At 38.6% G+C, this 72,089-nt stretch overlaps 1 long non-coding RNA gene across 1 annotated transcript; it reads left to right on the top strand.

The window, feature by feature from the left end:
* The first annotated feature begins 30,575 nt into the window (after nt 1-30,575).
* LOC112945052 lies at nt 30,576-45,041 on the top strand. The gene is made up of 3 exons (XR_003248935.1): nt 30,576-30,625; nt 44,482-44,521; nt 44,616-45,041. It is a non-coding gene; the product is annotated as an uncharacterized LOC112945052 (long non-coding RNA).
* Nucleotides 45,042-72,089: the final 27,048 nt, after the last annotated feature.

The following is a 72,089-nucleotide window of genomic DNA, read 5'->3' as shown; positions in this document are numbered from 1 at the left end:
TTAATAGAAAAATGTTGAAAAATAAATGAGTAAGTCAGATATTTGCCTATTTATGGCATCCGTGGTTAATATTGCATGTGTTATGTGCTTCTGTAACTGTCATCCAAGCATCACGTAAATCAGAACAAAATAACCCACAGAAAAGTGGCATTTTTCATCACTGTGGAAAGCTTTGAAAGGGTCAGAGCTTCCTGGAATATTCATGAAGTAAAGGTGCTTGCCGTGTAAACATATCAGGTCAGATTTGCTAAGAGTAACTGTTGATTCTGGCTGGCTGGCTCCTACACAATTTTCTACATTTGCGCACAAATTGAGGGGTTTTTGTACAGAAATTCTGTAGGTCTTGAATATGCTAAACTACAGCAGATGAACACATCTGCTCCTTTGAAAATTTCAATCGTATTATCCTAGGAAAGAAGAGGAAATCCACAATTACATTGTAGAAACCTTTTTCAAAAGACGGCAGAAATCCCCACCTCTGAATCATCCCACCACGAAACGTGCAGCAGTTTGGATGAGTTTCTTGTCTCCCAGACACTCTTGCAGATCCTGGCCCACCAAGGGCCATCCAGAGCGTTATGGTACGGAAGGGGGTTCCTACCTCTTTATCAGCTCCTCAGTGCAGCTCACAGAGGCTGTGCTGCCTTCTGGAACTGAAGTAGCCACCCAGCTGAATGAGGCTCTCCTATGGTCTGAGCAAGCAAGGAAGAACAGGAATTTGAAACATGGAACATTAACCTAGTCTGGGTCTTAATCTTCTCTGCCAGCTTCAAATCTTAAGTAAATACTTCTTCCTGAAAGCAGGAGCCTCTTCCTTTCACATTCTAACACACAGCTGGAGAGGGAGATACTGAGCCCTTCTTTCCTGCTGGATAGCCATTGGGAAGGATGCTTGCCGTGTAAAGGCAAGCACTGAATCAATTCACTCTTGTCTGAAACTTCAAACCTAATCTCTTATCTTCCAGAGGAGTGTCCAAAACACAAGGCTCACAAGACACAAAGCTACTTAGGAGGTGGGAAATGTTCTTTTAGAGCAGTACCTTTATACAGAAAAAAAAATAAAAACCTGAAAATTTGCTAGGTCATAAGGGATAGTTAACTTAGTAGCTTAGTATTTAAGACACCCATGAGGTCTGGTCCCTGGTTTTCTTTTCTGCTTTTTTTTATTCCAATTTCTGTAGGACGTAAACTTCAGTTACAGCTTCTGTAAAGAAGGATGGTTTAGTATCGACCTTATTCCAAATGAGTACTTCATACCTATTTAAATAGCTTGACAACCCAGTGTATCAAAGAACAGAAGTAAGACACTTGAACAATAGTTTTTGAAGATAACTGGAATAGCCATTGGTGAGAAACACTTTCCTGTTTGTGAGTGCTAGCAAAGTTTAAAAAATCATGTCTTTGAGAAGGAATATAAATGAAAAAACACCTAGACTCTGGATTTAAATTATGCTGAGCTATTATCAAGTGTTGTAATTTGGAGCTTACACAGTCATGACCATAAAACTTCAAGCTCAGAGTGAGAACCCGTAGAAGTTGAGCTTTCTGTAAAGTGACAGCCTAGTGATTTCTGGGCAGCAATTTTAAACCCAACTATTATCTTGTATTTTATATTTAATGCTCTTCCTAGGAAAATCACAACTGATGAGTATTTCAACTACAGGCCTGGTCAAACCCTTCAGTTTAAGCACAAGATAATTTTGAGAAAATCCAAATTTAATTTCTAATGGTGTCCCTGCAGGGAGTTTGACTAAATATTGGTCCACATAGTATAAACTGGTTTATTTTTTTTTTTTTTTGAATGCAATGAAAGATCTCATGGACAATTTATGACCAATTGCCTGCTGATTTTAGGGGCTGCAGCGCTTCTGAAGTCAGTGGAATTATGCCAGATTGTATCCACAGCCAATGTCACTCAGAATTCAATTGCATCTTTTTTAAGTGCAAAATGTCATTAGTTGTACCAGAAGCTGACATGAAGTAGCATTTCCACCTAATTGTCCTATCCTTTTACTGACAGCTTGCTGTTGCCCTTCCGAAACCTTGTCAGTTGGAATTTTACAGAAAAAGTGCATTTGGTTCTACTTTTGAGCCAGCATTTTCCTTGAAAAGTATTGTTTGAGGAGCAAAGGAGGAACGGGAGGTAGATCAGCTATTCTGTGCTACAAATAACAAGAGTGAAAACCTATGTCATAAAAGCATCTTGATTACAAAGGTCTTCCTCCTTTGTACTTTTCTTTGCGAAAGATATTAATAGCTTCCTTCCCAGAATTCCTGAAGTTCTTGAGTGTGGCAACCTCTCATGCTGTCCATTCTGCTGCTACTAATTTTTCTCTTTCACAAGGAAAGTGGGAAGTAAACAGTATTTTACTTGTTGTCTTGTTCAATGACAAAGATCTTTATTTTAATAAGCTTTATTAAATGTCTTAGTATATCTGGTATTGGATACTAAGACTGCTAAAAAGAATGAAGGAATAGTTCCAGATAACTAATTAAGAGAAATAAACTTCTGCTGGCAGCACCAACCAAGATCATAATCATGATGTTAATATTTTGTCTTCAGAAACTGATGGAGGCTATAAAATTACTTCATACACTTTGAGTGGGTACCAAGTGAAACCTTAGCAGCCTGGAAGCAAAAAACTGAAGAGCATAATTGCAAGGCCATAAAATCATCCAACATGAAAATTATGGATAAGCTTTTCATGTCATTGGATATCGATCTTCTTTTGGCTCTACTAAGATCCTGCTTCCTCAAGGCCTTGCCTTCTAGGGCCCATAGGGACAAAATTTTATACCAAATCATTTTTTTCAGGTATCAGGTTCATGTTCAAATACATAATAAAATGTTTCTTGTCCCAAATAGCATAACTATCTAGCTACTAGAACATAGATGCCTTTCCCATTGCAATTTCCCCTGTACGGAGCCAAGGCTTTCTGTAGAATCCCTCTCAGCAGTCAACTGAATTGTTTTCGTGTGGGTGAGGTAATGAAACACTTCAGATTTCCCGTTCACCTGAGCCCTGCATCTGACAGAAGAGGCCTCTTTAATTCCTTACAGCTTCTGAGTCCAGCTTAAATCAAAATGAGGAAAGGCAGGAAGAATCTATCCATCCCCGCTCCATGCTCCCAGCTATGACCTTCTCACTCACCATTCAAACGGAGCACAAGGGAGGTGAGACAACTTAAACTGCTGAGTTTTGACCATAGGACACTCATCCCAGGATCCTAAAACCCCAAGATTCGAGACTTGTATCCTAAAGTAATAACTTTTATATTATAAATAGGAGTTCAGCTTTTTTATATTATGAACAGGAGTTCAGCTTTGTGTTGAGACAAAGTTTTTGTAGTTAAGTAGCCAGAACTGGTCTCTTATTTCTCAGATTTTTGCAAAATAAAAGAAAACGAAGGCAAACTTTAGTAGAAATTAAAAACTCAGAAGACAGCCAAAATAAAAAGTTAATTATCACTATGCTGGAAAAGAACAAGCTAATTAAAGCATCAATAACAAGGACATGTGATGAACCAATGGGGAAGTGTAAAAATGATGGACAATGAAAGAAAGGGGATATTTTTGTAGATCAAGAATATTTGTGATGAATAACAACACTGACAGAAGCTAGCAGCACTGAAGAGAGATGCTGAAAAATGCTAGGAGTAGCAGTAAACAAAGGGAAGAAAAAATGTGAGCATGCTGGAATTTAATGGAGAACTGCATGTATCAATACCTCTATTAAATTAGGGAGCAGGAAGAAGAACAAACAAAATATGTTACAGAAGGAAATCCCAGATTTAGTCTGGAAGGCTCAGGACCCTGCGAAAGGCACAACTCAATCAGTAGAGATAGGGAAAGATTGCAAAGCAACAAACTGAGACTTTACTGCATTGCAGTACACAATACAGAATTCTGAAAAGAATAAAAGATAGCTGTAGAAAAGTGACTCAATTCAGTGTCACAGCACTTAAGAAAACATGAATTTGAGCTGAAGGAAGGCTGCACCCTAAAGGAATTTAGAGAATTCTTTAAAATAGAGAGAGAGAGAGAGAAAAGAAGGTAGCACCCCTCAATAAATAAAACAGTATTAACTAATATATGCTGTCCTTCTCTCATCCTGATATGTCCTGTGTCCTTATGACTGATGCAAAAGTGCACCTTGAGATGAATGCATTATTCACATAGAACTGCCATTACAATTTTCGCAGTAACATTTTTCACCTACTAATATGCTTTAACTCGTGACTTATTAACAGTATATCAGACTGCTGAAAAAGCTACTCCAAGAAAAAAAGTCTGCCTTTATTTCCTTACATCAGCCTTGCAAATATTCCTTTTTCACAGCGCTTGAACTCTCCCGAGTGTGAACCCCTGCTGCAAACATGGGTGCGTAAAATGCTGTGTGAATCTTAGTGAGGTCTTTTCCTAGATGGATGTTGACTGCATAGAGAGAAGCATAGCTGAGAAGAAACACTGCCCTTGAGGTTCTCCTTATTCTTGTATGCAAATTGGGAGTTGTGGGGCCATCCGATTATTATGCTGAACTGTTTTCCTTCTAACTAGAATAATATCCAGTTATTTTTAAAGCTGTGAAGAATTTACATTAGTATTTTTCTCTGCCTATCCTTATTCTTAATTATATTTATGGTTTTAAAGCCTTGATAGCTTTATAATTGCATACTCTCCTCTGCCAGATAAAGATTGAATCTTAGTTCCTCTAGGAGTCTGTTGTTATTGTTTTTATTTTATAGCTTTGCTCCAGTTAGGAAAATGATTTAACATTAAACATTAAAGTATTCCCTTTCTGTCTCTCCGGAGCAGGCATTTTAATCCTTTGTAAGAGGCATCAGATTACGGGATGGTTAAGCAGTGTCTTGTTCTTGCATTAGCAGATGAGGTGGAACTGTGGTGACAAGTTAGAAATCAGGACCAAAGATGGCATAAGCCTTCTGGTACATGCATATGAAATGATGTTCCTTCCCCTTCAATTGCAACAGAAAGCAAATCTTGCACACAACAAGGAGCTTTTGGGGGAGAAAAAAAAAAAAAAAAAAAAAAGACTATAAATGATTGGAAAAAAAGAACAAGTTTCAGGAGTGTAACCCACATTCAACAATGCTGAGCGAGGCAGGCAGCTCTCTTGAGACTTCTGCATTGTTAACTGGTTATTGCAACAGGTTAGGATTGAAATCGTCCCCAAGAGCTTTCATATACTCAGAATGGGAGAAATGGTGAATGACAGGCATAGATATGGTGGTGAATGACAGGCATAGATATGGTTTCAGATTATTTGTACTCCCTTATCAGAGAATTTCCTGATGCTGCAAGGGTTCCTTTGAAGGTGGAGATCCTTTCTGACTTGCTTGACGTGAAGATGTCCCAATACTTGAAGGTAACCTTGAAGTTACCTTGAACTACTTGAAGTCATAACCCTTTGGCTCTTGAACTCTTGAAGGCTTGAGCTCCAGGGCATAGTTTCCTACAATGCAATATACATATTTAAGGTTATGCATGTACAAACCTTCCCTCAAAAAAAAAAAAAATGCCAGTGCATCCAAGAAGAAAATAAAGTGTTCTCATTATCCCATTATAGCTGAAAGTTTAATTTTAAAAAGAAGGGCTTTAATGAATTCTTTCATAGGAACTGGTGCATCTGGAAAATGGTCAGATTCTTCAGTATTTAGACCTGACAGTGTCCTAATTTCCTCACTATTTGGCATTACTAACCTAAGTTATTTAATACTTGCATCAAAGAAGTATTTACATTTTCAGGTATTAGAAATCCTATTAAAACATTCAGTTTTATCTTTCCCACTGATAAATGTTTGCATACTGTTACTCCATGATGTGTTTACATAAAGTTTGTACTCCAATAATAATTCTGAAAAAAAAGGCACTGTAAGATATGTAGTTATATCCTTAACAACTCATTTCCATTTTTTTGAAGTGTGTTTATTGTATTTGGTTACATTTTTCTCCATGAATCATTGTAAACAATCACATTTAACAGTGATGCCATTCAAACTTTTGTAAGTCACCTTTAAGATAAACCATACATATTTATTTATTTAAGTCTTTTCTCATTGATTAGTCCTTCCAGGGCCTCAGTCTTGAATGCCCTTTCAGTTTGTCAATACCTTTTTTTTAACAGATACACCCCCACAGAGCTTTTCAAACATGGAATGGTTGTAGGATTGGAAGCCCTGCTAGGATTCTGGCCCTGCTAGGGCAGGAATTTTTGTTTGCCCCTTGCCCAACCAGTAGCCATTCTTTTGTCAACACAGCCTACGGTTCCCTCTCTGCCTTTGCTCTAATTCCGGTTCTATCAAAAATCAGAATCCTGTGACTGATGTTTAAAATGAGCTGAGGTGATACTGAGGTTCTGAACTTTATCTGAGCATGTCACTCAGTTGCAGGCATTCCAGACCTCACAAGGCTCCGTGCCATTCTTCAGAAATGAGACAGGAACAAGTATTGATTTTTTTTCCTTTTAAACTGAGTACCTAATGAACAAATGAAGATATGGCTGGTCCTGGATTTATTAGGTGATCTAACGGAAGCCTCTCTGAGTTCAAATGTATAGAGAAAAATATGCTACAATCCTAATGTTTTTTTCTTTTTTTTTTCTGATGAATATTGTTACTGAGAACTGCATGATAAATTAGATCAATCATACTCTTCTGCATTTCCATAGGAAAGAAAGATGCTTCCTTGCTAAAAAATATATTCTTTGGACCTGACAAGAGCCTGGTACTGCACTGCAGCTTATTGTCTTTGGTAGTTGACAACATAAATAAAATTAAAATACTCTGGGAAAATGGAATACATTGCTCCCTGGAGGTACCAGTGTTTCTTCAAGCTGAAAATAACAGATTTATAAGAAAATTCAAATACTTTCTCAGGAAAGTGAAGTGTTTCAAATCTGCTGAAGTGAGCTAAATACATTGAACAAACAGTGAAACTACTGAACAGGTTTCAGGTAAATATATTCTGTCTTACTAAGGAATCATTAGTATAAAGAACGATGGAAAAATCTTCTGATCTCTGCAATTGGGAATCATGTAAAAATGTTATAAATTTAAGCTGGAATCCCTGCCCTAGGAAGTGGAGGAGATAAACCAAATAATATATGGGATGGAGAAATGGAGACAAAACCTCAGCCCGTGAAGCCTGGTGCTCCTGCTGTGACCAGCACGGAAGGGATGGGAAGTGCTTTTCCTGGGAGGGATCGCTCCAACCTGCTCTCCTCCTGCTGATTAACAGCTCCTGCTGCTGCTGCTGCTCTGGGAACCTGCTCCTCAGCAGCAGGAACAGGCCCCGCTTTCCACGGTTAAAGCACAGGTAAAAACAGGTGGAAAGAAAATGGAAGTTTCATCAGAGTCCAGAGCTCTTCTGCCTCACCCTAGAACTGGTCCTGACAGGAAAACCTGAATTAAGACTTTTAAATCCACAGATTTTCAAAGGGAAAATTTATCTGCAGATTTAACATAAAGGCATGTTTTGGAGATCAGTGAGACGGCTCCCAACCATTTCTGACGTCCATCAGTAAATGGACATTTGTAAATCTGCCCTGCAGTGGAATTCAGGGATGGTATTACCTCCATGAACAGTAATAAGCAAATAAATAACTCCGTGACTCTTTGAGAATATAAATGATCTTTGGGCATCCTTGTTTGACTTGATCATTGTGTTTTCCTACTTTCCTAATCTTCAAAGATTATCAATTTGTTTTAAACATGTAGAAAAATGTTCCCCAGCTGTATGTTTCCAGAGTTAATGTAACAGAACTAAAATTGCCTCTTCCAAATTTGTGGTGCTAATGATAATTGAGATTATTGATTCACCTCATTAAATATGCTTGTTCTTTAAAAGAAAGATGTGCTTTACATATGATGCATTTTAATGTATTACTGCTGGAATGAGGACAATCCAGCTCTTGCTTTGAGAGGCAGAGATAAAGGGAAGACATTTTCATCTCAGCATGTTTCCTTTCCTTGTCTTTTTCTGAGTTCCTGTGTCCTTTTCCAGATATGACTTCATCATGGTACAGGAGAAACCAAACCCTCCTACCAGGTCCAATTTAGTCTGGAACAAAGAACCTCTACAAGAAGCACAACACTATGTAAGTGAGTACAGCTCGGAGGCAAAATTTTTATTAAAGAAAACCATCACAAATGCTGGGTATGTCATTGGAAGATTTCCATGTAGGCTATATGGGAACATAGTTACAAGTGGCATGGTGCAATGGTGAGCGGAAAAGTCTGGAGAGGTGTTTGGTGGCTGTCCCAGTATGTCTGTACTAACCAGTATGGAAGTAGTATGGGAATGTGCAGACTCCTCTCCTTAGGAAGCCTTGTGACGCCAGGCCAGTCTTTGCAGGGAGAGTAAAGGCAGAAAGCTAAACGCTTTGCTAGGAAAATGTCTGAAAAAAACAAAATAGTGGAACTGTTAAAGTATGAAGCAAAAGCTTACAATTCACTACAGCATTTGGGCATATAAACACCTAACAGAACAATTAGGCAAAACCAAAGCATATTTATGGAGGCTTTCCCCACGATTTCAAAGGAAAGGCTTTTTCATATTTAGAGATTTGAAAGTGACTGAAGTGCTATAAAAGTCCAGTGGCACTCAGCTTATTTATCTTAACAGGAAGAACCACAGGATCATTTCTGTTCGTCTTCAGAATGCAAAGTTATGTCAGGCTCGGACACTATGATGTAATAAATGACATATTGTACTGCAGCAGAATGAAAAGCAAATGCTATATTGTCTTTTACATACTGCACCAGCATTGAAAAGCCTGTCTTTGAGAAAAACAAAATGGATATTAGAGTGAATAATCCACAATCATACTGCAGTTTCAAAGATCTGTTTATGTCTGCCTCCCTGCAGCATTAATGATTAAATGCAGTAAATCAATGTATAACAATTAGCTTGGGATTACAGAATCCATTTGAATGCCAAGGAATGAGTCTTTACGTAAAGATGGAAAGTCAACTGCCATCCATTTACTATAAAATCTCTCTGAGAATCTAATGTAATATATTGTCCAGAGTAGGTATAATAATGTAAATAGTGTTGCTAAAATTAGATATGGTAGTGTTGATAAGTTAAGTGCATTTCCAGCAGCATATTACAGATGAAGGTTGTTTATTACTAACACTGGCTTACATTCAGTACTTGATAAAAATTCCTGGCATAATAAAAAAATGTGTAATCACTCATTCATCAGTAATTCTTTATTATCTCATTTTCTCTTGGGAAAGAAAATATGTTGTACATATCAATCAATTGATCAAAGAATAATGTGAAAATCTTAATCATGGTAAATGCAGTTTGAGAATATCAATTCAGGACTGGACCCATCAGTTTTTACTGACACGAGCTGGCCTTTCAAAGCCGGTGTGACAATTTATGTAAGTAAAGACTGTCCCTCTCAGCAAGGGCTTGATGGCCTGAGACTTCAAATAAGTACAAGATAATTTTTTGATGCACCTGTCTAGTTAGCCTAATCTTGTAAGACTAGAGTTAATTAAAGTCAAATCATAATGGAAATTCAGCTTTTGTGCTGGATTTTTATTGGTAATTTGTTTCACTTTCCTTTTGGGATTTTCAAGCAGCATTAACCAGATAGCTTGTCTGATGGAACAGAACAAGATTCACTGTGACAGTAAATAAGAAAACATGAGCAAACGAGGCTGAAACCAGGAAACAAACACGGATCAGGAGGGAATTAATAAGCCAGCCTCCTGCTAAGCCCAGTTTCACCCTGTGTTTGCCTTCCAGCCTGGGAGATGTAGCAAAGCAATGCTAGGAGTTAATGTTCTTCTAACGCACATGTATCTTTAGCTGAAGCTTTTCGTTCACGGATGGTGTATGGGTAGATGGCAGTGCTAGGAAGTTTTACACAATGTTTGCTACAAAGACTCCTGCAAGGGCATCTTGAGAGGCAGGCAATGAGTGTTGAGTCTCAGGCGCAGAGAATCTGACTGGACCCTTTTGACCCATGAGGTAAAGACATGCAGGCCTTTCCCACCCATGTTGCTTTTACCTTTCCAGAGGGAACATTATTATACTTGTGAAACTTTTACACTATTTTGGGGCCTTCCTTTCTCAGTGAAGTTTCTAGAGTAGAGTAGAAAAAGGCTATCAGTGCTTTAAATGTTTGTTTCTGGGCACACAAATCTGTTATTTCTCCTGAACCAACTATGCCTACTAAATCCTGCTTGGATAATCCAAATGTAAAAATATACAAATATTGGCAACCAATAGGGGGCTTTTCATCTCAAGCAAGAAAACAGAAGTAATTCTGCTATCTTTTCCAAGAGATGCCTGGTGGGGCTTATTTGCCAAAGTTTGAATCTGTAATAAACAGCCTACCGCTGTTTCTATTTTGAAGTCTTTATATTTAACATTCATTGATGGATTGCCACGCACAGAATGTGTATAAACAAAGCGATGAGAAGAGACCTTCCTTTAATTCTATGGTTTATGAAATAACTCAGAGCCAATGAAGTGCCATTTATCATTGGATGCTATGTGTGAATAACACACATTACTGGGGGGAAAAGAAAAAAAACTTTAAAATGCCACCTGCTTTGTAGAACGGGATAGATGTTTTAGATGATTCTGGTGTTTTCAGTGAAATTCAAGGCAGAATTTTCCATCCTTATTTTCCTCTCCTTGGAATTTTAATGTCTAGCTCTGCAGGCACAATGTTTCCATTTTGTTTTTTTTTTAGCAAGCATGAAGAGCTGTTACACAATAATATTACATTTAATTATAGCAGCTTTAGATACTGGTTACAACAAACTTACATTTAAACTTGGTAGATTTTCTTATACCTACAGATAATGACATACAGTATGTAATGAAACACAAAGCTCTAAGGTAAACCTGGAGAGCATGAGAGAACATAAAAATTTCATGGTATCAGTGTAGGACTAGGTATGTGTAAACTGATACAAATATTTGTGAGCTTTCTGGTAGAAAAGACATCAGCAATTACTAATTTGGGGTTGGATTCAGATGTTAATTTTGACAGTAAAAAAGGGGAAGAATTTGAAAATATACAGATAAAAAAGCTGAACACTTTTAAAATGACTTCTACTATTGAAATACCATTTCTCCTTTGGAAAAAAAGATGATTTAAAAGTTTGTAAATGGATCTTATAAATAACTTTTAAATGAGTTTGATCCAAAACAAAATCAAATACTTTAGTTTCTGAATTCCCCCAAATGTGTACCTGTTTTTTGAATATTTGTCTAAGCAGAAGGTCTACCTTTTTTCATCTGTATTTTTTATTATTTCACATATTTTTCACCTATAATGTGTTGGAGTTAATATACATCCAGACCACTTGCCATGCATGTGAAGAGATAGGTGGAAGGGATATGATTCAGGGTGCTTTGTGGGCCAGCTGTCCTAAGCAATGCAGCGCAAGAGAAACTGCTCATCTCCTCTGTTGGTGCTCGGCTGGCGATCGCCACTTCACTTTCCAGAGAATTCAATAATAAAATTGTCACTCTCTTCAAATACTACAAAGATAGGGTGCTCTTACAGAAGCAATTACAACTGTGGCAAGAAATGTCCATCTTCTTGTTTATCCTCCTGTTGGACACAAAAAAAGATAATGAAGCAATAAACTTCGGCCCACTTAAAGTCACCTGCAGTATTCACTGATGTTGGCTAGTCTCAGATTTTTTGTCAGTTCTTCCTAGCATACATTTAGTATATTAACCAATAGAGAAAATCACATAATCTGTTTCAGCCATATTAGTTATAGAATGCGTATAACTGATTTTTTTCCTCACAGTTTTTCCTCTTTCTAAACATTTTTGAAATCTATTACATTCAAATACTACAAATATATCATAGTCTATGTGCTGCTCATTGTGTTTCCATGTCAGTAAAAAGTTTTGGCACCATCTTGATCTTTTAAAAGTTGATTGCAGCTGGTATCAGCCAGTTCTGGAGAAGAAATTGGCTATATTCTACCTTTACTAATCACTTTACCTTCTTTTTCAACAACAGCAGGTTAATGTGGAGGATGTTCATAATATTAATTATAAAACTGGAGCACACCCTCCAGCTGAAACTAATTAATTATGTTCTTTTGGGTGGGAGAAGTCTAGTGTGGCAGTTGAGATATAGGGTCATGATTCCCAGCCTCAGTTTTATAGTTGACTGTATTAGATTTGACAAGCTTTGTGCTGAAACTAGAGTTTTGTTCATACAATAATGATACTGTTTTTTTCCAACTTTTTGTTCAACTTACTGAATATCAGAGTCCTTTGAACCATTTGTCTCATTTTTTGTTGGCACGTCTGCACCTTCCTTTTGTAATTATAGTGTATTTCTGAACACTTTTTGGAGCAACTCTACAACAAGAACCCCTATAATAATGTTTATTTTCCCTAACTGGCAATATTAAGAGTTTGAATATTAAATCAATTGTGTACTCCTAGGCTGATTTTTTTCCCATGTCTTCCAAAGCATATTGATTCTCTTTGCCAAATATTTGGATCTATGCTGAGTTCTTCCACATCCCATAGGGTCTGGTGTGACTGTAAATAGCCAATAATATAATGTCTTACTGAAAGTGATGAAGCTTTGCTAAGGTGATGAGTCCTGCTTACAGAATAGTCTGAAGATCTAGGACTATAGGGATGCAAACTGAAAATGCAGAAAATGAGTTTAAAAAATAACATTAGGAACAAATGCTTTCCTAACTATCCCCCTAAAATAAACCATTCAAAACATGAAGGTATAAAACACAGAATTTGTTGGCCAGGAAACAAAGTGAAGAATAATATCAGTTTGCTCACCTACTTTAAACAATAAAACATAACATCTTATTTCTCTTTTCTCCATAGCTTTGGCTTTTCTCTAGTTCTACTGATTTAGAAGCCAACACAGCTAAAATACAGAAGGAAAAGACCTATAATTAGGATTTAAGCATATGAATGTAAGAGTAAGAAACCAAAAATAGTGCATTCTTCTGAATTTACAGGAATCAGCTATCCACATATAACACCTTTACACTGTAACTGTACAAGGGGTTGTGCCAGTGTAATTATCCTAGCATAAAAATGCACTCTAATCAAAATATTAGGGCAAAAAAGTGTGTGTAGATGAGGCTGGTATTTCAATGAGCTGGGATATTTTTCTGTCAGCCAGTATACCCAAACATCAAACAAAAAAATGGGCAATTATATACACTAATCCTTCCCAATGTGAAGTTGCAGCCCAATGTGAATTTAAAAGTACCAAGTTGCAAATCCTTCAAAAAGGGCATTTACAACTTATAATGGAAACTCCAACAGAGCTCTGACTGAATAGTGTGACTACTGCAGCGATTATTCTTTATTGCCATGGCATTTACTGCTGAAATGGTGGTGGGCAGAACCTAACATTCTCAAAATTAATGTGCAGTAACATCCTCAGCTGAGGTATTGCCCAAGGTAGGGTGTTTTGAAATGTAATATATCAAAATGATGATACTTCTCCATTTAAGTTGTTCTGGTCACTCACTTCATACAATTCCTGCTTCAAAGATACTTTTCATAATTTGAGAATAAATATATATAGAATATGAGAATCTGAAGATCATTTTGATTCTGACTAGTATTAATGAGGATGTCGAAAATGCCAACCTATCTCCAGTAGAGCAGCTTTATAGCTGAGAGAACATTATGGCAAAGTGTTCCCTTGTAATGATTAATATCCCCTTGTGCACAATACACTTATGGTCCAAATCTGCAGCTACTCCATGCATAGAACTCATATTGTTTTCAGTCAAAATTCTGCTTGAAAAAACAAAAAATGTCAAATCTGGCTGCAATAGCCTGATGGAAAGTAATCATCTGAGTATGAAGAACAGTAAAAAGGGGGCAGCTAAGAGGGATATTAAAAAGCTCCATCCCACTAGATTTTTTCCTTTTTAATATAAGAGAAATGACACTGCTGTTAGTTCAGTTTCTCTTATGTATTCATGCATAGTTGAACCAGTAGTTATACAAAAGATAAAATTTAAAAACCTGTTTCGGAGGTTCAAAGTTCAGTCAGATCATGATGCTGAACATCTTGTAAAAATGCAGTGTTACTGTCACGACTGCAGAAACACTACATTCTTTTAAACTAAACTAATCGTTGTGTCTGAATTTTAATACATTTTAGGGGTGACAAGAATCTGGTGATCTTGTATCCTTCAAATGCAATACTCAGTGCCATACTAAAACATCTGTCAAAACAATAAAAACTAGTAATTCTAAGGGTTGATGGAATAAACTGAAGAAATAATATCAGAAGTAATATAAAAGGATTAAGGGCAGGTTTAATAGTAGTCTTGTTAAAAGCTGGTATCTTAGATTCACTTGTGAGTACAAGAGAGAAGGAGCAGACCACATTTTCTGAAGTTGAATGTAGGTTGGGATGATAATTCTGACCTCGCTGATTTTTCATTTCAGTCTTTTAAATCTTCTGTCCATTCTGGTGATTGGTATTTGGCAAAAATAATTAATATATTACTACCATCACTTCCAAATTCACAAACAGAGTACACATTATTATACACAGGAAAAATGATTCCTTATACTAAGGAATCATTAAAATAGCTTCTTGCTTAAATCACATTCCAACAATTTTAATGAGAAAAACCTCTTATGCTGTGGGCTTGCTATATATACTTTATTTTGAAAATTTCTTTTTTCAACCAGATGGTTTCTTTTAATTAATTCTTATCATGGAGACATCTTTGTCATAAAGTACTTCTAGAACAGATGAGCACAATTATATAAGTGCTTTTGTTTACAGGTTTACTAAAAGAAATACTATTTTACAGAGGAAGTGCTGTTGTAATTTTATCTTTATTTTTTCTAACATCCTTGACATTTAAAGGCATTTTTAATACTATTGCTACTGAATTGCAAAAGAGAAGAGTGTTGAATTCGTATTGATTTTATATGTGTGCTTACACTCAGAAATATGGCATTTCAAAACCTTTTCTAAATATGAGTTTTCTATTTCATAATAAACAAAAGTTCTATTGATGCCAGTGTTTGAGTATGGGAGAAATCACAAAGTCCTGAAGAATTGAAAAATGTATTTTCCTTCTGCTTGTCTCTACAGACTGTTCAGAAACTGTAATGCCATGAAGTAAGTTCAGAGACTTTGACTATAAAAGCACCAAGCCTTTAACAACAAGAACAACCTTCACGCTGAAGGTTATCATTTCCTTTTGCAACGCAAGGCATAAAAACATCCTCTTTTAAACATAGCTCAAATTTTTAACTGTTTGTCACACAAGGTCAGAATCCTGCCAAGTTTTTGTAGGCTTTGTAATTTTACTAAACAAAAACAGTAATTCAAGGTGAATATTAAAAAAAAAGGGGGGGAATAAAAACAATGTAATGTGCAAAGACATTTGGGCTTACACCTATGTAGGTCTCATCACAAGATCCTGCTATTTTTACTTCAGATACGTTCCTACTCTCACCTTCAGGTAGTTGGGACATTCTTGATCTAAAGATCAAAATTAACATCTGAAGACCACTGATGCCTCATTATTTGGTAGGATTTTTTTTGCTAAACAAATTATTCATTAGCTACTAGGCTAAAGCCATCAAAGGAACCTCTTTATCACTGTCATTATTATGAGGCACATTGTGACTTCAGTGTTGTTTTTTTTTCTTTTACTGCTTAATGGCTTGACTATAAATTGCGAGCGTACAACTTTATAAATGAAATGTCAGTGCCTTCAGTTGCAGAAAGAAAAGTTACAGTGTACACTGTACTCTGTGGTCTGCCTACCCAGGCAGGCTTCAGTTTTACAATAATATTTTAAAATTAAGGTGCTTTTTAATTCGAGGATGCCGATATAAATCGGACAGGTTGAGGGTGTTTCACTGTGAGGAAATGGCGGCTGCCCCAGGGCGCGCTGGGAATGGCGGCCCTGCAGGCCCCGCGGGCCGGACCGGACCGGGCCGGGCCGGGCCGGGTGGTGCTTGGGGGCCCCCCGGGGCTCCGCGACGTTCCCGCCTCGTGCCCACGGGGACACGCCGGGACAGCGGCGGGCTGCGGGAGGTGAGCAGGGCCGGCGGGCGGCGCTCCCGTGCGGCCCCGGGCAGGGCCTCCCCTGCCGCCACCAACGGCGGGAGCGGCCGCGACGCTTTGCGTGGGGAAACGGGAGGCTGCAAACACCGCGGGTCGTCGTTCTGGTCCCGAGAAGTGTTGTTTTGGGGAGGCGGGCCTAATAGAAGGTGTCAGGGTAGGTTTTGAGGAGAGGAAAAAAAAAGAAAAGAAAAACGCTGCTTTCTCCTATTGTTTAGAACTTTTTGTTTGCAAAGTGGATACTTAGTTGCGAAGGAAATACTTTGTTTTCATTTGGAAAACAATTTTCATCTGATACAAAGTTAACAAGGGTGAATAACGATCCTGTTACTACGATAATGCGTTTCATTATTGGGACGAGCGTTAACTTTTTGGCGTTGTGCGTTATATAAGCGTGTGCTGGGCTGTGTGGTGCGCGCGGGCAGGCGGCCCCAGGCGACATGTTGTGTCTGACGGTGGCGAAAGGCTCAGGAGGGGACGTGGCGGCTGCTCCCGCCAGCTCTGCTGCGGCTGCACCCAGGCCAGCGCCGTGCCGGGAGCGGGAATCCTCCCTCGTGCCCCAGGTGGATGGAGCGGTACCAGAAACAGAGATGAACTGTCTTCATCTTGAGGTGTGGTGCAAGGGAAAACGAAGACCCAGCCCTTAGTGGCTTGGTTTAACAACGAAGACTTGAGTAGTGAGAAGGTGCGAGTATTCCTGGTCTTATAGATGGTAGTGGTTTCAAAGGACTTAGGTCTACTAACTAAATCCTCTGTTAATTGTTAATGTGACAGACAATCAAGGAGCTTTTTTTTATTGTTGATATTTTTGTTTGTTTGTTTCTGATCAATTCCTCTGTGTTTATATGGAGTGAGGATAACAATCTGATTTATTATATTTTGTTGGTAATCACTAAAATTGCAGCTTAAATGCCTACTATTTTTTAAATATTTCTGCAACTTTGAGTCCTGAAGAGTACTGTGCAGAGAAGTGGTAGATGAGCCTGCTTTTAATGGGAGTTTAAAAAAGCCCAAACACCCCAATTTTGGATTCTAAAACAGTTGTTTAAGGGGCTTCTGAGTAACAGGCTTCATATATACACTGCTCTAATCAGTGAGACGGCACCCTATGATTAAAGCTTGGGGTTTCTGAGACTTGCACTTTCTCAGCCAGACCAGCATGTCTAAACTGTGACCAGATGAGCATGTTCAGAGCCAACATCCCCATAATTGCATAACATGGCAGATATTATTGTATCAAAACTTTGAAAGGAGTAAATTCAAGAACAGTTCACATCTTAAAGCCCTAATGAGCAATTGTAACTGTTACAGTACATGAAATACTAGGCTCTTTCAGTGAAGCTAATTTGAAAACTAAATATTTAATAATGTGTTTGCTTTTTTTGTATAGCTTAAAGAAAAATATTGCTGAATATAAATCTATAGAGAGGAAAATGTGATAGTTCATGTTTTTCAAGTAATAAAAGCTATATATTGTAGAAGTGTCCTATTTTCTCCTTGGAGAATTGGCCTGTCTACTAATCAATTTCTTCCTCTAGCTCACATGTCCCTCCAAAAAATGTAACCAAATACTGGTCTGTTTCAGACAGTGAAATATAACAGGACTTTCCCTTGTGGTTGTTGTAAGATGATTCCTGGAATAGAATAGATTGAGGAGTGCTAGAAATCAACATAAATGAAAAAGAAAAGCTCTATTGCTTTATCAAATAAAGCTAGAGAAATTAGAGTCAAAAGAAGCAGGCACCTCACTAATGAAAAAAATGTAAAAAGAAATATATAGTTCGACAGACTCCTATGTGATGCGATTTTAATTCATTTCTTGTTCCTTGGACAAGGTGATAATAGTGTTCCAGTTTAATCCAATAACCTATCTCCAAAACGATCAGTGTTCTTATTTCAAGCCTTGGTTCCTTTCTGCTTTGATTCAGCTCGTATGGTTCTTACCCTTTGATTCTGTGCTCACCTCTTCTCCATGCAACTTGACCTTTTTCAGCTTTTCTCCCCCCTCCCATTTGCCACACTCCCTTTCTCCTCTCTCTTTCATCTTTCCCTACATATTAACTCAGCAGGATTTTTGCTCTAACCTTAATTTTCCTGCATCCCAAAGCTTCATAGCTAAAAGGTTGCTGCTAATCCTTTTTCTATTTCTCTTTCTTCATAGTGTATTTTATTCATCCACTTTCATTTCCTGAAATACTTTGTATACATAGACATTTACTCAGACTTGTGTATTCTTCAGAAGAAGCCATTTTTCTAAGCCATTTTTAATGCATTTTGAGGATCACCAGAGCTGACAAATGTAGAACCATATCTATATGGGGAATTTTTTGTATTGTAATATTATTTTTTAATGCACCATTAAAGTAATATAATGCCGTAGAAAGAGTTGCTCCACAGCAATCAGGCACATGAAATCATTCCTCTTTACTACAGAGGAGGAAAGAAGATGATGTTGCCCTTCCAAATCTGCTGCAAAATTTGGTAAACAACATGCAGATGGAAGTGTCTGTAGATAAGCAAGTCATTTTTTTTTTTTTTTTTTTAGCATGCTGAACTCTATTAGGATAATTCTGCAGGTCAGCTTGCTAGAGTTTGGGGGTTGGTTAGGGGGCAAAGGTGCTTAAAACTATTCAACTGTGGCACAGTTCTAGGACCAAGAAGGACTACCCCTTCGTGACAGCTTTAAGGTAAAAGGCTTGTGAAAGTCTCCTTTGAACCCACAGGTGCTGTGACTTCATTCAGTGTTACAGATGGGCTAGGCAGAGTAGTCCTTGAGGAAGAACTCCAGGAAAAAGCAAAGCTAGAACAGAAGTTAGCGCTTTTTGCACAGATGGCTACTGCCATAGTAAAGAGAGCAATCCATGGGAGAGGATTAGCTTTGACCTTTTCCAGCATGAAGGATGATGCTTGGAGAAGGCTAGGAAAGACTTTTTCCACACTAACAAATATTCTGAAAATTTGTATTTTTTGATAGTGTATTGATGAAGTTGCTGCATGGAATGCTTTCTCTTTTACGGAAACTTACTCTCCCAGAATTCAAGGGATATTTATAGGCACACTTCCTTTTATTTATTTTTAGTTGAATTTATTAAACACTTTCAAAATAACAGAAGTTAATAGTCTGAGTGAACTTCATATGCTTACTTACATTAAAACAAATCATTTCTATAGGATATAGCTATGTAAATTCTCTGAGACCATAAGTGTAATGCAATAAAGTAAATATAAGTTGAATCAATTCTGTAAAAGTTTTAGAACATGTACTAAAGAAAGAAATTACAAGGAATCTTCAACCAACTGAAGTAAAATAACAAAATTCCCATTGACACATTGAGGGGAAGATTCCATTCTATACAGAAGAGTTACAAATGGGGAAAAGAAAGCTCTTTGCAGCTCGCCCTTCAGGTGGACACCCTCAGGAAATGTTCTGACAGAATCACAGACCAAAAAGTTGTCCCTTCCTTTATTAGGAGCAGTTTACCAGCTAGTGAAGGATTAGGCTGTTACGTAATGAAACTCTTTCACTCACTGACAGGACATTTAGGATGGCTGATGTGTGCCCAGTGCCCTTCACAGGAGGGGAAAAATTATCCTGTGTGCGCTGTGGAGGACGATCTGTCAGCCCCATCTGATCCGGGTGAGACAGGCAGGGCTATGCCCTGGGATGTCTGGTTCAAAGCACCCACACTGTGCTCTGTCATGGAAGTTGGTTTTCTTGCCAGTTTTCAAATAAGAGTGGAATCAAAATACCAGTTTTTGAATCTCTTCTGCTTTTTCTAGTCTGCTTTTGCATTTAAGCGTGTACTTGTAAAATATCAAAACATTGTATGACAGTTTGTTACAATGTTATTTTAGGAAATAATTCCCCTTTGCGTTATTTGCTCTTTATCTTCTCACTAAGACTCATGTCAATTACCTTGATTTTTCAAGATTTTACTTCAGAGGAAACTTTAAATATCTAAATCCCCCATGCCACCATAAAGTAGAACTGCTAAAGAGAAAAACTACATGAAAAAGCATCTACTCTTCAGTTTTGTTTCATTAAGTAAGCAAGGTCATAGTCTTCACTTTAGTTTTGATAAACACAAAGGCCATTAAAATGATGTTTCCAGCCTCTTTCTCAACCTTTTGGTAACCTCTGGCGAGAGTGTTTCATGATGGGAAAGCCATGATTTCAGAGAGCAGCCAGGGACCCTTGTGAGCGAGGAGGGAGGAAATCTTTTACAATTCTAATTGAAATTTTCTCCTATTTCCTTTCTTCTTTCTGCGAGAAGAGAGAGACAATTCCAATACTTAAAAGTTTCAGTATCTCTTGGCTAGAAAAGAAATGCTTGTCCTAGAAAAGCACCTGATGAAAATCCCTTGAATATCTCCAAGGCTTTCACATATCCATATCTATGTGTTTTCATCTTCAGAGACTTGTGTATATAAATGCCTATTTTTTTTTCAGTATTAGTATTAGCTTTTTTTTTTTTTTCAGTAACAGTGTTAGCTAGCGTACAGTATTTGCCATACTCTTCTTGTAAAGCTTGTATAGGGCCTGAAAAATGGGCACCCTGGGAGAAGTGCACATCTGATATGGCATGGAAATAGATGTATAAAGAATCATGGACTTGTAATGTCTTGTGAACATTGCCTTCGAAATGTCCGTTAATAAAGTAGTTAATATTAGCATAAGCACTTAGTCAAAGGTGGTGTTTGGAAGTATTTAACATAAATGGAACTGATTTTTAGTTAGAATATATGACTGAGAACATTTGGAGATTCAGTAGACCAGAATTTGGATCAGTAGAGTGAGAACTGGGGTTGCATCCGAGTATGTGAGCTTTTTAGATTACCTCTCTTCTCCTCTCGGGATATCTTGACCTGCTAAATATAGTAACTTGTTCAGGATATCTAAGGTTCTAACATGTCTTCTCAGATTTGATTAAGAGGGTGGTTTTTCTTAATTTTTATTTTATTTGTTCTGTCTGGGCTCTGGGAAGCAGATGAGCATCCTAATTTGACAGGATTGTAGTTAATTTTTAATTTATCTTTTTCTAACAAGCTGTTACACGCTTGGTCTTAATGTACCAATAGTATAAAAATATCTTCTCTTTTCTTGGTGTAAGCTTGGAAATGGAAAAAATAAGATGAATGTCATTCCTGCCAGAGTGTGAATGTTAGCCTTTGCTGGGTTAGTGATCATTGTATAATCTGGTATATAGCAAACTATGTTACATGAGAATAGAATTTGCTTGCCCTCCCCAAAGGATTTCATTTCTTAAGGCTGTTACTTTGCATGTTAAATTTAAAACATTTAAATGTTATCATTTCCACCAGTAGCAGGTGGGAAATGCTCCTGTTATCCCAATGTCAGCAGATACCCTCTGAAGCAAATTAAGCATAGCACTGATGATCTTCATTATTGTCGAAAACCTGCAGAAAATGTGTTCTGACTTATCCAAGTGTCTGTTTTACATGAACCTACATGAGACTAGGTTGTCAGTCTGCAAAAAATTATGCATTAACTTAAGTATATGCAGCAATTGAGCTAACGGTACTTGTGGGAGGATGTACCTATCTAATGTTTCTGTTTTAATATTTGAAAAGCCAATCTATTGCAAGCTGGGTCAGATCCTGATTTCCTGTTGGCCATGTTGAAAAAGTCTACCTGAAAATTGGTTCCTTCTTCTCCAGCAAGAATATGTGGATAGTGCCATGGGCTGCTGATTGAAGACAGTGAGAGCAGTCCAAGTGCCAATGTGCAAAAAGCAGCCCAAGATCCTGTTTCAATGGCCTAAAAATTGCTGCTTATGAGAAGAACTCGTAGAGCACCCAGGAGCCCTGAGCATCCGTGAGGCTGCTGGGGGTGGGACTGTCCCGAAGGGCCCCGGTAGGAGGGCTAGGTGAGTGAAGGTATCCATGCCGCCTCAGACACATTGCTCCAATAGCACAGAAGCATCCCGGGAAGTTCATGTGAAGCGGAGATGCTGGCTCTGTTGCTTACAAACATTTGGAGGGCTTTTTTTTCTTTTTTCCTATTTCTTTTTTTTTTCTTTTGAGAAAAATTGAACTTAAACATACGAGCCAAATAACTGCAAAGAACAGTGGGAGAAATGTGCTATATTTGAATGCTGTAGTGTGGACTCCCTCCCTTTCAAGGAGTCTGTTTGGTTTTCCATACGTCTGCCTGGAATAAGCAGGATTATGATATTTTTAACGATGTTGCTGAATGCCCCATAGCATCTGAGATTATTTCTATCAAGTTGGACAGAGACAGTGTAAGTGCCTGGATCTACTGGGCAGTCTTGCTATGCCACCCAGGCCTCCAGGGCATTTCACAGCAGCCTTACAAAAAGAGTATTTCCGTACCTAACATACTGACAATTATTTTAATTTGTTTAAATTGGCATAACCCCGTGGACAGCCTACTTAAAAGCCACACACGCTATTATGTGTTCATTCCCTAAAGGTATTTTTTCTGCAGGCACATTTGGAGTTGAATTAATTATCATTCTAAAATGTACTTTTGGAGTCAGATAGTTTAACCAGATGAAAAGGCTCTGTGTGGGGGAAAAAGTGGAGATTATAATTTGGGATCCATAACGGTTACAAATGTCAGCTCAGTTGTTCTTTTGTGGAAAGTCTGCCCATTCTCCTGAAATCAACTGAACCGAATCTTTAATTGCTGTTAATTGAAACTCCTTTAACCTCATTGGGTGCCTACAAGTTTATCAAATATACATGTTCCTTGTGTAGATTGCAGAGGCCTTTTTTGGTAAATTAATTATTCTCCCCCCCCCCCTTTTTTAATTGATGTAAATATTCAATAACTTTTTATTGAGGTTGATCCTCTCCAAAATTCCAGTAAAAGCAGGTACTATCTCCCAACCTCAGACAAGCTTTACAGCTTCCCTGTAGGGCTCTCCTGAGGAAGCTGAGGCTTGGGGAGAGTAAAGGACTGTGAAATCCTTGCTGAAATGGGAATGGTGGGTAAAGAATCATCAATAACTATGGTCTGTGAAAGAAAGCTGATGGAAGGAAGGTTCAAAATGGACACTTTACACTGCAGCTAGTAAATGTGGAAATTCTTATTGAATGATGTGGATGCATAAAGTTCATGCGGACTCAAGAGACTAGGCTGGAAACTGAAAGAGATTTACTGTGGGCTAATAAATAGGCAAATGACAACAGGCCCAGAGGGTGGAATCAGAAGTGACTTGGAGCCAGGGAGGGAGAGAGGTATCAGGGAGGTGGTTCTTGTAGGTCCTGGGCAGCGCCTTGTAAAGTCACTGTCGGAGAAAGGAGAGAGACAGACAGATGTTTGGCCTGAATCAATATAACCCTTCTTATTTTCATCAACTATTTATTATTTGAGGTTGCTGAGGTTGCACTAATAGTGATAAAGAGCCATAGCAATGGCCAGATGTTTTCAGTCATGTCTGGAATTTTCTAATCAACACAGTTTTTCTTATTTATTTTTCAGTAGTCAAAATGGCAGATGAGAAATTAAATGAAGAATATATATTTTTTGAGTGGACCTTTAGAATAGTGGAAATGGTCTTTACTGCGTTTCAGCTGTTTTAAGTATATCAGTATTTCTCAATAGCAATCAGAACTGGTCTATATTACTTAGATTAGTTGCCATAAAACATGATTTATTTAACTGTTAAGCTTGACAATGTTATTTGTATTGTAGATATATGTGTAGGACGTGGTCTCAGTGTGAGACCGTGTTCAATCCCCAAGAACTTCGGCAAAGATCTGAAATACAAACTTCTACAAATATGCTTGCAAAGGTTAAAACCTGTAACCAAACTGTATTGCAACAAACATTGGTAGCTTAGTACAGCGGGATGTATTTGTCAGCTACGCCTGGTTCTGCACTGTTGGTTTATTGGCGGGGGGGGAGGGAAACCACCCCCCAAGCCAAATGTGTGTCTTATTCCTCCCTTAGCCTGAGACTTGACGTTTATTGCAGAAAATAAAAATTCCAGGCAAGCAATTGATCACATAGTATGCAAGAGTGAACATAGCTCCAGAATTATTTGCTGTCTTAAAAATGTCATTACAGGTAATGTACTGGAGACAAAGGATTCTAGGATTCAGTTACTAAATTGGGGAAAATATATTTTATAGTCAAGGTTATGAAAACTACCATTTCTTCTAAATAATAATAAAAAAGCTCAAGCTTCTGCAAATAATGTTATCCATTAAAAATGCGTCCTGCTGAGTGTGGGTGCTTTTTTTCTTCTTTTTTCTTAATAATGGAAATTAAGCCTTCCCATGCAGATGGTGTGTGTGCTGCCATGGATCTCCACTCCTGTGGCTACGGTGGGATTGACGGGAGTGCTGCTAAATTTGCAGTATCGAAGAGCACCCTTCAAATCTCCTAATGGCCTCTGTTTTCCTTAGGAGTCCTTATCTCGTGAAACTCTCTTAAAGCCCACACTCATACCCTGTATGTGTCAGTTCTCTCATCGCACTGGTGTATTTAGTGAAAACCAGAAGCTCCCTGGCTCGTGCCAAAGGAGGAGAGCAGTCCTGGTGCTTGTCTCGGAGAGGGAAGCGGGAGCCTGGCCTCAGGTTCCTCCTGAAACTCTGGGTCAAGCGCTTTGAGAGAGTGGTTTTTAGGCAGCTCTTTATGGCTCCTTTCTGCCTGCTCATCAAGAGTAGGGACAACAGGGTGTATGTGTGGTGGTTGGTGGTGTGTGGGTTTTTTTTTTTTAATAATTTCTCTTTTTCCTCTGCTTTTTCTCTGGAAATTGTACCCTGCAAACTCTTTTTGTAGAAATACTGAAACGTTCCAGGTCCCAGTATTGTGCTTGAATCTGTGAAATGGGCAGTGTCCCCACCTGCAGCTAGGATGCGCTCAGAATTTGTTGCAGCAATTCTTCTGTGCCTGAGCTGGGGTAGCAGGGGATGCAAACGCGTCAGTAAACTCCCCTCCTTCTGTGCTTGTCCCTGCTAGTTGGCACTTGTGCATGTAAATGTTAAATCTATTCACTTCCAATGCATACCTCCAGAGATACCTATGTGATGCTCAGAGGAGCCATTCTCAGGGGGCTATAAAGCTAAAATCTAACTTGCTAAGACTGTGAATGAGATGTGATAGGAAAGGACTAACTTCACTGAGTCAGGGTTCTATTCCTTTCCCTGTCACTTAGGACAGATGTCGCTTTACTGCTTTGCTAAAATTGAAAATTAGGAGGGCTCTTGCATGGGCAGATGCACCCCTGCACACTCCAAGGGGAGCAGTAAGTTAACTGTAATTTTCACAAGACTCTTTCTTTTCTAGTTGCTGATAGTCACCTTCAGGATGGCTCGCAGAGCTCGTGTGTTGAATAGACTGGAATAAACTATTTTGCAATTTGGCAAAATCTCAAAAGGTTGTTCCAGAATGATATTGCATTCTATATAGAAATCTATAGACAACAATAGATAACTAAGTTAACAGTAAGAACAAAACAATTCTAATAACTGCTATAACTTCTTTCTAAAATGCTTCCTATATTATCATTACATTAGGACTTGACTTTTCCCTTTTGTTTGCCCATGAAAGTTCTCTATCAGCTGAGACTTGCAACCTCTGCCTGTCATTGCATCCCCAAAAGGTGATCTTTGGTTCACTAGAAGGTGATTCTTTATCATGATAATTCAGTCATTTTCATGTCAGATGGAAAGAAAATGAATATGCTTTTCTCTCTAATACTGTCATTGAGATAATAGAGATAATTATAGACACCTTAGGTGATGTTAATGCAGACTGCTACTTGGCTTTATTTTCTCCTTTTATCCAGAAATATTAGATATTATTAAGATAGCAAAAAGAGCTAAAGTAAAACAATTAAAAGGTAATTTGAATGCGGCAGGACTGATGAGAGGTAGGAGCTGTGCTGAGCAGCTCATTGTGCTGGAACTAGCAAAGCTGAGTTTGATGACAAAATGTCACTGTCTGACTTTAAGTGGCCTTATTGTATCCTAGCGCTTCTGGAACAAACTTCTGAAAATGAACAGTTATGACTAAATTTTGTGTAATGCCGCCTCAAGCTTCCCCCCATTGCCAGTGGACAGCAGAAACACCTCTTCAGCTGTCAGCAGCACTTGCTGTTTGAAATATAAAAATCTTTTAGCTTAAAGCGGGGTGGGGAAGAGGATTGATTTAGTGTTGGGGCTGGCTTCAACAGCACCCACAGGTGGGAAACGGGGCTGAGGAAAGAAGGTAAAAGGACACAAACAACAGTTTCCCTCAGTCAGTACTTAGGTGCTGAATTTTGACCTATGCTGCATCCTAGTTTTTATTCCAAACGAGTCAAATGTTAAGTGTTCAGGCTGCAACATCTCCAGCTAGACCAAGGAAAAGAAGGGTCAGGTCCTTGCTACTTTCTGTAAGAGGGAAAGGTTGAAATTCAGTTTTATCCTTTACCTGAGAAAAGCCAAACACTCATGATGGTCTCGGAGAAAAGAACTTCAAGCGCCAGGACACGCAGGACTAGAACTGAAAATTCTCAGGCCATCTTTTGGAGATACTGCATTGGGAAAGGAAATAAAGCACTGAATGCTTTCAGTAAAGCTGGATGAACATTGTGAATGTCTGGACTTTGGAGATACCTGGCTTGTAGTTCTGATGAATGTTTATGATAAAAGTGGACCTCTGTTAAGGAGGAGGTTGGAGGCTCTTCCTGTGCCCCTTTTCGAGCCTCCACGAACCGCACCGCACCGCGATGCTCTCGTTTGTGCCGCTGGCGCTCTCGCGTACCAGTCTGAATGCGCAGCGCAAGGCTGCGCCTCGGTGCGTGGCAAAGCTCGGCTTGGCCAAAGCAGGCAGTATTTTTATGTTATCCGGATGCTTGAGGGGAACCAAAAAATGAGGGATAAAGTGTCAACAGCGGTGGCTCTGTAGAGGTAGCCGAAGGCGGGCATGCAGACGCTCCCCGTCTCCCTTGTCCTCCGGGAAGGTCTCTGTCAGCAGCACGGGCTGCGCAGCGTCTTGGACACGGGTGGGATGGCGCCTCGTGGTGCCAACAGGAGCTTGGTGGCATCGGATGGAGGAAGGCAGCAAAACAATTTGCATCTGTGCCAGCCGAGAATTACAGGCTTACTCAGGAGTAATATAAGGATCAACTTTTTAATTTGCTCTGTGTTTTTTTTTTTTCTTTTTTTTTTTTCCCTTTCTTTTTCCTGAGGAAAGAGACTTCTAGGCAAACACTTGAGGACATGTAAGAGAATTACAGTTTTAATATTATAGTGCTCATTATTTTAATTAATGGCTGTAAGAAGTTGCTCGAAGACAATTTTTTAAACTTCCTGAAACGATCGTTAATATTTGATGAGAGGAAGAGCACTATCTCCTCAAGTAATGAATTGGTGTGTTATGAAACCCTGTATCTGGCAGGCAGCTTGGGCAAAATGTGCTAATTTCATTGACTCGCACTGCTCCCAAATGACTGTAACCTCCATTCAGAGCTCTGCTTCCAACTTGCTAATTTTTCAGTATTAAGCCACTGCCTACATATGTCTGCTTTCCCTTCTGCCTCGGCCTTTTCTGAAGTGAAAGTTGGGTGGTTTAAAATGCCCCCTAGTTTCAAAAGTTGGATTTTCTTGTTATGCAAATAGTTGAAGGGATTAAGGAGAGGGCTTTGTACAAATGGGGTATACCTGGAAATGAGAATGTGACATGGAGCCAAAAAGCTGAGGCACCCAAATGCAGCAGCAAGGAGCTGTGTGCTGAGGATCAGCTAGAGGCAGCACAACTATCTCCTTGGCTACCTTAATACCTAAGTGCACGTGCTTTGAATATGCAAGTCTTGTGCATGTTGAATCCCTCGGCTGTGTACTGGCTATTGCATTCACGGCCAGGTAAGCTAGGTAGAATAATCCAAATATATGGAGCTATTAAGAATCTGAACTGCATGTTGTACTCGTTCATTTATTTCTTTGTCTGGAGCTGGTTGCTGTCTACAAGACAGCAAAAACAAAAAAATAAAAACAAAACTTGGAAAGACTAGACTCTGCTGCCTCTTTTCACTTTTTTTTTTCTTTCTTTTTCTTTACTTTTCATGATACTTTAGGGAGGTCTCCAGTCTCTAAGTCCTCTGCTGAGCCCTCCAACATCTGCCTCGGAGATTTTATTGGGTAACCTGTCTGTTCACCGCTCCATATTCCCTGTTTCCTGTTGAACCAGCTTCCTCAGCATCCTCTCAGCTCTTCCTCCATTTTCCATAATGAATAATTCATTCTCAGTTACTGAAAATAAATCCATGAAATGAACAAGTGTTTTGTTGGTGGATTAGGCAGTATAGCTGTTTCGCACAGAACCTATAAAGAAACTAAGGGACTAGCTGATGTCAGTGATCACAGGCAGGATGCAGGCAGGGACCTAGGTCATAAAACTTTCTTTACGCACACTTGGCTCAAGTTTACCTTTAGTGTGTGGTGAAGAGAGGGAGAAAAATAAATAAATAAATATACATACATTAGTATGGTGTTAGTTGGCCAAGAGAAATATCTGTGCCCAAAATGGTCAGCCTTAGAAATGGACTGTCGTCCATTGCCTCCTTCAAGCTGATAGCTGAGTACCCAGCATGGAAGACCTTTAGAAGGAATCCCCTTCAGAGAGTGAATCACTTAAGTTGCTTTCAGCGCACAAGTGTGTGCTGTCCAGCAGTAGCTGTTTTGAAAAGAATTTTTCAGGAATTCGTATTTTGTGTTTTCAAAATAAAACTGTTGATTTATTTTCCATTAAAATTCCCAAAGCAAAAAGAAAGAATACTAGCTAATTGCTTTCTTGTTTTAATAGCAAGATCTGCTCATAGAAAATGAGCAAGTAATGCTTATAATGTGTTTAAAAACATGGATTTCAGAATACCTGAATATTGTTGTGAATAATGTGTAGATTGATTTTTAGTAATTGTTTTGGTTGATTTGAACGATTATATTACAGTTGCGTTTTTGTTACTGCCTAGGTCTCAGTGGACACAATTAATAGTGAAGTTGTTTTTCATTTTTTAACAAGAATGTTTTCTAGTCCTCCTGAAAATGTGGGCATTTTTTTCTAATAAATAATTCTCTTTATATTTGATTTTTTTCATCAACAATAATGACCAAATTCTTTGCTTGACTGGAGGGCAACCATTAAACTGTGAATTTGTATCTCAAAACCACAATTCTGAATGAAATTCTAAGCTGGTTTGAACAGGCTTAACTTCATTAACTTCCGAGGTACTAGGTTGGCCTGCCAGCTTGGCGTGGCCTTTGTTATCACTGAAGATATAAACATATATAAGCATAGCAGTAAGCTCCTGACTTTTTTTCTTTTCATTTCTTTTTTTTTTTTTCCTTTCACAAAGCTTTTTTTGAATGTACTGTAAACAAAAGTGGGTTAGATTGTCAATTTAAAATGATGCAATAGCTCCGTATCAGCCAGGTGTGTTATTAAGCAACACAAAGAGTCTTTCTTATTTAAAAGAGTATTTCTTATTTAAATGTCTCGCTAACAAACATTCTTTTAAGACTGTGGCTTTCTCAACATTTTAGGGAGAACTCTTATCCTCATTGATGAGTCAAGAAAAAACAAGGTAAGGCAAAAAAAATCCCTCATCCTTCAGGGAGGACATCTTGCTCTTTTTTTATTTGTCTCCTTTGTTTAAGGGTGGGATTTCTTTCTTTTTAAGAGGAGGAGCAGGATTATTCTATCTCTGTGTTAATCAGTAACTGTGGCTGCAGTTTTTTCTTTGCTTTTGTTGCTGTGTTTATCTCTTGTAATTTGTTCTTTCTGTGCAATAAAAGGCGGATTCAATGTGTTGGGGGGAAAAGGGAGAAGGAGAAATAAAGTCTCCATCTCGCCCTATTCCAATTCCTGTTTAAAACCAAGCCAAATTCATAACTGAATTGTCCCTCAGTACTGAATGTGTTTTGCTCTTCAGGCCCTGGTCCCGCAACTCGCGTAGCTCACTGGGTTGGCCGTGTCGTGGCGGGCCCTGGGTGGCTGGTGCTCCCGTCCCATGGGCGTCACATTCACCAGCTGCAATCGCAGAGCCTGCAGCACTGAGAAAGTTCTAGAAAACGTCTCCCTGTGACAGTGTGGGCGAGACCACAACTGACCGTTTTGGTAACGCCTGAAAAGGCTGTTATGGAAAGATTTCTGATAGAGCAGGCTTAAGACATTTGAAAAGCTTGATAAATTTTAACTAAGCTCTCTGAGAACTAACAGACTGACAGGGTACTTGAACTTAAATATATTTAAACCCCTGGCAGTTCTCTCAGTATCAGTATTTGACATGTTATGTGGGCAATTTTCCCTCTCCTCTTTGTATCACTGCAGTAGGACATGATGAAGTTCATATAACTGTCATTGTAAATAGGTAAGAATTATATGTAATTGCCCATGTTACAAGTTTATAACATAATAGTCTTATTCAAAATTGGTATGAATGGAAATCACTCTGTTGCCTGTAACAGACTTTTGATTGGATCCAACAGAATAAAGAGAGAAAAAAAAGGAGATGAGAAGAAAGAACAAGGCCTGTGAAAAGCAGGTGAGTCCAGGTAGCAGAAGACTCCATTCACTTCAGACCTGAGCAGGATGAACTACTGAAAACCCTCACCTAGCATCCTGCATGAATTCACAACTGAAAAATATTTACTGAGTCTACTTACACAAATGGATTTAAGTCTATGTAATCCATTTACAATCCATTCACATCTCTTGGATAAATTGAGCTCACTGTTGGTATGTTTGTCTCTGCAATCAAACTGTAATCATGTGTAAACTGTGAGCAACTGTATGCAGTTCATATGCAATTACTTACAAACTGGTTTTGTGAAATCCAATTGTATTACCAGCAATGATGAACTTCAGGCTATAATAGTGCAGTGCTCTGTCATAGGCAGCATTTCCCGTTCCTTGAATCACTTGAGCTCCAGATTGGGTGCTGAATTTGGGCTGTCACAGAGTGCAGTGACTGTCTGTGCTGACAAGGGAGCAAGTGAAGTTTTTGGCTGTACTGCTTTATTCTAGAGAGTGTTAAAATGAGTTTATTATTGCCTTATTATTATTATCAATCTGTAAGGTTTTGAACCTTGAACAGTAAGTGAGCATGGCTTTGCAGGTGGTGAGAAATGAAAGATAGCATTAATATACTAGAAAGGGGAATTTGAAAAGAAATGGTGTCTGAGAAGTAAGTCTCAAAAATTTCATGAGGTTGTGAAGCAATACAAGTTTCATTAGTATCCTTTTGAGATGATCTCATTTAGCCTCCATTTCACTGCTTGCACATAACTGCTGAAACTATTATGTCAAATCACTGTAATAATGCTTCTCCAACCCCTAAGTATACAACAATATGATGTGACTTCTTTACCACATTTTTCCTGTGCCTCATAAAAAAGAGCAAAATCACAACCTTAGCTGTATGTCACAAAATCTTAGTTTTCAGTGGCACTTTGTGTGCTGTAGGTCAGGAAGTTGGGAGGAAGAAGTTGAAGTCAACTTCAAGTGGAGTTAACAATGTTAATGGTTTAAAATCATAACCTGTAACAGTGGAGTTAGGGGTGGTCATTGAGGGAAGGAAAAAAGCTGTTTTGACAAATAGCTGAAAAGGATGTAAGGAAATAGATTCTTCAGGAGAAAAAGCTTCCATCAGTGGAAGAGTTCTATAAAGTACTACTTTCATGTCCTAGGAATAATCCGTTCCACCTAGAACAGGAGGAGGAAGAGGAAAAGAAAATGTGCTAAAGTAGGGTCTGAGGAACTACTGATAAATGTTACTTCTGCATGACAAAGAGGGAGCCACATTCGTCATTTTATTGCAGTGTGTAGAAGAAAGTAATTCCTAGTCTAAATTTCCTAATTTGAATAGTAGTTGTTTCTTTCTCTCATAGATACCTAAGTTCATTTGATTCTTCCCCCAAAATGTGTATGATCTGTCTTCAAGGGAAAATGTCGTGAGGACAGTGGTCTGTTGCTAAGGGGAAAAATGTCAAGGTGAAACCTGGCCATACATCATCTCTAAACGCTGAGGCGCAAGGATTTAAAGGGGGAAGGTATTTATCATGTGATATTGTTCTATTACAATGACTCTATATTCCTGTTGTGCCGGGTGATTGATGTTTGCGGTGTGTAATCATTCTTTTAGCACGTTGGGTGTCAGGCGCCCGCTGTAGCGGTGTTAAACAGCTGCATTCAGATTGACTGCTACAAACGGCTGTGTTTATTTCGGTCTGTCTCCAAACAGCCCGTCGTGACAGCGCCAGCACGTGCGCTCAGTATTTTTTCATTAGCAGATACAAGAATGCTAGATTATCTGTCACCCTACTAAGCAACCTTCCTAAAAGCTTGTAATAAAGATTGTGTGATGATGTGGATAGGTAACTTGTGTGGAAGATGGAAAATCCCGTACGGGAGCTGGGTGGAGTGTTCGGGAGCACATGTGTGCCCAGGCTGCTGCAAGGAGCTGAGCTGTAGCCCTGTCCCTTCCCCAAGGGAAAGCCGTGGGACCGTTTGGGTCTCAGGGTTGCATTAGTAGGGTGATATGCAATACGTGCAGCGACACTTACTGTCATGGGCCTGCGCTGATGTGTTTCACTGGCTTTTTGAGTTGAACAGGCTTATGTCTAGCTCATCAGAAGAGACTGTAGACCTAGACTGGAGATTTAGAGTTGTCTTAATCTCCCAGCTGCACTGGGAACACTGTAGCTCCCAGGAGCTAGTTTCAGGTTAGGTCAGCTACTAGTCAACGTATGTACATTCTCATTGATGTTCGTGATGATCATAATGTAAGTAACACGCAGAAAAAATAATTAGTTTTCCTTCATTATGAAGTAGAAGAAACGGAATTGGAGGAGGAAAACTTGTGTTAACCTTATTTGTTAAAAGACAGACTGTTTGTGACCTGATGAAGTGATCATGGTTTGTGCAAGTGAATGCATTTATTCCTGTCTTTGAGTGCTTGTGGCAGTCACAACTAGCCAAAGATTTGTGTGCAGAATAGAGTGGATTTTTGACATGTATTCACTGGCACCCATGTTTTTGAAAACGAAACGTTTGTTTCAAGTGAGAATCATTTTACACTTTAATGATTAACCATTCATGTTAAATAATCAATAATGTTTTAACTTTTGATACACAAATATTTTCATAAATATAGTAGAGTCAAGTTATTGACCCTTTTGGGATATCTGTTAAATAAATCAGCTGCCTCACACTTGTCTGTTAGCAAGTTCTTTACAAAATAAGAGGAGGTTTCCAAGGGAACTATACCCTGGTACCTGAAAACTCTCCTCTTAGCGGGAAGTAGGAGAGAAGATGAAATTGTTCTTTGCCTTTTTTTTGTCTGTAGTTGTTCAAGTAAGGGCCAACTTCATTTTTGTCATTGTTTTTTAAAAAAAAAATCTGCTGACAACCATTTCATTCTGTTACAAAGTGACCTTGCTAGGGAGGGCTTTGAAATGCATCAAAATAGCATTTCTGTCATGCTTTAGAGATACTGCTCTTAAAAATATGATTGCAGTGTAGATAATAATAGGAAAATGATTTGAGTCTTTGTTTTTGCAAAGGTATGTCTTAACTATTATTCTGCCCTTTTCCATCAAGAACTCATTCAGAAGTAGAATGCAGAATTGATTGTTCTGGAAACAAGGTTAGTTTGTTTTATTTCAGCAGCATATTTAGGCAGCTATGTTGTTATGACTTCCTTAACAGATGTTTCTTTTGTCCATTCAAAGGAAGGAGATGATGAATTTAGGTTAGCGTTTTGCATGGGGTGCCTCTTTTTTGAAATATCGTCTTTTATTCCTTTAAAGTTGTTGGAAGGCACTTGAAAACACTTAACCTACCTTCTAATTTGTACTTGGGTTGTAATACAGATGCAGTAACAATAACTTTTGGGCTTTCTGCCTAGATCAAAAGTGCCATATGTATAAAACTCAAAATGAAAATCCTGTATAAACTCACCGAGGTCTTGGATTTGTTCAAAAGAATTTGGTGTGTTCTTTTTACCACTTAACTCTTTTCCCAACTAAGAATCATTTGCCCATGATGCTCTTGCTTTTTGAGGGATCAAGCTTCCTCTGTTGCTCTGTAAGCACAGGACCTAAATTGGCATAAATTCTAGATTACTCTGGATTACATGCGGTCTCACAGGATTGACCTAGTGACCAAAGGGTGCCATTTGGTTTATAGTGTGTGTGTGTGTAGTGAAGTTTCATCTTCATTCCACATTCTAGCAATCGCTTGACCTCTCAGTCTATGGAATCAAGCAAACATGTAACTGGGCATCTTTGGGTTTAGGACTGATTGTCACATCTGTGAATCATAGTCCTGGATCCTGGACAGCCGCTTCTGGCAACAGGCCACACTTTAAGGAGATTAAGAAATAATGAGATATATCACTTTATTCTGGTGCATCTTTCAAAGCAGTTTTGGATGCAAATTCACATTCTTGTTTTTCTCCTGAAGATTTCTCCAGAAGGTTTGGTGTTTGAAAACAAATGAGACTCTGGCCTTTGGGTCAAGCTGAAGATTTCAGTTAGATACATAACAGCTTCGTATTTTTCATCTCTTTTTTTTTTTTATTGTCTCATGCAGAGATGTTGAGCTTCTAACTTTCTGAAAGAAGAATATTCCTGTGCTATTGTTTGCTTCCCTATATCTTTGGACAACAGATTTTCAGTCCCACTGGGCTGGCACCAATTGCAAGAATATGTTACTCACACTTATTTTTTGTTCTACCACATGCTCTCTCAGGAATTTTCAAGCCTGCAAGACTATGAAACTATAAAAATGAAAAAGATTGGAAGTTTGGGGCTGTAGCTAACATTTTTTTGCAGCTAATGTTCTCTGGAAGTCACGCACAATCAGGTTTCAGACAGTGCTCAAGTGTATCTAGGATCAAAATTATATCATGGACTCCTTTCTTGGCTGTTACAGTTCCAGGGCTGGGAGAAGACCCATCTTTTCCTCATGCAGACATCCATAGATATTGACTGATGTGAGATTTCATTTAAATCACACCCTGGAAGAACGTAATTTTTCACACAAACTAAAATTTTGTCCATTGGTGAATTACAGTTTTAGTGGTTGCTCTAAGAACATCAGACTGACTTCTTGTTGCTCTTGCAAAAACTGTCTGAGTGCACCCATATATGTCCTTTCTGGATTGTTACACCAGAAGTCAAAAGAAATGTGAGGAGGAGTAAGTTTGATTTTCTTTTTTTTTCTTTTGGGGGGTGGCGGGGAGTGGATTTCGTTTGGTGTTTCAGGCTGTAGTTTTTAAACCTGGAGTTCTTTCTAAATGGCAGGACAGAAGTCGTTATGACTTTGATTGAAATGGAGGTTTGCACACAAAGGAACAAACTGTGTTCAAGTCTTGGGTATTTACATGGAGAAGGATAGAGGTCCTCTCTACACTGGTTGCAGTGTTTTATTTTATTTAGATACCCTTTCTTTTTCCTCTCTCAGGCATGCACACATGTTGTTTTCAGGAGGAAAAAAAAATATGTTTGATTAATAGTTCAGTAAACCAATGGTTTCCAAGAAGAAAGTTTTCGTTGTGGTGATTTGAATATAAAAACCAAACCCAATTTTGATTTGAGCGTTGCATCCTCATAAGTGAGAACCAATTCATGTAATGGATAAACATCCCAATTTTTGCAAAACTGCTGATAAAGTAGATTCTGCACAATTTGATAAGTACGTGAGCTAACCAGAACAGCTTGGATTAGTGAAAACAGTTTGTCAGCATGCTAGTATCTAGTGCCTTGTCTTTCTAGGCATAGATTTTGAGCAGAACTATTTGTCTTGTGCTTTGTGGTCTGAGTAGAGTAATGCCTGTTTTTGTGCATCTGATAGGAACTCCTTGAACATTGTTGTAACTTTTGGGGGGAGGGAAATCTTCAGAGTCTCTAATGATATCTTCAATAGCCAATAATTAATTTTTTGGAGTGAAAATCATTGTAATGGAATTGACCTTTACTTGTAACCATAGGTTCGATCACTTCCATCTGTCAAAATCTCTTTGCAGGTTTTTAATTAATGGTGAAAAATGTTTGCTCCCCATGTCAAGGAGATGCTGAGAATCCGGGATACCTGGACATTTCATAATGTTCTGGCATTACCAAAAAAACCTCTCTGAGATGAAGATAGATTTCCTGGGGCAAAATCTAGAAAGTAGTAGAGCCTTTAACTTCTCCCAGTTGATCTTGGAGCCAGAAAATAATGAAAAATCATCAATCATGCTCAGCAGGGTAGGAACTTATGAATCCAGCTTTCCAAAGAGAAGTTTTGCAGCAATATGTCCACCTTCTCCCAGACAGCTGTGAATTACTTATATGAAAATGGTTTATTCTTTTTCTGCCATTCACATCAGAAAACTGCCACTGTTAGCAGGCCCGTAAGTGGACTGCTGCCACAGAATTGTAGTTAGAGCTATCATCTCCAATATTAAATTGCACAGATCCTTCCTGTATCTTGTCCTTCAAGCAATGCTATTTTATTTATTTATTTTAGAGGGAAGGCAAGAACTCGGGAACAACTCGGGTCCCCTGCCTTGGGCAGCAGCGTGCTGAGCAGCGAGCAGGCTGAGTCTTCCCGTGCCTTGAGCTCCCTGCTCACACGCCGCAGCTCCAGGGAGGATGGGCGCAGTGAAGCAGGAGCGCGTTGCAGTGCGCTCAGGCCTGCCTCTTTTCACTGTGCCCTTGAAAACTGAGAGAAACAATTTGTTTCTAAATTCCTTACCTATGGCAGGTCACTTCCATGGAGGTGAGAGAGGGAATTTCACCGTGTTACCTGCAGGGTTTTGTTTTTGGTTATCAACATTAAGTGGTAAATGCGATCGTTCTTGCTTATGCTTTTGTGCCTGCTGAGCAGGTCATAGGGCTTATTGCTGTTTTAGCATCCATTGCCACTACTCAGGTTTTTGTGGTATTCCATTATCCTTGTATTTAAGCCAGGACTACTTAGCCTTGCCCAGCTGCTTACATACAGTAGTTGAGTAAGTGTTACTCCGGGTGCCATCTTCACATTCCCAAGTTCTCTAACGGGAATGAGGCTGAACCTTCCGCAGCAGCTTGGCCATCCTTGGAGACAACTATGGCCAGATGTACTGGACCTTCTCGCCACGTGAAGACAGGGCACTTACAGAGCAGTCAGCTTGCAGCTTGGTGGCCTCACTTTTTTTTTCCCATTCTGTCTGCTAATATCATCTGTTCTCAACTTCAGGCCCATTACAGTAGGCTGAGGCATTGCAGCTAAAAGGTGCCTGTGCGCCACATTTGTACCACAGCTCCCGAAAGCCAAGCTGATGGTGTAATAAGACAGTGAGGAGGGTTTAGTTCAGACTCAATTTTAGTTATTGAGCAAATAGCAGCGATGCTGCCAGCCTTCATTACACTGCAGAGACAGATGGTCTGGACTGAGAGACCAGCAATTAATGTACAATGTGTTCTTTGCTGGCACTTAGCACAAAGGGGTATTTTGTGTGTATAAACTGTTTTATTCTTCAAGCTTGTTTTGTTTTGTGACACTAGTGTCTGTATGGAGCTGAAGGAAAAGAACTCCAGGTAGGCACTGAAGGAAAGAGCAGTTCTCTTTCTTACAGCTTTCATTCAACATCGCAACGATTGAATTATCGTTCTTGATTTTGAAATATTCCTTATTATCATAGTCAAATCTCCCTGATGTATCTTTTGCATTCTAATATTCCCATTAAATTGTAAAACCTAGAATTCCCATCAGACAAAAAAAAAAACCCCAAAACCTCCTTTCTTGCACAACAAATGGAAATTTAAGATATCTTAGTGACTGTATGAATTTAATCCAGATGCTTGCTTGGATGAAAATCTGTTGAGTCTTGTACTCTAATGATCAACTGAGAACCTTCAATCATTCCGTAAATACAAGCTAACATTAAATGAGACAGATATGCAACTCAAAGGCCTGCTGGTGTCCTTGACTTGGGGCAAAATCGCCTGCATTTGAGTTTGCCTTTAACCTTTTGATCTTGAGCCCTTTCCTGCTCAGTGATTTTTTTTTTTTTTTTTTTTCTTTTTTTTTTTTTTTTTGGTGCTGAGTTGCAGATTAATTTCAGTGTTTAAAACATGTGATCTACTTTGTCTAAATGAGTTAGGACTCTATCGGAGCGGCTTATTCAGCAAAAGCAAGGCAAGATGCCTAACTTAAGGGTTTCCATTCCATTCCTTTGGTCAAATGGGACTTATTTCTCTCTGTGAATCAACATGCTAAGCTTGATTAGAGCAGATGTAATGGAAGTATCCAGCCTGGGAATGTTAGTAGGCTGGTTGGTAAAATTTCAGACCACCAACATGGAATGTTTTGCTAATGTACCAGTGGTAACATGGAATGAGGCAGTAGGGATGCGAGTGTTAAATTGCCCTTTTTCCCCAAATTTTATGAACTTTCCACTCAATCTTGCTGGGTAATGAAAAAATGAGAATTTCATATTGATTTTACTCAGTGGAACCTGTTTGTCCAGCTCTCTTCCTTTGCCCTTATTTAGGAGGTTACTTGCAGTTACTGTTTGTTATTACTTAGATTAATTATTGATGATATTCGGTTCCTTATTGTGTTACCCAAGCATTACCTGAAAAAAAAATCAAAACAGAAGCTGGCTTAGTGATTTCATACTTGCATTCAAACTCTGCAGTGCCAATGGCTCTTCTTTTGCCTACGGCCATCAGCAAAGAACAACTTCTGTCCAGATTATCTGGGTAAATGAGAATCACTTTCTCATTACAGAGTAATTTACTGTGCTGGAATCTCTGAATGCTCTATTTTAGTATCACTGCTTTTTGTAGTAGCTGGCAGGAGCATTATTTCAGCTGTTGCTACGTGGAGTGTTTCCCTCATTGATAAAGGCAGGAATTTCATGTTAGAAGTGGAGCTCAGCCCTGTACCCTGATATGCTGCAGCTCAAAAGTAATGTGAAGTACAAGGATGAGCAATAGGACCATGAGTGGAAGAGAGCAAATGGATACAGAACCTACACATTCTTGTCATAATCTTAAAGCATCCAAGATGAAAAATTGTTTTAAAATTCCTAATATTTGGCATCTAATTTCTGTATGATTTTTTTGGGGGGGAGTCATTTGCACTTTTGATAACATTATCAATTTCAATTGACTTTTAATCAAAGCTCACAAAATATCATCAGAATGTCTGTCTACTTCTTAGAAGAAAAATGCTTCTTACACAGAATATTTAATTGTGTTCAAGTAGAACTTTGAAGAACACTGTTTACTGTGTGCTCTTGCTGAACAAAGCCTTAATGCAAACTCATACTTCTCCCAGAAGGTTAGAAAGACTTAGGTGAAAACAATATTGAAACTTTTTTCACACAAGGAAAGACAATTTTTACATTAAAAGCCCAGACCAAGTGCTTCACAAGTAAGTAGGCTTTTTAAAGCTACATTTTAGATGGCAGTATGAACATTGGACAAGCATTTGTGACTGGGGTAGCAAGAGGCTTGTGCTTCAGCTGGAAGCTACCGAGTTGTAGTAAGCAGAGATTGAGTAACCTGACAAGACTATATTCCTACCAATGCAATGTAAAGCAAAGCTAACTTTTGGAGACCACCACTTGCCTCTTTTCCTTGGCATCCTGAGTGCAGCCAAACCTATGTGGCAGGCAGTGAGTGTACTGTACTCTCAGTGGGGAAGGAGTGTAACTTTCTGGGATCAGATGGCCCTCTCTCTTAAGTGGGGTGCTAACGTACCTAGTGTGAGATTGAACTCCTATAAGCCATTAACAAAGCAGTTGCTTTAGTCTGGTTTTGGTACATGGGGTTTAGAGGTAATGATTGCCACAACTTTCTTTGAAAATAAGGAAAGCAGAGAGTGAAGGAATTAATCCAGGCCCTGCGTGCAGTAGGACAGAGTAGGCACAAGGAAGAGAGCAGCTCCAGGACCCTATCTCTGCTGGATGTGGTTCCTCTAGTTGACTGTGATACCTATCAAAAAATAGGTGCTGAGGAGGAAATCTGGGCTGTGGCTCCTGATCGCCTGATGCGGAGCAGTGTGGCAGTGCCCTGTGTTGCCAGCTGTAATGCAATGACCATATACAGACAACGGTTTCAAAATCCATATGTGAAATACTTACTGAGCTATTTGGAAAGCTGCGAGGCATTTTGTCAGCAGCAGAAGCCATCTCAAAACAATCTCCTGTAGTAATTTCTACTGATTTCACTGCTAACTGCTTCCAGTGATGATTCGATCTTTTTTTTTGACTTTTTTCAACTTTTTTTTTAAGAATACATGAAATGCATAAAAGCAGATTGAAATTTAGTTGCTTTGAACAAAATTTTTTTGGTAGAGAAGTTGATCAAATTTTGCCTAACAATATAGTGATTTTTGACGTTTGTAACTTTTTTCAAACTTGTATGATTTTTACAAGTTTGGCTACTTCATAGCAGTTGAAATATATAAATGTATATATAGATATATATTCTATCCAGAGTATCTTGAAATACCTGATCATTAACAAGATGGAGAGAATGTCAAACATAATTTAGTGATCTCTGAATCTCAGAGTGCACTGATGCTTACAACAATACGAGTCTTTTAATTTCTATGGCATTTCAAATAAGGTAACTCTGCAAATTTATTGCAAGATGTAACACACAATTGTTAAAACATCATCAAACTGATTGCTTTATTTGATTTAAAATGTCATATTCAATACGATGATTTTCACTCGTTAACATTAAACTTGGGGAACCATATGTTAAAACAATCTTGTCTACTGAGTGAGTGCACCCAGTTAAATAATCAGAAAAAAATGGAGACTTCCTACTAAACATTTTTATCTCCGTTTTTAAAATCCTCTAAAATTCATTAGGACAAACCTAATCCTGCAAATGGTAAATCATTCTATTTATAGATTGCACAGCATTTTGATATTAAAATGCATAAAATCTGCCAATAGTTCAGAAATGAGGCATCAGCAAAGAGGATTATTGGTCTACCTAAATAATAATACAACCATTAAGAGGATAACATTTTCCAATTGCAATTACATGCCTTAATTTTAAAGAAGCTATCATTTACAATAATTTGGCAGATTCAGTCCATATTTCTTTCACAAATTTATTTCTTCATTATGCCTCAAAACAAATTTATGGTGCATTTATATTGGTGAAGATAATTTGCTTAGTTTATTGTGAATGGAAATCAGTAATTACATACAATCTCATTTTCTACAGACATAAAGTTAATTCATGGTAGTAATTTTACACAGAGTATTAGCCCGTGTTACTTACGATTAAATTTGTTACTGTGGCAAACACTCTGTTGCAGTGTAATTTCCTTGGACTTGGTAAAAAGGAAATACTGACCTAGTAAATAACAGTTAAGGCATTGATTTTGTGATAATTTGGGGTGATTCTGAAGGTTTATTAATGTTTATGGGAAAAATCCTTGTCTAGCCCTCAAATCAAAACTTCTTTTGCAAGCAGAGAAGGGAAGAGCCTGTGAGAGGGAAGAGAAGCCTGGCAGGGTATATGGCAAAGCAGATGCTGGAAGTAGGTTTTTGAGCTGTGTGATGAAAGCAGAGGATTCAGTTCTCCAAGGAATTTGAATGGGATCCCTCGCTTTAGAGATAGAAATGGACAAAGCCAAGTAAGATGTTTGGAGACAGCAACTGTGTGCTATCACCCAAGGCAATTTCTTGTTAGGACAGGTCTTTTCAATCATGTGGTTGTGTATCTAGATGTTTTGTGACCAGTGTTACAGAAAGTGTATTAAAAATGGAGGCATCTTTTGTTCTGCTCAGTTGATGGGCATTTGACTCGAGGAACGTGTGCTGTGGTTGAGCACAGGCCTGCATGTGTGGACTCGGGGTGTGCATGGGCTCCTTGCCTTCCTCGCCTTGCTCTAGTTCTTTGATGGAGGGTCACGTTAAATCTTTGGGCATCCTTCCTTTTCCACCTGCTCCATGTGACAGAAATGTCCATGTCAAAACTAGTCTTCTGAGTGGGCAGAGTTGGACCCCACCTTCTATAGCTGCTCACAGGCCTCCTTTTAATTAGGCAGAGGAGTTGCTCTCAAAGAGCAGCTTGGTTCTTTTCTCTGAGATGAATGTGTTAATGCTCTTCCTATAACTCAAGGATTCAAACCCATCCTAAATGTATGAACAGCAAGACAAAAGGAACATATTACAACAGAATTGGTGAAAAAAAATTATTAATACACATCGAGAAAATATTTAAAATCAAAATTCATTTAAAAAGCTTGTGTCTGGCTTTCTTATAATACCTTTATTCTTAGGTGAACAGGAGTGGGGTGGTGAATAAGGAGAACTGTTATTTCAGAGGTGCTAAGATCTTGTGGAAGTAGGAGATGTAATAACAAATTCATTAATATTCATACAAATGGTAGAAGTAGTTCATGGGAGCAGTGCAGATATTTCGGAAGTATATCATAAAGATATTTGTTTAAGGGTATATTATGTATGCACTGTAAAGCATCTTAGAGGATAATGAATTTAAAACCAGAGGACAGTTACCTGCCTTAGCTTGCATTGTCTCAGTTAATCAAGACGTTTTGTCCCTTATTCTTTTCTTTACCAAGAAAATGGGGGATTATTTAGGTGAAGTTTGTGCTTGTAATTGTTAAACACCAGGTGAATTCCAGTGCGAGACCAAATTTGAGATCTGAAAAGTCAGTGAATGGTGGTGAAACACTTTCAGTTGGGAGTCTGCTGCTCGTGTAAGTTACTGCCCGCTGCCCCATGGAGGGCAGTGCATACGATGAAAATTCCTATTATGGAACAGGGTTTGCAAAAATTTAATTCAGATAGACCACATAGCAGACTAAAATATAAAATAGAAATAATTTCTGAAAAAGATGAGTTCTAACTTTAGCTTAAAAAGAGATCTACTTTCTCACTTTGAGTAGAGTCTTCTCTTTCCCTCTCATTTTTTCTGCATTGTGTATTAAAAGGTTTTAAGGCAGAGACAATCTTATGGGTTCGTGCTGTTCCCATCTGAATCATTGATTTTGATTAGAATGTCTAAGTGCTCTTAAAGTTCTTAAAAACTTTAAATCATATCCAAATATGTACACCGTCTAGCACAAGCAGCCCTAATATAGGCAAAATTCTGCTATGGCAGCAGAAATAAATATTACTAGTAACCAGCTGCTTTATAACCTTGTATTTGAGCACAGCATAAAACTGAATAAAAGAAATATGTCCTTGGATCAGTTGCTGACTTTTTCTATAAAATACTGAATTGAATTACCCTCATCAGCGTATGGTACTTCAGTGTGCTGTGGCGTTGTCTGTCTTCAGACTTTCTCCTTCTGCATGGAATTTGTCACTTTGTAAGCATAGCACAAATACTCAAGGAAAAAATTCTTTAAATAAATTGTCTCCTGGATGAATTGCCTGAGATTTTAAACCTGAAAATTAAAATAATGAATTTCTAGATTAGTAGAATCAAAGAAACTGGTGCTGTTGCTGCTGCTGCTGTTTTTCCTCAGAAGCTTTGTCTTGTAAGGGTTTGTGCATTTATGGAAAGAACTGCAGAACAGTATCCTGAGATATTTTTCAGTTTTGGATCCCTGATGAGTTCTGTATCTTTCCAGTGGGAAAGAATTTCACAGTACTCTGCTTTATTTTTAGGGAAATATTGAGGTGGAAAATGTCAGTCTGTTTCTTAAATCTTCACAGTCAGCGGCCTTTTTATTCTGACTTCTGTATTCTAACAGATTCAGAGCTCTTAAGACATGAGGTTGCCGTTTGAAAGCAATTTTGTATATAAATGTCCGTGTTTGTGTGTATACGTACACACACCTTTTTTAAAAAATTTTTTTTTCAGAAGGTGCATAGAGAGTAAGGTAAATCAGAACATCTCAAGGGGAAGATGAAAGTAACTAGAGATGTGACGTGTCATTCCAGAGTAACTTTTTTGGTTGAAGAAATACTTTTCAAAATTAACTCAGAAGTGAATATTACTTTGAAGAAAGACTATGTGGATTTTGAAATGATGCAGTAGAGCATCAAAACAGTTACAATAATGGGTTGCAATTATATGGACTTTGAGAGCTACCTGCCGCTAATAATGTAGATCTTTCAAATACTGTGAGTTATTTTTAACAATTACAGAATAGACGACTTATAACTGAAAAGTAGCTCAAGAGAAACAAATGAGACATTTTCCACCTCTGCAGTGATAAAAAGATTTAATACACTAACGTATTCATTTCACCTTTTGGAAAAAAGTGTGGAAAACTATAGAATATCAAATGAATTGAAATTAAATTTTCAAGCTATTAACTTTAAAAGTGGAATCATGACATAAAACTCATTTCCTCTTGCTTCTCAATTTCAAATAGGCACTGTAATTGTTATTAATTTTTTTTTTTCTCTCCTTTCTTTAGGAAATGTTTGGAATGAGCAGACCGCAATTTGTCTGGGAATGTGAGTTAAAACAACTTCTTGTATTGCTAATTCTACTGCTGTTGTAAAAACAGCTGCCACCTTCTGATGTTATTCTAATTTCTTTGGATTGTAGGAGACTGGAAATAATTCACTCAACCGTTACTGGGTTGATTGCAAAGTTATTGAACTTGCTGGAGTTTTCTCATCTAGTTCACGTCCTTGTTGTCTGTTGAGGCGAGTCTCATTTGTGAGCAATGGGCTGTGCTGCTGTAGGACCTGCTCACCTTAGTGATGGAGCGATGTGCTAAGCAATGAACAGTCAGAGCAAATGGATGGGTTGTGTCCAGAGAGTTTCCAACCAAACACTTAAAATGCATAACTTTGCCGGAGTTAAATACATCTTACAGAAAATACTAGGACAGATTGTTAGAGAAATCCTTGTTAAAAATTACTAGGTACACAGAAGCACATCTGTCTCCAGAAGGCCATGACCCATGCAAATGGTTGAAGACCGAGTGAAAACCTGGGAGAAACATCACTTACGCTGGTTCTCTTCTTATCTACTTTTTAGATGCTTCAGTCTAGCTGGATCTTTGCTTTGACTTAACGTGTTACTGTGTTCTTATGTTACTGTCTTTGAAAGATACTCTGTAATGAAAGTATTCACAGAGGTGATGTTTTGATGTAGAGAATGGGGAGAGTTGCAGGAAAAAGTCATTTCTTTTTGTTCAGAGAGCAGCTGTGTACCAGGAGAACAGCTTCAGCTCCAGGTAGGTGGAAGTCTTGCTGCCTCAGTCTCTTCAGCTTTCAGTAGATCATTGATTGCTCCCAAATGTTCTAAAAGCAGTTCTGTATGGGAGCCTTGTGCATTGCAATGTGGTAGTTTGCTTACTAATATTTTACACATTATGCTTGCTAGCAAAGTTAGTAACAAATAGGAACTTTTTGCTGTAGTGTTTGAGAAAGATGGATGTACAAGAAGAGTATGTACAGACCGTAGTCCCAGGCCCATTTACCAAGGAGCCAGTGCACAGAAAGTGTGTTTGTTGTTGCTAGAGCCACTTGCTTGCTCTAATGTATAACTGTTCCATGCATTTACAGAAGGCGAGAACCTGATTTCCCCCATACTTTATTGAGATTTAGAATTTTTGTGGGAGGTTATGAACCAACAATTCCCCATGCAGGAGGTAGATGTATGTTTAGATCTGTGGTAGCTGCATGGCTCAACCTCAGATGCTTCGGGTATGTTTGTGTGGCTCATTGCATCATCTTGTAGGTACCCAAGCCAGCCCTCATTGAGCTAAGGCACAGGAACTATTTCGGCTCTTATAGAAAGAGGATTTGGAAAAGCTAGAGGTATATAAATGTTGGACTTGAACTTAGGTCCCCCAAATCCTGCCTTCTAACTCTAGTCCCTTGTTGAGAATGCAAGCTTACCTGAAAAGCGCTGTAGAATTGGAGATATATGTGTTTGTATATACATATGTATATAACTGACTTTCCTGCTCTGAACCTGCCTACACACTTTATATGACCTGTGCAGATTTTCTGCAAATCACAGGCTGATTTTAAAATCTTTCTGTAAAATGGAAAATAATTCTTCTGAAAAAAAAGTAACAGAACATGATTTTTGTTTTCAGTTTAAGGCTAAAAATGTGATTGTGGTGGTGAACTTTACAGCTTGCATATTCCAGGCTAGAATTAGTAAATTAATTATGATTAGTAAGCTAATAAATGAGTAAACTCTTACAGTCAAAATAACTAGAGGTTAAAAGATAGTGGCCAGCTTTATGTCAGGCATCTCTTTAGGAATCTGTGAAGTAATTGGAACGATAACTTTAGTCTGATTTGGGGGTCTCTATGGTCGTAATAAAAATACTCATCAACTGATTAGGCATAATGGTTTCTAAAATTAGCAGAATGTTATCCATATTATACTGTTTTCTGCCCACTGTTGCTGCAGTTTTCTCAGGTTAGTTTAACAACCTTGTCATGAAGCCTTTAACTTCACCCTAGTTAAGTGTTCCAGTGAAACCAGATTGACTCTCCTGTGGCTGACGTGGTGCTTAAGCTTCCTGATTTCTACATAGAATATAAAAATGATTCCAAATTATGACTAAGATGGACCCTTATCCTTCAGTTTTATTCTGCAAACAACCTTTACTGAATTTTTTAGAACCTTTACTTAATCTAAAAAAAATGAAGATTTATATTCTTTCCTCGCTAATGTAAAAAGGCAATATATATAAAATATAAGTTCTCTAAATGGTGAGCAGAAATGCAGCTCATATGTTAGAACTTCATTTGCTGACAAGCTTTACAGGCGTGCGGATCAAAAGTCACGGTCCCTTTTCCTCCAGGGGACAAATTTCAGTGCCATCTCATGCCCTAATAGGAGTGAATTTTGCTAGTCTCAGCTCACTTCCTAGTAACTCTGGTCCATATTAGATATTACAATAAAAAAAGAGGGACAAATTGACAGCATCTGATAGTGAGAGATTGTGGAATTGAATTAGTTCCTCAGTCAGGATTGAGGTCGTTGCTAGGACAATGTTGCAAAATGATTTTATTCCAGGGCCTTTCACAGTAGCAGTATCTGGAGCCAAGAAGTCCCCGTGGTTCACATTAAACTGTGTCAGAGAATCCTAACATGTCAGAGACATGTAATACGAAAGTTGTAGAGCGGAAAGGTTCATCGGTAATGGATATTAAATGTACAAAAGCTTGTTTTCAGAATGGCATAAACTTAACTTAATCTGGAAGATTAATGTTTGTGGTTGACAGTATTGTGGTTTGGGACAGTGACGACATCGGAGCCCTTCTCATACCTTTGTTGCTTATAGATACCTGGGATAACCATGATCTGGGATGACAGTTTGGACTGTGGATATTTCACTCTGCCCCTTTCTTTCCATTGGTTTTAGGTTAGGAATACAATGAGAAGATGCACGTAGGGTACTGTACCATACAAGATAAGGTAGGAACCTCCTCTGCTTTTAGAAGTTGAAAATGCAAACCAAATAAATGTTAACTAACCAGCTTTGAGTCTCAGATTTTTTTTCCTGAAACCTGTTCGCATTTAAAGTTAATAATTTTATACAGAGAGATCAAGATGGACTATAGCCTTTATGAAGGCCATTACAAGTTGTTTTACGTAAATAGCTCCCAGTGATTTGTAACTTGAGAAGAGTTTATATCAATCAACAATCTTGATTTAAAGCTTCCTGCCCTCGTTCATGCCTTCAGTAACTTGGATACTGTAGTGAAACTCTTCTTGTGTAATTACCTGCTCAGTTAATTGCAGGCAACTAATTTTGATACAAACCTAAAAATTCTCACTGTTCTCAGAACACAAAATCCCAGGCTCCTGTTATTTGAATTCCCTTCTGTCCACTTATATCAAGGCAATAATGTGGTCTAGGATTTAGTTCCAAGCCTTGTTCTTTTAATCTCCTTTCCAAGCATGCAGAGAAAGAAGCACTGGCGAGTGTTTAATTATCTCGTGCAGCAGGAGCAGCTCCGCAGGCCGCCCTTGGCGAGCGGCCGCCGGGTCATTTGCCGCATGTCAGCGATCCGGGGATTCTCCATGTGCTCCCTGACCCACTTGTGGAGACTCTGCCATGCCGATCCGGGAGGAGGCTGCCCTCGCAGGGAGGGTTCTCTGCAACAAGGTGACAACAACATCACTAAAACATAATCTGAAAAGAGGGAGTGCTGCTTGCTCACGTTTTTTGGCTGTGCCACTTTGGCGACCTGCACAATTACAACAACTAGGAGAGAAACTTGGTAGCATCCACTCAGCAGAACTGAAACACTCTGACCTGGAGGGCTTTTTTGCTGTATCTGACCTTTGTTAAACTGGTTTCAGCTAATCTCTTTGGGATGTTATCAAGTGAAGTGTCCATGCTGCACTTTGTATTTTTAATATTAAAATGTAAGTGCTTTTGCAATGGGAAATACCAGTCCCCTGGCTGATACTGTGCTGCTGGTAAAATTCATTTACTTCAAGTCAAAATGTGCACTGCTAAGTATTCATTCAGTTTTACCCTTCTGTTACTGTAGTTACTGGTGGAGGGCAGCTCTGTCTCAGCTAGTATATATATGCTTACAAAAAAGGCAGAAGAAAGCTAGTTTCTTGGGGGAGTGGGAAGAAACCCAGGTAATTTAAGTTGCATCAATGAATGAGGAAAGGGAGATGAAATTCTTGTTTTGATTTTAAAGCTAAAAGATAAAAGTTGAAAAGATAAGAATAAGTTTCAAATGAGCAGAATAGTTACGGAGATGCTGAATTAATCAGTGTCAAAAATTAAAACATGATTGTGATGCCGCACCGCAGAGTCATTAGAATATGTGGGATGGATGTGAATAAAAATGCTGAAGTTTACTCATATTCTAGGTGTCATCATTTTTGGCTGAAATAGAGCTTATAGTATGTATGTATGTAATTTAAATGCCATAGATATGTGATAATTCACAAGAAAATTAAGGCACTTACAATGAGAGGACTGTTTTATCCATGTGGTGATGAGCACTGACCCCAAGCCCAGGCATCAAATCAATCCAGCAGCCTCACAACTTCATTTGTATTTGTGCTGGTTTCCTAATCACAGTCCCTGGGGAGCTCTGCTATGGGACACATCATTGTCACTTCTGCAGTAAATCCAGACATTTTGCAGCAGCTTTTCTATAGGTAAGACTTGCACTGTGCTTTTTTTTTTTTTTTTTAATTTTTGTTCTTCGCTTGACAGATATTTGTGACAGGTTAGCAACGATTTTGACTGCATGTTCCATTTTCACTGCATACTGAGGCAATTTGCTATCAGTGCGCTTTGTTATTTCCTCTGCTTTGTCTTTCTGACCTGCAAGGTGCTCCATGGCAGCAGTTATTCTTTGAATACAAACATTTTTGAGAGCTCTGCAGGCTGTCGCTGCAGGTTTGTAGTTCTAATCTGTAACAACTAGATTTCTGTTTAAGCGCCCATTTTTGGCTGCAGGCCAAGTTATTGGTTAACACTCAGGTTCTACTGACTGCATAATATCATTGTGAAGCCTCCAAATGATGAGGGCTGGATGAACTCAAGATAACTGGAGTATTTTGCACTGTGTGAGCATTCTTCCTGCAGCATTATGGATTTGAAAATGTGCAAACACCTAGAAAATGCCCCAGCGTTTCCTCTTTTCTGGAGGCCTCCCAACCATTATAAAGGGACATGGGAGCCTTGTTTGAAAATGCATTGTATTTTTGGTTGCTAGAGGTTTTTTTTTTTTGACATCATTTGTTTAGGAAGATAGGTACGATTAAAGTAATTGGAGAGAGGAATACTGTAGTGATTACTCAATTTTCTACAGGAATCTAATGAAAACATCCAAAATGACTCAGGATAAAGCTCTGTTAACATTACTATCAATATGCTTACAAGGTTACCTATGTTTACAGTCTGTCTGTTCTTATATTGACTATAAAACTGAGTTAATAGGTTTGCTTATGTAAGGCATATATGGGCTATTTATGCATGGTTAATATTCTAGTTCTTTTTACATAGTTTTGCCCAAGATGTACCAATCTGAGGGCTTACCATGGGGTTGTTTCTCCTTTGTGGTTTTTCTTTCTAGCTGCTGTTTTTTAAATGTCACTGTGATCAGAGTAGGCCCCTTATGGGGACTTACGGGGCTCACTCATGAGGTTGACATAGATTTAAATGGGGAGATGCTAAACAGCTTGTTGGTTTTGTGTATGAAGACTTGTGTAAAAAAAGAAAAATAGATGACCAAGATTCTGTAAATCCGGAAAGGGAAGTCAGCTCATTTTTATGGCTTAGTTCATCTTAATGTTCGTCCTATGTAATACATGTCTACTTCTATCCAAGTGCCATATTTAAATGCAATTAATAAGTAGCTGGTAGCTTAGAATGGATTCCTGACGGGATCTAGCACATCAATGAAACTCTAGACCTTTACGCTATAGGCCTTCATTGCATTCTCCTCTAATTAGAAATTCTCATTTATAAAGTAGCCAAACTCATACTGAGTGATAGTCTGTCTTCTAGCTAGTAGAGGTTGTTGCCACTTTGTGATTTTAGTAGTCAGTAATTCTTCCAGTGTTGCGGTAAATGCACGTGTATTATAGGAAGGAATGCATAGACGTCTACAGACACTCTCAAGCACAGACTGAGCAATTCAAATCTGCAATCTAATAAAGTAAAGCCATTTAATACTACTCTGATTTGCTAAGCAGTGCCTAAGCTGAACAATCTTATCAGATTCCGCAGCTGCTCTTTTGTTCAGTCACAGGCAGAAATATGGGAGTTAAACAAAAAATGGAGCTAAAAATGCAGGAACAAAGACCTGAAAAGCTTGATGAGGGCTGTGGGTTTCCCCCCTGCCCATCTTCCCCTCTCTCTTCTCTCTCCCCTCTAAATTCCCATCTACTTTACCTGTGAAGCTCTTATTGCTTTGGCTGCTTTGGTGTCCATAAAGGCAAATGCCTCGTGCCTTTGTAAGGAAGTGACTATATATTTTCTTTCTAACCAGGGCAAGAGTCAGTGACTGGGTGAATTGGTCAGTGCTGCTGCTCACCTGCGCCCTCCTGCAGCGCAGCGCTGCGCTCTGTTCTGTGGACACGTAAAGCTTGGATTGCTTTTGACATATTTTTCAGTACCAAGTACTTCATTCAGCTGCTTGCTGCTTGGCTTCAGTTTTCACTGTAAAATAATGGTTGTTATCGTTATTATTTGCCCTCTGTGACAGTTGGTAGTCTACCTGTCCTGTGGAAAGAAAAGACATACCATTTTCAGCTTTATTTGGAGCAAAATATCCTGTCACTGTTTTTTTTTCTAATGAAGTAAGCTCTCTCACTATTAGAAGATGACATGACTGGGACCATCTCTGTGTTTTAAGACATAACCATAATATAAGTGATTTCTTCTATTTTCTGCTTAAGTATATTCTGTGCAGGAACTTTAAAACTTTTCTGGAGGTAGCTATACTTTGAGGTAGAGACAAAAATGATAAAAGTTCATTAAATAATGTAATTTAAGTAAAATCTTGGTAGTAATAAAAGAACCCCCCTTTTAAACATCTTTTGGAATCCTTTAACTGAACCAGTGTCAATATTTTGCTGGAGGACTTGTGTTTGTAATGTAGTACTTATAGTCAAATAGATTTATTTATTGACTTTTTATTAAGAATAGCCAAGGGGCTATGAGTAGCTTGCTTGCTCTTTGCCTCTCTTTTCAGAGGAACGTACCCAGCCTTTATATCAGAAGGGCATAAATTGACTGATTTCTAAATGAAACACTTAATATTTCATAAGGGAGACTCTCTTTTGTGGGAAGGTGGTGTGTACCACAATAACTGTTCCTTGGATAGAAAGCAAACTTGTTTTCTGGAAACTTCATCCCTTCCTTGAACTTGAACTCTGATTTATGACCAATGTTTCATCTGCAACAAGTATCCCCAGAGCAGAAAGCCATGCAGCAGTGGGAATATATTGGTCATAGCTGGTTTGCTGCTGGCTTCCAGGAATGGGCATCTCTGCAAAGATGAGACCCTATTGTAAAATCTTAAAATAATCTACCCATTCATCTTGAATTAAATTGAAAACTGGAAAAGCATCAAACCAGTGATCTCATTACAATGAGATCGTTGCAATTGTTACAACGACCTGATAGCTATGTAGAAGATAGTAAATTGGGCAAAGTACTAACAGTCTATGTTACAGGAATGTATTTAAGTTCTCTTGGTTCTTAGGAGCCACGAGTACCCCTTCAACTTTTGAGGTGTTTCCCGTGTTGCCTTTAAAGTCGCATTACTGGTGTATGTTCCCAGTCCTCACACTCCTGCAGTTTCAGAGGTGGGAGAGCTGAACTGGAAGTGCTCAAGAGTCTTCACAGAACTGTACGTGTATATGAAAAGCTTTAAATAGCAAAATATCTTTTTGCACAAAGCAGACTAGAGACAGTGTTAGGAAATTGCAGTACGCTTAACAGTCTGTTATAGACTCATTAGTGTCTCATGACTGTTTTCATACTGATTTGAACAGCTAAAATTTCCTCATCCCACCCCAAAAATTACAAAAATTCTCCCGAGAGTGGGAGTATATCCTGATAGAAAGTGTGGATTAAAAGAACAAGCTTGCAGCCTCCGCATATTATATCAGCACTCAGGACAGACACCAAAGTTCTCATGAAAAGGAAATTACATTTGAAGTACTCTTGTATTCATAATCTCGTAGGCACTCTCAGAAACCTGGGTGCAATGGTATTTTAATGGTGCACAGTAATTGGTTGTGTGAAGGAGGTAAAATGGGTTTGTCACAGATCCACAAGTGATAAAGCTGATTCTGAAATGGAGATAAAGGCCTTGTGGGGGGAAAATGAGAGTTCTCTTTAATATAAGAAATATTTGATGCAGTAATGCTCATTCACTTTCATTTTTTATGTGCTCATTCTTTTCCGGCCAGGTGCAACAGAGGTCAAATGCTATGAGATAGATAGATAGTTTCCAAGGGTGTTTGTGGGAGTGTTTGTGTTGTTTATGTTTCCATGCACATGCTATCTGGGAACAGAAAGTCGATCTTTAAGCACGAACAAATTTCATAGATTTGTACATCTTTGCAGGCAGCTGCAAAGCTCCAACCAAGTGTTAGCTTAAACTGCTTGTGAAGAACAAGTGATTGGCCTCAAACCTTTACATAGATGCATAGATGTGAACTCTGCAGATCCTAAATAAAGGCCTATAATCATGACCCAAAAACTCTGTATGCTTGAGTAGGTGCCTTCCTTTTTCTCTTGTGTTTTGCTTTGTTGTTTTTTTTTTTTTTTTCCTGTCTTATACGAATATAAGAAGCATCTCTGCTGAGGAGGGAGTATTTACAGTCAAATTGAAAACGAAACAAAAGAACTTGTGATACATTTGCTATTAATTAAGAAGAATTCAACTATTATTTTAAAACAGTTTTAAAAATATTTAGGTTTAGGAGGAAAGGCCAACAATTGTATTCTCAGAGGAGCAAGATCACAAAAATGTCATCTGTTTACTCATAACCTTTCCTTCCTTATCCCCCATTTCATCAGGCAAAGTGATGTAGAACTATTCAAAAATTTCTAGAATAGGCAAAGGTGATTCTGCAGTCTGGAAAGGAACCTTCTCTCAAGCCATACGGATGCAAAGACAGAGGAAAACGGAACTTCAGCTTTATCAGCCATATCAATATTTTACTGCAGTTACAAATCTCGCACAGATGCCAAGATATTTTATGTTGCCAAATGTTGCTTTTATTTTGCAGCACATGTTGTGCATTCTTTTTTAGAAGTGAACACATCTGCTATGAGTTTTTCCAATATCCATTTCTCCTTCCCTGCAATTTGGGCTGTGAAGATTACAAAGCCATAAATCTGAACCATTGCAAACACAAAGGATCTGATTTACCAATACGATTAATCTTTGTCTTTGCAAATGCTACAAGCCATGCAAGGAAGCCAGGGAACCTATGGATTTGGAAGATGACGTTTCCTAACTGTTGCAGGAGGGCCTTTCATGGAGAGAACTGCAGAAAATCTAAGCCTATTTCCCTTGTGGTTTTGGATTTTGTGTTAAAAGAAGAGAAGGACTAAGTGTAAGGGCTGGGCTATAAATTCTGTTCATGAGTGAGAGGAATGAGTGATCTGCTGTGTGTGTTTCTGGTTGATATGCAGCAGGTCTCCATCTTTGTTTCTCCCTGAGACTAATTCCTCGCTTCTCACTGGGAAGAACGTGACCACAACAGCTCGGTGCAGAACCCTCTATATCGCACAGTACCCAGCCAAACACTAATTGAAAAGGCTTTTCCTCAGTCGTTAGCCAATGTTCATTTGTAGTCTTGAATCTTTGCTCCAATAGCACTTCTGAGAGAGACAGAGAGAAGATGCTGATGAGTGGTCATGTTGGTGAGAGGGCATGAGAAAATCTGGGAGCATACAGGTAGCTCTGGAACAAATTCACACCATTTGTTCTTTCACTTGGTATGAGAAATTGAGGTGTGTGGTAACCTCAGCATGCTCTTGCAAGATCTAAATTTAATTACAAGACAACTAATTTGAGACCTGAATGCTATTTTGCTCAAAATAATTATATTTCACTCTTTGTAGGTCTGTCTGTTTTGTGAATTTAGGTTGGGATCCTCATGGCCCATCAGGACCATGCTAATTAAAGGTATGTCATGTGTCAGGGATTGGCTTGAATCGTAAAGTTCAGCTTTGGGGTAACTGAGACTATGTCCACCTAGTCTGAGCTTTCCTGTTAAATAGTCCATACAATTTCATCTTTACAGAACTCAGTAACATGTTTTAACTCCTGGCGTTCAGAAAAGCATTAATCTGACTTGGGGGTCAACAGCTCTCTGTTGTTATTCTCTCCAGAAACATCTTTGTGTTCTTACAAAGCCAATTCTGTCCTTTTTCACCTTCCTCACTCACAGAGTAGAGAAGGAGTTATGGTGTTTTCTTCCTCACTTTCTACTGTCCAGTGAAGTTTCAGAAAAGCAGGCACAGTGTTGGCTTAGCTAGTCCAAGTATGGAAGTAAAGCAGATTTTAAAAAAAAATAAATAAATAAAAAGGAGGAAAAAATAAAGTAAAATATTAAATGTTAAGTCTCTCCAATTTCAGGAAAAAAATCATGTGTATAAAGAGCTAGAGCTGCTAAGCTCTGCTAAATACTAATGACCAGTAGCCAGTGGCTGTTTTTATTTTAGCTGGTTGTTTACATTTGGCTCTTCAGTGGTGAAATGCACTAGGAACCTCAGGGTTTTTTCCCTCATAATGCCTAAAGTTAGAATTAAAGTTGCAGCAGTGTGAGCAGGAGTTAATTCATTCTGCTATTAAGCCTTCAGTTACACGGAGGCTTTATCATTCATTGCTAATAAATGGTATTTATAGTTGGCATATACCTCCTGTAGCAACAATAACAAATGTGTTGCCTGAGATAACCTACTTTATATAGCTGTTAAAAGGCACTTTTCATTCAAGTTCCACAATTTAAAAAATTCATTATAAACCTCTTGAATCCTCCAAGGACTGAAACAATGTGTGAAGCTGGATGTTTAAAGTGCAGACCATTTTTTTTAAAGAGACTCAGAAGAGCCTGCAATAAAGATCTGATATTTAAGTATGCTAAGCACACAGCAGCTCCTAATGTGATACTTAGATCTAGGTTCTCAAAAGAGTTCAGAAGAACCTTGTGTGCCGGGAGCTGTGGAAGCACCGGCCATGTCACAGCCAGCACTGCTGGGGACATTACATTGCTGAAAATCTGCTAAATCTACCTTTGATTTCTCTAGGTCCTAAGCAATTTTTAATGTCTGCCGTTAAACAAGGATCTGTGCGGGATTGTTTCCTTTTATTTAAGAACATTATTACTCCGTGATTTCCTATAATTAAAATAAAAAAATATATATGCACATGGGATATTACAAGATGTGTACAAGCTTGTAAGAATAGGGCGCGTTCCTCTGAACACTGCATTGTTGCTTGCTTCGAAAGGCAGCCAGAGCAGGGCTGTGGGTTTTGCTATGTAAGCACAGCTGAGAGTTGTGCTTGAGCAAAACAAAAGATGGAAATTCCTCCTCCCCACTAGAGGCTTCTGCCTCTGCAGCGCTCAGTGCTGCTGAGGATAAAAATAAGTGGCTGCAGCTTGGCAAGGAAACGGAGGAAGGTTTTAATCCGAGGGTGTTTGACACACTTCGAAGTAGTTTTCACACTCATCTGTGTTGCCAGGTCTTGAATCCACTCCTTGTATGGGCGCTATCCAGCTGAGCCAACGCAGCATCCTGGGCCAAGGAAGGGAGTTGACAAATGGACTGGAAACTCGGGAAAACACAGAAATGGGCAAAAATGCACAAGCGGGAACGTAGTCCCTGGCTAGCAGCTCTAGCATCAAACTTGGCTGGCTAGCTATGGTTTAGCTAGCTAGCTCTAGGCCAGAAAAACAGCAACTGTAAGTATGTGTTGTGTGCTGTTGCTGGGATTGTGTTGTACTTGTCAGGTAAAAAGCAGACAGAAGTGTGGTTAAGAGCTTGAGTCCTTGCTGTTGCTCTCCCTGATGCTGTGAATTCGGGGGACTCTGCGCACCACTTGCTCCCTTTGCTCCAAATCAGTATTGCAGTGGACTGCAATTGGACTTACTGCAGTTGAAGGGGCTGCCTATTGATGGAAACTTAAATTAGCATTAGGGAACAGCCACAGACTTTGCAAAGTAATCTGGCTTTATTTATCCCTTTGCTTCTTAGATGCTGTGCTTTTATATCTTGTTCATTGTGTGTGTATAAATATATATATCTGATTAGTAGGGAAAATGGTTTTTCTTTGTGTTGCCTTTGTAGTTGTAAACAAATCTCACCAGCCCATTGAAGAGAATGTTACCTTACTGGTAGCGCTGAGATTAACACGAAGGCTGTCAAGCTGCTACATGTTAGGACTCTGAACAACCAGAAAAAGCTTTCAAGGGGAGTGTCAAGCAAGGGAAGAAGATACTAAATTAATGGTAGTATTGCGTGTGATAGTCCAAGGGCTTAAATTTGGGGAAATTTTTGCCAGCCCAGGGACAGCTTTGTGTGTTTTGGAAGATGCAGTGGAGAGGAAGCTACTGGCACCTGGCGAGAAGCACTTGTGAGTCCTGGGTCTGTCTGCGGATTCGAACAAGCAGGGCAAGGATGTTGGAAAGGCACCATGATGTGTATGTGTGGGAATAGGGGTCCTAGGCTCTAAAGACCCTGTTTGATTAAATGCTACATACAATAGTGATATCAAGGAGATGGTTAAAAGATTTGAAAGAAATTCACCAGCTGCAAATATGAACTATCTAAGGTGAGAATATCATGTAGTGTAAATTGGGAATTTTGTTTATGCTGAGAGTTCCTTAAGGTAGAAAAGACACAAGGGTCTGGTCTCAACATAATTTTCAGCTGGAAAATAAGATGGCTAGAAGTTTATCTAACACATTTTCTCTGACATCCATGGACACTTTTGGAAAATGAAATGCGTTGTTCCTTGCCTGCTTAGGGACTTTTGGGATTTGGGAGGAAAGTGCTAATAGAATGCAGTTCCCTTCATACCACAGGCCTTTTTTACAGGGGTTGAGGCTGATGCTTCATGACTGCTGTGCTTGTAATTAGCAATGCACCACAGACGTTTTATACGAGTGTCCTATAAACAGCTGCTTGCGTGGTCTTAAGTGCTCTGCGTTTGCAGCTGGCTCCACACAGTGACCGGGGTTTGGCTTCGAGCTGAGGATTCCAAGCCTTGATGTATGAGACAAAAGCGTTAGAGAAGTTTGATTGACTTCCTAGTCATTACTCACATCAAAGGGTTGGTTTGTTTGTTTGATTTTTGCATCGGACTGCTTTATTCTACCACCTGGGCTGGGTTATTTGTTGAAAGAACTACATGCAGAGATGCTAAATTCCAGGGAAAACTCAGTGATCCAACATCAGTCTCTATTAAGTAACAGCTGAATGCACTGCCACTATAGGAACTTAAGCACAAATTTATCTGTTTTTCCTGGGGAAAAGATTTAGCTTTCTGGGTCATCCTTGTATGCAGGCAAATTGTGTTTCTCTCCTTTTACTGTGGAACAGTGGAGCTTTCTGTGTGTGAGTGAGACGTCTTACCAGTTTTAATAACATTGCTCCAATCCTGATTTAGAGTGAATAGGCAGTACCTTAATAGTATAGCAGTTGACAATAGGTTGGGTTCTGATGGGTCCTTCGGGGTCCTCATGAATATGTACATATCTTTAATGCCAAAACATCTAATATTTTAAGAGGCTTAAATCTCAGCCATTCCATTTGAGATGAAATACATTTTTTGTTTTGGAAATTACTGTGACTTTATAAAGCAAAAGACAATCTGTTAATTTATATTTGTTGAATGGCTGTGTCTGAAATAGTGCCTCACCAAAATACATGGCTTCTTATGGAGCTTCTAATAATATGTTGTGATAATGAGGATAATAACTCTTATTTAACTGTGCCGTGTCTGTCAGCGTGTGCTTAGGGCTGTGAGCACCCTGGAGCTTCGCAGGGTGCTTGAGCAGATTCACAGCTCTGGGATGGAGCATTTCATAGCCTGAGAACACCTGCACCTGTGCTTGCCCGTGTTGGTAATAGCTGTCCCTATGTTCCTCCCAACCCCCAAAAACTTGGGTTTTTAATGCAAATAGGCTTCTCACGTGCTTTTAATGGGCCTCAGAATAACACTGGTTTAGTTGGCATAGCTTTAGCTCAGTCTGTCTAGTCTTAGGATCTTTTCAACTCTGTTTTGTCAGCTCTTCAGAATCAGCGATAATGAGATTGCTGAGAGATGATCTCCTCTATATCACTGTATCCTCAGATAGGAACTAATATAAGATGCCCATTCAGAACTTCTGTATTCAGGACATTTCAGGAGATTTCAGCAGTGGATATGCTACAAATCTTAGCATTTAACGAATATTAAGTGACTTTCAAACTATTCTTGTGAAGACATACTCATGTTGTAATGTGGACTTTCATAATACCCCCAATCCTTGAACTGATGAATAAGCAATAGTGAAATCCAGTATTTATTTCCCTCGTGCTGTTGCTGTGTGATGTACTAGTAAGGCCCTTTTTGGCTGAACAACAACATGTTTGTTATGTCCTAGTCAGGTAGCAGCTAATTCCAGCTGTGACTTTTAGGTTTCTGAATCACGTAAATGGGAATTTGAAGAAGGGTCTATCAGAGTGCTTGGCAGTTATATTTAATCTACCTTTGTACTGTGCACTTACTTTTTTTCCTGTTTGGTTTCTGCTTTTTGCCCTTACTACATGGAGAGTCTGTTTGTCCTTATTTACTTCAGGCACATGCATTTGATTCTCAGATAATAAGTCTGCTGAAGAACATGAACCTAGACAATTTGAAGAGGATAAAAAGAATAACTTTCATGCCAGTTTGATAGCAGGGTGTAATCTACATTTTAATCCCACTACAGGTGTCTGTCTTTCAAAGCATCAGCTTTTCATCTTCCCCCCAGTTTTGCAATGTGTTTTGAAGACCTTTAATACCACTGCGATTAATTCTTGTCACACAATTGAGTAAGTACCCAGAAGAAAAACAAAAGTACTATTTATTCAGAATCCAAATCCATTCCTCTTGCAATTATGAAGATTTGTGCATCTTAATTAGACAAAAAAATAAACGGATCTATTCCTTGGCTCAAAAAATGCAGGTTATCGGAGATAAAGAGACAAAATCTGAGAAAAGCTATTAAGGACAAAATTATTCCTAAGACTACACGATCATAGATAGACAGATGTTAGCAAGGTAGCAGATGTCCTACTAGACAGCAATAAATACACTGGAGGCAAGTACACATTTTATAACATGGGATTAGAAAATAAATGCAAAGGATATTCCTCCTCCTTTGCCCAGTGAATAAAATGACCTTTATCCCCCGGATGAGGATCCCATATGGTGCAGAATCACTAATGCTATTCAGAAAACTAATGATGTTGAAGCATTTTCTTCAGAAGATGCGAGTTCTGTGATTACTATTTTATGATTATGTTTTATAATTATGTTCAAGTTTTAACAGTTCTGCCGCTGGAGACTGAATTTTGCCGTAGGGCTGCCAAATCCAGTAAAGTGGATAGGGTACCCGGAGCAGCTCCTCCTCCCGGCAGAGGCACGTCACCTCTGCGGGCCTTGTCCCTTCCCCTGGGAGGAGGTGACCAGAGTGGCACATCCAGCAGCCTGTGGCCTTGGCCAGCTCCATTTCAGAAAACTGAAGTATTGCAGAGAGAGGAACACGGGAGAAGTATTTAAAAAGAATGTGGTTGTTTGATATCAAAAATATGATAAATATCCAAGAAAAGACTATCTTTCATGTAATGTATTCCTGACCACAGAATTAAAAACATTCTGTGTTTCAAGCGAGTAAAGTACTGGGGTGTTTTAAGCTTACCTGATAGTTTTGAGAATTGAGAACTGATCAGTTTGCTTCACAAATATAACAAAACTCCTGCACTGCAGATGGGCACAGCTGAAATCTCAATCTGCTGCTGCCTGGAATAGTCGAAGAGACTCTGTCCAGAATGTGCTGGGTAACGGACGTGTCTCTCAGGTGCTGTTACATCAAACAAACATCAGTTGTCACTTGTTAGGACCATTAACTAGACAAGTCCAAAATAAAACACCAAGCAGAAAAGATACATCTTGCATTCTGTAAATTGTGTGGTCTGAGAATCTATTAAAGCTGACAGAGAAGAGGGCTCTGAGTTGGTGAGCAGGCTGATTACACCTCGTTCCTTATTCCCTATTGACTTTGGTTATGCCATACCTTTCCATTTCCTAGAGAAATAAATTAAAAGTCAGAAGTAATTTGCCTGATGGAGGGTGCAGGTGGAATTTTGCTCAGAAGAGCATTTGCACATTGTGAAATCCAATTTAACCCCTTAATGGGGTATAGCTTATTTTCTTTTGTTGACAGCTTTGTGGCAGCTAAAATAGGAACCTGATTAAATAGAGACAGTGAGAGATTGAGGTCTTGTTCTAACAGCAGGAGGATCAAGGCCTCTAATCTTATCTCCCAGCACACTGAGATGAGCTGAGGATGTTGGCAGTGAGATAAGCTTGGCTATTTCGAACTATAAAAAGACCCCAGGAAAAAAAGGTGTGAGGTGGGAGGAGAGAGTTTTCACATACAGAAATGATATTGCATTGTTTAAATACATTTGGGTCAAGTGCTCGGAATGCATTAGACCTTATAGAAGCAGCGATTTCATTTTACTGTATGCGTGTACATCAAAGTACAAATAATAAGCGCTCGTTCCCTCTTTGCAAAGAAAGTACGTGTCTGCATATTTCTAAATACAATTCATAATTTCTAATCCACCAGGAGCATAGTAATAATAGTGGAGGCCAAGTGGGAGGAGACCACTTCTGGCAAAAGTGGAATTGCTGCTTCTTCTAGTCAAACTTTGAAAAATATTTTGAGTGGTGCAATAGCATCAAATCACTGTGGGAAACCTTTTGTCAGGTGTAATGCAGAGCTGGCTGTAGAGTAAGAAAATAGACCAATTGCTTATTTTTTTACATCCTCTCCTGGCCCCATATAAGTGAGCCAGATAAGTGCCAAATAAGTCATAGAAACTCCTTTGCTCTTTTCCTTCTACATGTGAGGACATTTTTTGTACGTTATCTCCTCATATTCTGTCCCACATCAAATTTTAGGACACTTGATAAAAATGAGAAACAATAGAAAATGGTGGGGAAAAAAGAAAGAATTGAGGCAGAACTCTGTTTATAATTAGTTTTCTTTTCCAGAAGAAAGAAATACAAGGGAAAGGACAGATAAAAATAAAAGATATGTAAGTCAAATATTGCCACCAATTACTTAAAAAAAAAAATCAAAAATTCCGCTATTGCAATATTTTAATGGGCAAAAGTTTTAAGAGAAGTTAAAGTAACTTTATTTCAGCTGTGTTCGTATTTCCTCATCTGTGAAGTTATGCTGGTTCACCTTCCTGAACATCTGCTCTGCACATAAGATGAGGAGTTTGATCTTATAATTTCTTGAGCAGATTTTTCAAAACTTCCTTGATCAAAGGGCTTCAGGATTAGTCTCCAATATTAACTGGCTAAATGAACAACTGTAATCACAAAAGGAAGTACAAGGAAATCACATTCTACCTGGTAGAACCATTCTATTCTGATGAAAATATTGCAGATCCAGTTGCACTCTGGACTGGAATGGATTATTAAATTTATTTTTTCCTTCTAATATGCTTTTTGCCTAATGCATAGTCAAAGATCTCTTTCATGATATCCATTATTTGTTCTTACCGTATATTGCTTAGGAAAATAGTGATTTCAAAGGGATAGGTAAAAAACACTGAAAGAGTAATTTCAGGAATTTGCTAAAATCCCTAGCATATCATTGTGCAGTTCTCAGTGACTAACGATGCACTGATATCCCAAACCTAAAATGTTTGCATTTGCAAAAAATTCTTGCATTGCCCTTTTTTTTTTTTTTTTTTTTTTTTTTTCAGGAGGATTTTTGCAGTCAGTGCAACTGAGCATCCTAGTGAGGTCTCAGTTAGTGCATGACAGGTTGGAAGTTTCTTTAGGTTCCTAACTTTCTTTTTAAGTGTCCTGGTGTGGGGGAGAGAAGTTGTTAGTGTTAATGACAACATCAAATCTTATAGGAGACTTCAACTTTTGGTGCTTCTTTTTCTCATATCTTCAGGGTAATACAGTAGTGAATTACTAGTAACAGTTTGACTAAGTACCAGTAGCTTAATGCTTATCATTTATTTAAATTCAGCTTGTGACTTAGCTCTATATATCTACTAACATTAAAGGTTTGGTACTTAAAGGTTGGATTGCTTTTAATTGGGCAACATTCAGCTTAAGAGACAACTGTTGGAGATATTGAGAGCAAATTATATTAATCATGTGCACTGTTAAATGCCAAAACCTGCCTTGAGGTACATATTATGTGCATAGACATCGTAACCAAATGTAGTAATCTGTCCAATATCAAGTCAGGTTTGAAATCTTCAGTTCACTTCATGGAAATCTCACCTATACATAAAACTACAAAATTGGTAAAATGTCAAATTAGCTTTTAAAAAATAGACCTTAAATAGACATGAAATAGCTTTCTCCATAATTCCAACTTGGAGTATTGCAGTGATGAACCTTTAGCTGAAGCCAAATTATGTTTGTTCTTTTTCAGAAGTACTGCAAATATTGTCATTTGACAACATGCCATGGCAGGTTGCAGTGCCACAGAGGAATTGACTCCTGAAAGGAAGTTTAGCAAGTCCAGGTAAAAAAAAAAAATAAAATAAAACAGCAACTGAGATAATGGTATGGAGAGTTGCTATGGAGATAATCACAGTAGAAGCCTGATCTGAACTGTGTACAATGATCAGTATTAAAAGGTAAGATGGGCAATCAGGAGAGAGAAGTGACAGGTTGCAGCTCTCTTATCGCGTGTGTTGTGTATGATGTGCTGTCAGATTGATCAAATACGATATTAGCACAGGCTATCCCTGGCATGATGGTTGGCATTAAGCTCCCTGCATAAATGAAGAAGTACCTCTGGGAACTATGCTTCCCAAATAACCTCACAACCAACTACATTTTCACTAATAAAATGTTTCCTTGCCAGATTTTGCAGAATGTTTTTAAAGAATTAGGAGTCTTTGCAGATTAAAATTTAATGTTAAACTATCCTATGGCACATCATTACTACAGCTAGAATGATTTTGGCATAATCAGTGTTCCTTAAGGGCCACATCAGTCATTTTGGCCCCTAGTATGAAGTGAAGTGTCCCTATCCTTTGAAGTAAAGGCTATGTACAAAATAATTTGGATCCCTGTATCTTCTGTAGAAACTCAGGCACCAGAGATGTGTGAAGATCTCTGTGAAGATGTATTCGCTACAGCAGAGTCCTTTAACTGTTTGCTGGATGGCCACAGCCAGCTTGGAATGCTTTGCATCAAAGGAATCTGAATCTAAAGAGCAACCTGTTTTTAAAATGGAGGCAGATATGATGTGTAAGCAAGTGGATATCCTTGCTTTGCTTACTAATCATCATAGGGACGCAGGGGTTCGCTGTATGCTGTACACTAGCTGGTGTGCGGTCACTGAGGCTTAAACCTCAGCTGAGCTAAGGGCAGGAGCAAAACGCCTCCCCTGGAAGATACTTCCCCGAGTCAGCATGGTGAGATACCCCACCACGGAAATGCCCCCTGAGTAGCAATTTAGTTATAACTGCAGATGCAAAAACCGAAGAGTACTAGGAACTTCCATTTTCACTAAATCAATTTTCTTGAGGCTGGAGGTTATTCTGGTTCTCACTCCGATGATACATTGTGCTTAAGGGAGTTGAAGGGTTTTGGCTGGCTTCTTATAGGGATAAAGAGGTAGAAAACACCCTTCCTCCTTCCATTTCAAATATTTTTCACATAAACTGACATTAATTTGACCCTTAATTTTAAAGGCCAAACATTAAGAAAGGTAAGAGGTGATACATGATTTGGTAAGTGCCATTTAGTTTTAATTACTGATGGAATTGCTCTGTAATAATCATATAATGGTAAAATATTTTTAGGAGTTTTCTCATTATTATTGGAGTTTTGCCACAAGCTTTAATGGAAGAACGACAAAATCTATTATTTTCATAAGAAAATGTATGCATCAGACCCTTGTTATTAATTCTCTGATAGGAGTGAAGGAAGATTGTACCATCTCAGCAATAATTATAGGGTATGTGGATTAGTAAATCATCTCCAATGACTGAAGTTGCAATAAGGTAGTATTTTTGAGAAAGACACCACTTTAATATGCATGTGGAGCAAAGCCTGAGCTTTAGTTTGTTACTACCAAAACAAAAGTCAGGAACAAAGCTCTTTCCTGCTGGGGTATGTTTTAGTCAGCTATTTAGAGGATCTACCTGAGACTTTGTCTGAATGTATGTGCCTCAGTGCTGTGTTTCTTGTTTGGGTTTCCTTTCTTTTGGCTTGTATAAATGACAGTTGTACTTGACAGCCTTCAAGGAAGATGCTCCAGTACCAAGCAGGGTAGCTAGGTTGGTTATAAGCCCTGTGGACAACCATGCTGGTGCCTGAACTGCAGCAAGTGGATGGAGTTTTATTTACACAGCTGCCATTGACTGCAGCAAGGTTGTTTTTTGTTATTAAATCGTCCTTGATACACAAGCTGCTTTTTCAGAGCCCAGGAGTTCCACCATTATTACAATCAGGAGTGTATTACTGTCTGGGAGGGTCAACACTTTTCTGACAGGCTTTGCTCTTTGCTCACATTGAAATGGTTTTATGGAAATGGCAGCCATAAACGGAGCTGATAACATCTCTGCAATATCCATTCAAATCACAATTACTTACACAATGCAAACCTGCTTACAGGTGCTGGGAGAAACTGTGCTGATCTGTTTCATGCTTTATTCTGAAGAGCCTGTCTTGCCCTGTGAAGCTAATAATTTACCCTAAAAGGGAAGAAAGTGTTTAAAGCAGGTGTGATTGTCAGCTGATTAGCATTCATTTCTCGTTGTGACATCCTGAGAGGAATATTTTACAGTCCCTTTTTTCCTTAGCTTTAGATTGCTTGAGGTACCAATGTTAGCAACAACCTTACAGTGTAAGCTCACTCTTGCTAACCCTTTGAATGAATATATCCGTTATGTACATGCCAGCAGATCCCATCAGATTTTGTGTGTTAGCCCTTACAATATTGAAGGGTGTATACATATAATATCTAGAGTCACGCATGTGTATCCGCGCGTGGTCAGTGTGGGCATTGCCAAGAAGTGTGATTGCCCTGAGAAACAGTATAAGGAGACAAAGTGGCACCTAAGCCCACTTAGAGCACTCGGTGACTGCTGGCAGGCCCAGGCTGGTCCAGTGTGTTCAGAGAGGTCACTCAGACAACGACTGAGAAGTTGGCTGGTTGCAGAGCACATAAATATGGGGGGGAGTGTGAAGGAGGATCATTACTGGCCACTTCCATGAATGTTGCATCTCATTGCACCTTCGTGTCTTTCTCTGTGACTGTGAAGGACACCCTGATTTCTATCCTTTTTGTAGTCTTTCATCAATATGTATTTACATAATTCACCCTTAATTATGAAGCCAGGGATCCAGAGATCACTATAGTCCTAACAATACTTTGCAAAGATTTGAATTTTCATTCTGATTAAATTTTAATCTATTCAGTGCATTTTGAAGGATTTTTCCCCTTACAAGTAAACAAATATGTTAATTTGGAGAGATCCTAAACCCTTAAAACAGATTTGTAGTATAACAACAGATTACTATTCTTTGTCTGCATTACAGCATCTTTCACCTATAGTGTCCTACAAGGTAAAGTGTTCACTTGGTAATAGTAAAACTTCCAACAAATTAATTGTTAGCAGCCTTTGTAAGATAAAGAATATACAAATGATGGCAGATGACTCCTTATCCCTCTCTTTAATTTGTTTTGGGCATTGATTATAGTGCTCATAATCAGTGGAAGCACTGTGAAGAGCTGAATGGGCTGTGGGCAGGCGCTGTGAAAGACTGATTTAACTGAATTCTATTGTGCAGGAGCCCAGATAGCCGAGCGTGAAGCCTTTGTGAGTGTAATTGAATGCTTGCAACAGAGCAGTTCATAATGCGGTTTGGAAATTAATTCACCTCGATGTTGGGTTGACTGTGAGCCCCACTCGGAGTTCTCGCCACGTTTGAACTCAGATCTCTCCAAGTAGAATTGCTGAGGTAGGCTTCAGTAAAAGCCATGTCCCTGTATTGTAAACATGCATGGAAGGCATAGAATAGCTTTACAGCAGAATAGGAATTTTCAAGTCTATGACTAGCGAAAAGATAGAAGAATGAACAAGGCTGGGGAGTTTGAATAGCTTTGCTCTCCACAAACATTTATTCTGAAATCATTTTGATTTACCTTGGTTGCTTATTGTTCATGAATGGAGGATACTCTTTGCATAGTCCTTCTCAGCAAAGTGATAGAACAGATGGAGCTAAGGATGGCTAATACAATTGGAAGTGGATATGTGAAGCTCTATGGGTGTGATGATAAATGCAAGCCTATATACGATACAGACCTTTTATTGTACAATTCACAGCAAAACTCAGCACATATACTATCCTGTTGTGTTTGCAATTGACCTTGGGATATGGTATGAGCACATTCACCAGGTGTAATTTCCAAGCCTCTTCATGGACATTTTTCTTCTGAAGTCATTAAAAAAAAAAAAAAATAAAATAAAAATAAAAAAAAAGTACTTCAATTTTCTGACAGCCTGGACCCTATAACTCTTTGTAAATGTGATAATTATGATTAGAGGGAGCACAGTGGAATATTAGACCCATGCTAGGATTTAATTACCTGCATTTTCAAATCAAAGGACAATTAAAACCACATTTCTGTGTTTTAGATAAACAAGAAAAAAATAGTTCTAACATGGAGTATGTTCATTAATTTAAGTTTTAGCAATGAGGGCTGAGCCTGTGATATACCCAGGGGCTTCTGTGTAGCTTGTTTTGTCCCCCAACAAGCTGAGTGCTGGAGGTGGCTTCAGGCAGCTCCTGCGCTGAGACTGAATGTCCCCATCCTGTGGCTGCCAGTGTCTGACCTGGCTGGGACAGTCCCTACTTCGTCCTGTTTCAGTCCCAAGTCCCTGCAACATCAGTCTCAGTACACAGATACCCCAGGTGGAAAGTGGGTGAGGCACAGCTTGGTTTAAGGATATCCGTGAAGAACTGCAGCTCAAATGAGGACTTGTTCTGGAAACAAGACTCTTGAGGCTACAGAATTAACAGGGAACTTTCTAAATGGATTTGAACTGTCTAGTATTCTCAAGATGTAATTACAATTGGGGAATTACTATCAAGTCAAATTTTTCTGGAGTTTTATAAGTACAGATTCTAGCCTCTACTTAATTCTCTGTTTGTCTTTCTGTCTGTCTTAATAAAAAATAAATACATAAAGCCAAAAAAAAAAAAAAAAAAAAAAAAAACCTCATTCATTTAGAAAAGCATAAAATGGTGAAAATTTTTGGAGTTGTTTAAAAAAAAGAGCTGAGTGAGATGGGCATGTATCCAAAACAGCCAGGGTCCCTTGACAAACTCAGTGAAAACAGTTTGTTCTTCACTTCTGACCAGAAGCATTTCAATATTCTTTCAGTATGAAAGAATGCAAGCTTGGAAAAGTGGTTCTGAAAGTTTGAATATCACACTGCCAAATCACATGTGAAAGGCATGTGCTCCCAACATGGTGCAGTGCACAGCAGGAATGTATGATGGCCAGAGAATTCTTGGTCATGATAAAAATTGCTGCGAGTTAGGTCCATGAAACGTCACTGAAGTACACAGGGTAATTCCACCTTATTTACTAGCACCCAATCCTGTAGCAGCGTCTTGTGCTCCAAGTGAGATACTTGTTTTCCCCAGTGTGCAGGAGAGAGGCTGGTTGAGGAAGGGTTTCACAGCATCCAGCCTGTGGAGTGGGGAAATGGCTAATCCAGCCACTAGAAACTTTGAAGATGTAAGTAAGATTTTTGTCTTTTTTCCTTGCTGCTAAGGTTTAAGCTTAATCTTAGTGTGTGTATTTTATAGAAGATAGAAATGGATTTTTGAAATCATTTATGCAAAGGCAACCTACATCTCCTGCTCCTAGAGTATGGGTTCAGACATACCAAGGGCAAACAGCCTCCGTCTCCTTTTTCCTCTTCACCTGCTATTTTAGCAGAAGGGCTGTCACTGAGTTTTCTGTGGGACTTACCCTGTTTTTTGTAAGGAATGATTGGTGAACCTTTCCAGACCAAGCTCAGCTGGTTGTCTAGATAGTGGTCCACATCTGTGCCCAGTTTGGTCTTACAAATTACCTAGAAACCAAATTATTTCTAATGCACAGAGGTATATTCTAGATACTGGAGAAAGTAAATAGGGTATTTGAAGGATTTCTGTTTAATCTAAAGATTTTGAAAAATCCTGTTTCAAAGAGGATTCAAGGAATACTATGATCTGTCCAATAGATGTTACACATGGTGTTCTAGAAACTTTATAGTTCCTAAATATCTATGTGCGATTCTTTTTAAGAATTGAAGAAATACTTTCTAGGCTGAGGTCTGAAAGCTTATGTAGATACATGAACTGAGAGAGAATATTTCAAAATCTGTGAATAAGTTGCTCAGCTGTATATACTTGTAGCAATTAATACTGTTGAAATTAGGTAGGAAAGTGTCAATACCAGGATGGTGTAAATGAACATGTAGCTGTTTATTAACATGAAGCATTATGTCTTTTTTTCCTGTTGAAGGCGGATGTCTGGACCAGATGACCACAGAACATGTCCCTCAGTATCAAAATGAGGCATGAATTATATTCCTCCTCCCAGTTTAGGGCATAGTTGTGCCATTACTGTTCTTGTAAGCTATTTCTCATGTGCATTTGAATCGATATTGGTGCATCTTAAAAGTAATTTTAACAAAGAACCCTGAACTAACTCTCATCTCCGGAGGTGGGCTATTAACATGTAGTGCTGCCTCTTAATATGATGGTTTTTTTTGTTGTTGTTCATTTTATTTTTTGTAAACTTATTTTATGAGATTCAAAAGTTAACATAAAAGCCAAAAGATTTCAAGTAAGTACAGATCTCTTTTGAATACTGTCTCCTACTAATCATAAATGTTGGCAGTAATAATTCTGCATCTCTTCTGCAATCATTTTTCTGTAATTAGGCTTAACTGTGTGTGAAAAGTACATGGTCACTTCTGTTTTTCAGGCATAAGTCAAGCAATTTCGCCTGTGTGATTTTTTTTTTTTTTTTTAATTTCTTTTAGAATTTCTGTGATGGTTGACAAGCTAGCTTCTATTTAGCTCAACTTCATTACTCAGCCTCCCTCTTAACCCCCTGCGCTGGTCTTGTCTTTTTCCAGGAAAAGCAGCCACCACAGGAAAAGCAGCATCACAAGCTTTATATTAACACTGCCACCACAGACTTCCCAAGTGACCATTCAGCTGAATGGAGGTTGATAACTAAGCTGGCAACAAGCTCAGTGGTTGGAATAAAAACAGCATCAGCTTTTCTGATCATACCCTTCTCTAATGTAATTAAATTCTGAGTTGTAGACCTGGAGTGAGACTTGCTTCCAACTGATGCTGCATTTCCTGAAGGTCAGCTGGAGAGCAGTATATTTTATCAAGTGCAATCTATAGAGTTGCAAGTTTCCTGATTAAGTTTGCATTCGAAGAGCTTCCCAAGGCCTAACTTAGTTGGGAAATTGGCCATTTAAGCAATAAAACATAATAACATACGACACTACTGCTTAGTGCTATCTCACATAGGAGGGTGCATGTGAAATATAAAGACAAACAGATTCAGATTCTCATTTGCTAAGTTTTGTTAAGCAGTAGTATCAGTTCTCTGGATTGGTCTATTGCTCTTATAAAAGAACGAGTTCAATGAATAGCATTCAAATTGCATTTAATTGATTTCCCCATATATATGTAGGGATTTACTATTAGATTTCTTCAGCATTTTTTAGACTTAATGGACATCCCAATCTTGCCATTGTTCATTTTTTCGCTTACTCTTGTGTGACCCAGTCAAGGTAATTCTTTTCTGTCCTTCTGGCTAAGATAACCCAATTGTAGTTCATCAGAAGATGAAGAAAGCAAAAGTCTGCTAGCAATTCAACAGAAACAGCAGCTCAAAGCTGCAGTCAGGAACCTTTGTTGTCCCAAGATGTGTATGTCAGTGTATGGCATGTTAGTTCAGAAAAAGGCTGACAGGCAATCTAAAAGGAAATGGGATTGTGCAAAATCATAGTTAACTGATTTCATCTTCTTGACTAACCATTTCAAATTGCTTTCCTTTGCTGAATATTTCAGGCATTTTTCTTCTGTAAGGTTCTTCTGTGATGAAATACAGAAATGTCAACCTTGTCATCCTTATTTATGCTGAAGTCTCAGAGAAAACAGCATATTTAAGCTTACCTGATATCTCAATATTAATAATAGAAGTAGATAATCTGCTCTCCCTCTTAGGACAGTGTTCCATTAGTGGAGGGTTAGGAAGAGTAACAGTGGCTTCGAGTGGGGAATGAGAGCTCTGAAACCTGCCCCTCTTCATGGTCCCCCAAGAGCAAGGGGCTCTGCTCAGCAGAAGCTCCTGCTGCTAAGCAGGAATAATAATTCGTTAGTGGCACTAATGCATGAAGTGAAGCAGTTATTTGACAACAGAGGACTTTTTTATATATATATATATATATGCATATGTGTATATGAATGTGTGTACGTGGCTGTATACAGATACATGGGGAGCTTTTCAGTTGCAAAATCTGTTATGTTTTGGATAGTCAACAATGGAAAAAAAATGTAGAAAGTTATCAGTTCCCTACCTGAAAATAAACATTCCATGCAGTTTATCTATCAGCATTTTTCTTTTTCTTTAATAAAAGATGCAATCACTTCTGCTATTGTTATTATTCCATAAGCAGCTCAGAACTGCCATTTTGGGCCTCTTATTATAGACTCCCTAAAACTTAATAGTCACAAATTAGATCTTAATGAAATTGAGAAGCTATTAACATTTGGTTTTACCCTGAATTAGAAAGAGAAATTGAAACTTTCTGAGGAACAGACATTCTGAAACAAGTTGATCTTCCATAATGTCAAAAATATTATCTTTGACATTTTATTTTAAAGTATCATTTTGAAACTGCTATCATAGATATAATTTGTTTCATCTTACTGAAAAAGTAATTTTTTTTTAAGATTGGTTCAATATTATACTGATGTGCAGAAGCACAACAGGGGAGTATGTCTAAACAACTGATTTCAGTGTCACTGCTTTAGTGCTCCCAGAAAAAGAAAAAAGTGTTTCTTAGAGTTGTGAATTGCTGTTGAGAGGAATTGTGTGAGAAGTGCTAAGAGGAGAATTACATCAGGTAGAGGAGGGCAGAATTAGCAATAAAGTATTGGGAAATGTTGGCTATAGGGACACGTGTACCTCATGTTTCTTACAGAGGGAAAATACTTAGGAGGACACATGCAAAATGGTTTGGATCTTCACAACTGGAGTCAA

This window comes from Nothoprocta perdicaria, unplaced genomic scaffold (assembly GCF_003342845.1).
Source record: "Nothoprocta perdicaria isolate Ctin4 unplaced genomic scaffold, notPer1 scaffold_18, whole genome shotgun sequence".
Lineage (NCBI taxonomy): Eukaryota > Metazoa > Chordata > Aves > Tinamiformes > Tinamidae > Nothoprocta > Nothoprocta perdicaria.
This window is presented reverse-complemented; position numbering and strand designations above follow the sequence as displayed.